The sequence below is a fragment of the Pinus tabuliformis genome, chromosome 9 (genome assembly GCF_031772625.1).
Source record: "Pinus tabuliformis cultivar Carrire ecotype Pingquan chromosome 9, CPIR1, whole genome shotgun sequence".
NCBI classification, from domain to species: domain Eukaryota; kingdom Viridiplantae; phylum Streptophyta; class Pinopsida; order Pinales; family Pinaceae; genus Pinus; species Pinus tabuliformis.
The window spans coordinates 1,401,558,414-1,401,630,502 of NC_142307.1; the positions used below are offsets into that span (position 1 = coordinate 1,401,558,414).

Below are 72,089 nucleotides of genomic sequence, written 5' to 3' on the forward strand. Positions count from 1 at the left end.
TTTTTCCCACCAAGAAAATTTTATGTGTATTTGCTACAAGTTAGGAAAAATTGTTCCACCAATTTTACCGAACGCTCATGCCTACCTCATCATGGGTCAATCACCCATTACATTTTCCTTTATAGTTGTGATTGCAAAGAAGGTGTTACATATTTCTCCAAAAGGGCTTTTCCTAATAATCGATGTAAACAAAGTGATGTTGATCATGAAGAGCAAGGTTGGATAATGTGCAAAATAAGATGAATCCTTATAATTTCAATAACCAAGTTAGTAAAAAAGTAACTGACCAACCATTCAACATCTAGGATTAATAACATCCACTAAACATTTTTGATAATTTGTATACATAAGAACAAGGATTTTGGTGGTTAAACTCTCATCCCTAATTCTAGGGTTTGATTTACAACTTGAGCTTCTTTCTAATAAGAATTTTCTCTTCTCTTTAAAAAAATTATCTCTAGTCTAAGTCATAATGCATTTCTCTATGTTTTATTATATGAGTGGGCATCAAAGTCTCCATACATGTGATTTATTTTCTATTTTCATTGAATCAAAGTCTCCATACATGAGATTTATTTTCTATTTTCATTCAATCAATTTTTCTTTCTTAATTAAGAACTTTGACACATTGTTTCTATGTGTAGTATGCATCTGAGGAGATATCTTCCATCATGGTTTGTGATCTTGATAGAGAATAATTAGCTTGCAATATCCCATCCTCCATTCAAAGCTGCATTTCATCCCTGGTTAGTTTATCTACCTCTTGTACATATTTCATTGAGGTTTTAATGAGCTCTTTCAAGTTACAATTGTACAATATTGACATACAAAATGTTGGTATTTAAAAATACGATTTATATTTCATTTTCAATTATTTTACATAACTTCTTTACATGTCAATGACTCCTTTACATGAAGTATTATGAGTTTGGAATGTTGAGTTTTGTTATCTTTGTATGGGGGTAGAAATCCATGTTTTAAATACTCTAATATATATTTTGATTGGATAATCTAGCCAATGTAGAAAAATATCAAATAAACTAAATAAAAACCCATGAATTGTACAATACTCCCAATATAGGAAAACCCACAGCTAAACACATTCAAAATTCAAGTATTGCATAATCTCTTTTTTAGTAAATGCATATAAAAAATTAAAGATAGATCTCAACTAACTCCATTGATCTAACTTCATTGAGCTATTTTTTATTAAGTTAAAATAGGGGTTGCATGATTATAGATTTTACAAAGATTATGCCAATATGTGTTAGAACATTTTTATAATCAATGCTTATAAATGCAATTTCAAGGACTGCCATAACTCCTTAGTAATTCTTTAAAGGGTGTTATACCTGCTTATACCTTAGGAGGTTGGTAGTCTATAACCTGTTATGAATTAATCAATGATATTGAAATTCAATTTTAATTAAATAATTTCTATATTCATTTTAATGGTGAGATTTTTCTCGATTCATTGTTTTATATTGTCTCTATAGAAACAATGTTTTTAATCTTAACTATTATCTTTGAGAAAGGATTAATACATCCTAAGGATTGGGTCCACGTTTCGAACCAACTAATGTGGTTCATCCTCATGACAAGGAAATAAAATCAATTGGTTAAAAATTCAGTGGTTATGTAATAAATAATTATTTATTATCGAAATAGTCTCAACTAATTAATTAAATAATAATATAATCTAATAGAATAATATTAAAGGCAAGGGTTGACCTAGTCAATGGGACTTAGAAAGAAAACTAGCAGTTGAATAGTAATATTATGTAGAAAACTAACAGTTATAGTAAATAATTAATTTATATAATAATACTATTAGGTAAAAACTAGCGTGATGAATTAGATGTTAAGTGATAAATATATTTAAGACAAATTTATAATATTAATAGTAAAAAACTACTGGTTATAATAAATTTAGTAGTCCTCATTCTTATAAATGATTGATTTGAAAAATATTTAGGAATCTAAGAATTTTTAGTTTAAATTGTTTTTGTAATTTGTTAATTTTTTTATAACTAGCACGATTACATTAATAAATGTTATTTAGTTTATTATTTGTATAATTTGTTATTTTTTTAACAACTAACACAACTATATTAATAAACTTAATTAATATATTTATTAAACCCAAACTTATTTGAATGTATTTAAATTCAAATTTTATTTAAACATGTATTTTTAAAAAATAGTAGCACAAAAATGCCCTACAATATGCTTAATATGTAAATTTTATTTAACCTAAATTTTTTTTAACCTAAAATAATAAATTATAATATTTGACCTCAAATATATTTAATATATAAATTTTATTTAACCTAAATATTTTATAAACCTAAAATAATAAAATATAATATTTGACATAAAATTTAAGAGCAATTATTAAATTAACTTTTACATCAAAATGAAATAGCATTTAAAAAAGAAACATCGAACCCTGATATCATTTGCCTATTAAGAAGTTTCTAGTATTTGAAGTAATAGCTAACCTGATGTACATTTTTCTGGTTAAGAATGCCAATTCTGCTTCGCCAAAATTTACCGCACAAACTTCGCCAACAAAATTGTCTCCTTTGGCTGCCAAGATATAAATCCCTAGACGCTTTTCATTTGACCTCCATGATATAAGGCCCTACGCCTGCAATTTATGTATAGACACGAAGTGTATTGGCTTGTATTCTTCATCCAGTCAAATTTAGGTAGAGCTTCAAAGGGTTAGAGATTTGCAGGCAAGGATTTCGGACTGAATTTGTAACTGGTAATGAATGCGGTATCGGTATGAAACTGGCATGAAATCAAGAATAAAATTCATTTTACCTGTTGGGCTTGATGATGCCACTGACAACATGAAGAATTGTCATGGTTGCCTTGTTGTTGTAGTACAAATGAAGTGACCCCAAAACTGCCTGGAAATCAAGAGAAAGTCTAGATGTTACAAAAATCTGTAAAACTCATAATAGTCTACATATTCTGCTTATTTTGTACGCAAACCATGCCTCAACCATGTTAGCAGTGTACTTGATAAGCGTGGGCAGCGCTCTGCTTCCTACGTAGGCATTTGCATCGATGTTCAGATGTTCGTAGCGAACTTCGATCTCGGGTAAGCAATGCCAACACGGCAGAATTCTGCCCAAAAAAATCCGCAAATGTTCAATGAAGTTAAGGCAACCTAAGTTTAATAATCCCATATCTGGGTTCTGTAAGAAAATAATATAATAAGTTTCTAAAACTCGTCCATCCTCTTTCGAAGTCTGTGAAGATAGCGTTCATTATTCTCGCCTTCGCCTTCGCCTTCCCCTTCCCGTACCTCCACTGGAATATCCACGATTTTTTTTTTTCCAGGAAAAAAAAAAGCTTCTGTATTAATACATGTATAAAACAGATAGTGCATTTATGATGCATCTTGGTTTTCAGTTTGCTTTTTAAGCATAAAACACATCCAAAAAAGTGAAACTTGTCTTATTTTCCAATAACCGTCTTCTAGTTCTAGATACTATCACTATCGGTCCTTCATAGACCATATACCACACAAAATTATAAATAGAAAACACGAAATGCATACATCTTTTTACAAAAAATTATGCCTCGTGTGTTTTAGTATTACCCAACACTATCCCCTAACTCTTGGAGAAGTTAATTCTTCCAGCGTTTGTCTTAATCCCTTGTTCAATGCCTCTTTTGGATAGTAAGTCAGTTGTCTAGTTCTGTTCCTGAACATGCATACCATTGTCTTGATGCAGTTCATCGAGATTCTCAAAATTGGAGGATTGAATTTATTATGTCCCTTAGTCGAGTCTATAATTCCTTTTTCATCCCCAAAGACCTGTAGGCTCGCCAATCCCATCCATTTCGCTGCGATCAACACTCCCCATAGTGCAACGATATTTTCCTTACTATTCGTGCCCTAGCCCCCTTCCCACCAAAAGTGATAGTAATTTCCCAATTCAGTGACAATGTATGCCCCGCATCCACATTTCCTCTTGCAGCACGCTCCATCAAAGAACTCCACAAAGAATTTATGCGATTTGTCTTTCCAAATGATACTTTTGTGCTTGTTTACAATTTTAGTTGGACCAAGCTCCCAAGAAGTATGCAATTGTTTTGATTACATCCTCCCTTACTATCGGATTCATGTTCTCAAAAATGAGTGCATTCCTGCTCCGCCATATGGTCCATATGAGATACAGTGATAGAAATCTAAATCTATCATGAGTTTTGAACCACTTCCATAAGTAGCTTCTTAATGATTAAAAATGCTTAATTGGCACGATACCAAAAGCATCCAATACCCCCTCCCAAACAACATGTGTGTATGGGCAATGCAGAAATAGATGAACATTATCCTCATAACTTCTCTTACAAAGGAGGCATATCCCTGACCCTATGTGACCTCTATTAAGTAAATTATTCCATGTCAATACTCTGTCCTTTATAGCCAACCAGTAAAAACACTTGATCTTGTTGGGGATATTCCCTTTCCATATTTTCTGAATCCAGGAATTACCTCTATTCCCCATCTCCTCCCTAGGGATTCCGTTGTATATTTCTTTTACCAAAGGGTGAACCTTTTTAATTCTTCCCCCTAAGACATATGATCCTGCTGACCATTAAGAGAGATTCCCGCGTTTCTCAGATTGATAACACACTCTTCCCATTCACAAATATCCCCCTAGAAAGTTGAATATCCCAGGAACCTTTCCAAAATTAGCGATCAATGCATAAATCATCATGCATGAAAATTTGATTTAGATAGATTATCTCTTTGTTATGCAAGAAATGAAGAATTCAAGATGATAATGTGTGATTTCTCCCCATACCTTTAATTTCATCCAGTCCAATCTTGATGATTGACCCAAACCCTACCTCCCACCGCATCGATCCCATCATCCACTGAATGTTTTCATCATATTCTTCCAAATATGTGATGAATTAGACTTCCTCTTGGCCCCTCCCCAAATCTAAGCAGTGAAAGTTTGTCCATACATGTACTTTTCAGTGATGATCTTTGGCCAAATACCTGAGCCCGAAAATTCCCTCCACATGTTCTTTATGATGAGAACACTATTGAAGGTTGATGGATATATAATACCCCATCCCCCTTCCTCAATGGGTCTAGCAATGAGAGACCATTTAACAAGATGATACTTCCCCCAAGATAATCTCCCATCCCAAATGAAATGACCCATAATAGATTGGATCTTTTTAATGATCTTCCTTGGCAATAGAAAAAGATGCATCTAGTATACCGCAAGGTTTTGAAGAACAACTTTTAACAATATCATCCTTCCTCCCATAGGAAACCATCTATTAGTCCATCCATCAAGCTTCTTTTGGAACCTTTCTACTAACCAGTCCCAATCCTTGTTGCAGTAATTGTTGGGCTTCACGTTGAATCCCAGATATGTACACCCATCATCCAAATGTCTCATCCTGACACCCAAGTGCAATCTGATGCCATCCATCACTAAATTTGCGTTCCCATTGTGGATGAGAAGTGATTTCGGGAAATTCATGCACAATCCTGAAGCCCTTCCAAATGAATAAATAATGCAATGGATAGCAATCCATTCATTCATGGTAGCTGGACCGCTAAATAGGATGTCGTCAACGAACATTGAGTAATGTCAATCATTTTTTAAACTCTAATACTTGAGATTGCCCCCATCACTTTTTCATCCCGCACTTTCCTGTTGAGACTCTCGATGACCATGAGGAACAGGATAGGCAAGAGGGCCCATCCCTGCCTCAAGCCCCTGTTTGCTGAGAAGAATTTGGATGGCATACCTTTTATCATAACTGCAAAATGCGTAGTCTTAATGCATGCCATTATCCACCCAATGATCGAATTGGATAGACCCACTTTTATCATAATCATTTTGAGGAATTCCCAGTCTACACAGTCATATGCCTTGGTCAAATCTACCTTAAGAATACAAGACTTTAGGTTCCTGGATTTGGTGGTATGCATAACCTCCTGAACAATACCAATAGTGTCATGGAAATGTCGTCCCTCGATGAACCCAAACTGGTCCTCTGTGATAAGTTTTGACAGAATCGGCTTCAATCTTCTAGCAATCACTTTAGATATCATTTTGTACACACTGTTGCATAGTGATATTGGTTGGGAATCTGCAAATGATTGGGGGATTTTCCCCTTGGGTATGAGAGTGATAAATGTGGAATTGATAGCCCCAAGAATGAAGCCATTTATCCTAGACTCCTCAATCGCTGCCAGTAGATCGGGAATCATGAAATCTGCAAAATGGATAAACACTTCCACCCCCCAACTATCTGTTCCAGGGCTTTTAGCCCTGACAGATTCTTTCATAGTCTCAACCAGTTCCTCCTTAGAGATCGGCCTGCACAATATATCATTATCCTCACCCGAGAACAACTCCGACATATGAGAGATATATTCTTTTTGCACCTGGAAGTCTAAATCCTGATCCTTATATTGATTCTGGAAATGGTGCATTGCCTCCAACTCCAATGAAGCTTGCGAGGAGATGATATTTCCTTCTTCATTTCAAATGCTTTTGATGAAAGTAATGCTCTTCCTATTGTTAAATTGTCTATGGAAAAATTTTGAGTTCTTATCTCCTACTTGAACCCAAATTGCGTTGCTCTTCATTCAAATGTCCTCCTCATGTTTCAGTAGCACCGAATGTTTAATACCCTCCATCTCAATAATCTTCTCCCTATATGATTCAAAGAAGTAAAGGGGGTCATTGGGATCATTGATCAACCATATGGATACATCAATGTCCCTAAGAGTCTTATCCTCATCATGTTTCTTCCCTGCAATCCACCCACGGGCTTCCTGTTTCAACCATGAGAGCTTGTTGGAAATTGCAGTCAAATAGTCCATGGGTCCCGAATTCAAAGGCCTATTCCACACCGAATAAACAAGATGTTCAAAGTCCTTCATCTGCAGCCACCTTGGATTAAATTTGAAATGGTAAGCTCTTTTATCAAAATCCCCTCTCCCGACCAACATAATTAGATTGTGATCCAATATTCTTGCTGAAAGATTCAAAGATTCCAGTTTAGATAGGTGGAGGAATAGTGAATAGCTAACTAAGAATCGGTCAATCCTTTTTGTAATTCCTTCTCCTCCAGTTCTCCCGTTCCTCCATGTACGACCAAATGGGTCCGGCACAACATCTACCAGAGCATGATCCCTCATCCAATCCTAAAAGAAAGGCAAAAATATGTCCTCTCTCACCCTGTTGCCCCAAATCTTCGTCGGCCCCAAGGAGAAGTTCAAATATCCAGCTATAATAATCAAGCTCAACCCAACAATGCTAGATTTTTTCACCTGGTCCCAATTTTGTTTACGGCCAGAATAAGGTGCATATGTATTTGTTATCCTTATTTGCATGTTCGTCCCTCTCTTATATCTAGACATAATGATACCTACACATGAATTGTATGCCACCAGATCAAATATGCTTGGATTCCACATTACCCCGATCCCCCCGAATGCCCATTGGCATCAGTTAGACATGCATACCAATGAGGACAGACAACAAGCATGGCTTTCACCATTTTAACTTGCTCAAACATGGTTTCTTGCAGGAGAATCAAGGATGGGTTGTGAGACCTAACCAAACCCCTAAGAGAGTAGATTTTATGGGGCGCTCCCACCCCCTAATATTAAAGGAAATAATGGTCATGGGGGAACCCCTATGGCAGGCGTTCCCTCTTTAAGGACCCGATAACCATGGGAATCAGAAATCATGATATGCCGAATAATATATCATGTATCTATGCCAAAAGGGACCCCTCCCGATTCGAGATCAGCAGAAGGGGATAGCTCAATGTGATTGCACTCAGTAATTTTCTTGAAACAGGGAGCCCGCCTTTTCTTGAGGGTTGTTGGGTATTTTTGATGGGAAAATACCAAAAATCAAACATTCAATCACACAGAGGTAATGCTCTGTTTTACCTCCACAGGATCCTCTTGTGCACAGAGAAGCTTAAAAAAATTTCACTGAGGAACAGAGTATTTTAACACCATAAAAGATTTCTATTCAATAAAGACAAAAAAAACATTTGCTCTGTATCCATATGAGAATTTACACTGCTGGAAAAATTCCCATTAACATTTACTGCTGTAAAACCTCCATTTACATTCACTGGTGTAAAACTCTTTTTACACGCTGCTGTAAATCAAAAACAAATTACATTTACATCCAAAACAAATGCGCTCATGGATATTACAACACCTTCAGCACACAAAACATTCTCATTTCACCACCGTTCCATTACAAAAGTCAAAACAGAACTTTACCAAGTATATCATGTGCACTGCTGTGCATACATTTCTGGTTCTCTTTCGCTGCTGCGAACACACACACTACATTTACCTCCCGTGTGCCATACACATAATAAAAAGTCAACACACAAACATGAACATATTACATACGATTTTTAAATTTTAATACATGCCGTATAAAAAATATATAAAAAACATATACTAAAACGTGCCCATACTCATATTAAAAAGGGCCACCTAAATCTACGTAGCAACATTAAATTCCATGACACTTTCACCTACGGCGGTCAACCAAAATTTAATCCACGCAAGCCTTTTAATGCACCTCGTATGCAGCTTTGGTGGATCAACGGTGGAGAGCGATGGAGTAAATCCGACGGTGGATAACGATATCGGAAGCCACTTTAATGCTGAGCTTTACCTCCCGATATGTCAGAGATGCTGATGTCAGGTGAGAGCCACGCGTCTTCACCAAATCGCATCGGAGCCAAAAATACGGAAACTGCTTTTCGCTGGATGGCGGTGCGATATCCCTCAAGCTGGTTTGTGGTTTCATGCTGGCGGTTTTGGGGAGCGCAGTACGGCTGCGTTGAAATTACATTTTCAACACTCCCCTTTAATTTCAACAGCTGGGCATTCGGTCATACCGAGACACTTCCTCAAAAATTCAAAGCTTTTCTGATCCAGTGGCTTTGTCAAGATGTCTGCAACCTGTTCTTGTGTCCTGCAATGTTCTAGGACAATTTCTCCATTGTTCACCAATTCTCTGATGTAGTGAAACCTTGTATCAATGTGTTTCGTTCTCTTATGAAACACTGAATTCTTTGACAATGCAATAGCTGAGCTATTGTCACAAAAAATCACTGTCGCCTTTGCCTGCTCTTGGCCTAAGCTCCTCAACATTCTTCTCATCCATACTGCTTGAGATGCTGCTGCTGTAGTTGCCACATATTCAGCCTCTGCTGTAGACAATGCTACAATGGACTGCTTCTTAGAAGCCCATGAAATGGCTCATGAACCCATATGAAACACATAACCGGAAGTGCTCTTCCGATCATCTACACTTCCAGCCCAATCATTGTCAGTGTATCCAACCAAATCTGAATGTTCTGAGGCATGATATAGAATTCCAAACATTTTGGTACCTTTGACATACCTCAAAATTCTCTTTGCTGCCTGCCAATGTGCCTCCTTCGGCCTCTCCATGAACCTGGAAATTAAACTAACAGCATACATTAAATCAGGCCTAGTTGCTGTTAAATACATAAGGCTGCCCACAATGCTTTTATACAAGCTAGGATCAAAATCCTTGCTGCTGTCCTCTCTGCTGAGCTTTAATCCCATCACTGTGGGAGTGATGGCTGCCTTGCACTCTTGCATGTTAAATCTGCCCAAAACTTGATTTACATATCTTGCTTGAGATATAAAAATTCCTTTTTCATTTTGATCTACTTCTATGCCTAAGAAGTATCTCAACAATCCCATGTCAGTCATTTCAAATTCATCCTTCATGACTGATTTAAAATTCTCAATAAGATAAATATCATTTCCAGTGAAAATAACATCATTTACATACAAGACAACAATTAAAATTTTACCATCCTTTTCCTTGATGTAGACTGTGGGTTCTCCTTCACATTTGTCAAATTCATTCTCTAATAGATATGAATCTATCCTGCTGTACCATGCTCTTGGCGCTTGCTTCAGCCCATAAAGAGCTTTCTTCAATTTGCACACTTTGTGCTCTTCACCTTTCTTCTCATATCCGAGAGGCTCTTCCACATAAACCTCTTCCATTAACACTCCATTTAGGAATGCTGATTTCACGTCCATTTGGTAGACTTTCCATTTGTTTTGTGCTGCTATGGACAACACTGCTCTCACGGTTTCCATTCTTGCAACCGGGGCGAAAGTCTCCTCATAATCTCTCCCATACTGCTGCTTGTAGCCTTTGACAACCAGCCTTGCTTTATGCCTTTCAATCTTTCCTTCAGCATTGCTCTTAGTCTTGTAGACCCATTTCACACCAATGACTTCTTTGCCTTTTGGTAGCTCAACCAAATCCCATGTTTTGTTTCTCTCTATGGCATTCATCTCCTCATCCATAGCTTCTATCCATTTCTTATCTTTGATTGCATCCTCGAAATGAATAGGATCATCAACATGACAAAACAAGGCAAATAAGGAATTCATTCCTTCTTCATAAATATCACTTAGATTTCTAAACTTCTTACCTCGTTCACTTGGTGTGCAAGTGCTTGAAGATGCACTTGAATTTCCTCCTTGTGGTGTGCTTGGAGAAGCACTCTCATTGATCCTCAATGGTGTCCCTTGCTGTCCTTGTGTTGGTGCTGCTGTTTGGGGATCCATTTCAGCCACCTCCTCTTCATCCTCATCATGAGATAAACAGTTTTTAACATTCACTGTTTTCTCTATGCTTCCATCCCAAGCTTCTTCCTCAATGAATTGAACATCCCTGCTTACAAAAAATTTCTTGGTAGATGGGATATACAGCCTGTAGGCTTTGGATTCATCATTGTATCCAACAAGGATACACTTCTCCCCTTTGTTGTCCAACTTCTTTCTTAGCTGATCTGGAATGTGTGCATAGGCCACACACCCAAAAACTCTCAAGTGGGTGACACCTTGCTTTCTCCCACTCCATGCCTCTTCTGGCACTTTGTTCAAGACTGCTTTTGTAGGACACCTGTTCAATATATAAACTGCACAATGTACAGCTTCAGCCCAATACTCATTTGGCAAATGCTTTGCCTTCAACATGCTCCTTGCCATCTCCATGATGGTTGTGTTTTTCCTTTCAGCAACTCCATTTTGCTGCGGAGTGTACCGAGTTGTTAACTGTTTATGTATTCCATTTTCTCTACAAAACTTTAAGAATTCATTGGAGATATACTCACCTCCTCTATCAGTTCTCAAAACTTTTATGTGCAGCCCGCTTTGGTTCTCCACAAGTGCTTTGAAATTTTGGAATTTCTCAAAGACTTCACTTTTGTTCTTGAGGAAATATATCCAAGTCTTTCTTGTAAAATCATCAATGAATGTCAAGAAATATAGGCTGCCAGCTAATGATGGAGTTTGCATTGGTCCACACAAATCTGAGTGGATAATCTCTAAGGGTGTCTTTGCCCTTATGCTCTTCCCTGATGGAAAACTTTCTCTGTGTTGTTTTCCCAAAATGCAGCCTTCACATAGGCTGTCCGGTTTCTCTATCAATGGTAATCCCTTTACCATTCCTTTTCTGCTCAATAAGTTGAGGCCTCCAAAATTTAGATGCCCGAATCTCAAGTGCCATAACCAGTTCTCATCCTTTAGCACGCTTTGGAAGGCCTCTTGGGTGACTGTTGCCATTTCCCTTTTGTTCTTAATGTCTGCCCTGATCCGGAGAGGGAACATCCTGTTCCTTGTCATCTTCACTTCAGCAATGCATCTTTTGCTGGGTGGTATATCCATGATGGTGCATACATCATTTTTAAAGAAAACATCGTACCCCTTATGGACAAGCTGTCCAATACTCAAGAGATTACATCTCATTCCGGGGACATAGTATACATCTGCTATGGTTTTCCTTTCTCCTTGCTTTGAAAATATTTTTACTTCTCCTTTTCCCATAACAGACACTTTACTATCAGTTCCTAGTGTGACTTCTGATTTCACATTCTGATCTAGAGCAGAAAAGAAGGCTATGTTTCCGGTCATATGGTTGCTGCAACCTGAGTCTAAAAACCATATGTCCACACTATGTGTTTCAGCCATGTTACAAGCTAACAGAACATTTTCTTGACTGTTGTTTTCTCTTGTAATATTGGCATTTTGTCTGTTGTTCATATCATGTTGTTTCTTTCTACAATCACTAGCATAATGTCCATACTTTTTGCAATAATAGCATTGAACATTAGATTTATCATACCTTTGTCCTTGAGCCTGATACTGATCTCTTTGTTGGCTGCTGCCTTGACCTTGGTTCTGATTTGGATTGCTGCCTCTTCCTTGTGCATTTGATGGGCTGTTTCTTCCACCTCTGTTCCGGCTTCTGCCTCTTCCTCTTCGGTTTCCTCTTCCTTGACCTCTTCCTCTTCCAAAGGACATCTGGGTCTTGAAGGCTTGCTCAAGAGATGAGTTTTCATTCCTACTCAACCTCTGCTCATGTGTTATCAGTGATGCATGTAGCTCATCAACTGAATAGTTTGAGAGATCCTTTGTCTCTTCAATGGTGGTGACTATGGCATCGAACCTTGAGGGTAAGACCCTCAATATTTTCTCCATAATCCTTCTATCTTCAATGGTTTCTCCATGAGTTCTCATTTGTGTGATTACACCAATCACATGAGTGAAGAATGAGTCAATGTTATCTGACTCCTTCATGTTCAAGTTCTCAAAATCCTTTCTCAGCAATTGTAGTTTTGATGTCTTCACTCTCTCCATGCCTTGATAGGCTGTCTTGAGGGTTTCCCATGCTTCATTGGATGTCTTAGCTGCTGCTAACCTTGGAAATATACTCTGGTCTACTGCTAGATACAACAACACACGGGCTTTTGAATCCTTCTTCCTATTACTCTTCAGCAGATCCTTCTCTCCCTGAGTTAATGCATTGAACTCAGTTTCATCTGCTGGTTCTTCAAAACCATCTTCAACTATTTCCCATAAGTCTTGGGAAGCAAGCAAGGCTTTCATAGTTATTGACCAGTAGTCATAGTTCTTCCCATTAAACTGTGGGAGCTGGGTATTAAACATACCCATACCAGTGCTTGTGCTAGCCATTCCTTGACTGTGTATTTTTAAAAACTGACTGTCTCTTTAGTAACAAACAAGATAGTTATGAAGAATACCTGAATCCTTCGTTGTCTGAGTCTTCTGTCTGCCTGAGAAGTTTTGCTGCAGCAACAACCTTCTCCCTTCAGCTTCTTTAACTTCTTTATAGAGCCTGAGCCTGCTCTGATACCACTGTTGGGTATTTTTGATGGGGAAAATACCAAAAACCAAACATTCAATCACACAGAGGTAATGCTCTGTTTTACCTCCACAGGATCCTCTTGTGCACAGAGAAGCTTAAAAAAATTTCACTGAGGAACAGAGTATTTCACCATAAAAGATTTCTATTCAATAAAGACAAAAAAAAACATTTGCTCTGTATCCATATGAGAATTTACACTGCTGGAAAAATTCTCATTAACATGTACTGTTGTAAAGCCTCCATTTACATTCACTGGTGTAAAACTCTTTTTACACGCTGCTGTAAATAAAAAACAAATTACATTTACATCCAAAAAAAATGCGCTCATGGATATTACAACACCTTCAGCACAAAAAACATTCTCATTTCACCACCGTTCCATTACAAAAGTCAAAACAGAACTTTACCAAGTATATCATGTGCACTGCTGTGCATACATTTCTGGTTCTCTTTCGCTGCTGCGAACACACACACTACTTTTACCTCCCGTGTGCCATACACATAATAAAAAGTCAACACACAAACATGAACATATTACATACAATTTTTAAATTTTAATACATGCCGTATAAAAAATATATAAAAAAAAACATATACTAAAACATGCCCATACTCATATTAAAAAGGGCCACCTAAATCTACGTAGCAACATTAAATTCCATGACACTTTCACCTACGGCGGTCAACCAAAATTTAATCCACGCAAGCCTTTTAATGCACCTCGTATGCAACTTTGGTGGATCAACGGTGGAGAGCGATGGAGTAAATCCGACGGTGGATAACGATATCGGAAGCCACTTTAATGCTGAGCTTTACCTCCCGATATGTCAGAGATGCTGATGTCAGGTGAGAGCCACGCGTCTTCACCAAATCGCATCGGAGCCAAAAATACGGAAACTACTTTTCGCTGGATGGCGGTGTGATATCCCTCAAGCTGGTTTGTGGTTTCATGCTGGCGGTTTTGGGGAGCGCAGTACGGCTGCGTTGAAATTACATTTTCAACAAGGGTAACATTTTGATGACTAGACCCTTCGTCAGCAGTCTCATGGTCTTGGAAAAAAGACCGCTTGATGGTCAGGGGAACCAGGGAATCATCATAAATTATGAGAGCTTCCATCTCTCGGTCAGGCGACAATGAATTTTTCATGGATTTCACATCGATTGGAGCCGATATGTGAGATTGACCACTGCCCCCACCCTGTGGAGAAATAATAGGCGCCGATATGTGAGATTGACCACCGCCCCCACCCTGTGGAGAAATAATAGGCCAGCTGGGAAAGGATGTGTTCTGAGTCATTGGTATTTCACCTAGGGCATCACCCATGTCGAGAAAGTCCGAGGCAATCCTCCATTCATCCCGAGTGTTATCCATCCCAGTCCCCTCTGAAGGGCTAGAGTCTACTTGATACACAGAAGTTTGGAATGCAACATGTGCAAAACCATCATACATTTTAATAACACAGTCATTTCAAAAGGCAAAATTACCTACACCAGCATCGTTATTGAAAGCCTGAGCTTCCTTCGACTCCTGGACGAACCTTGAATCTGGTCCGTGTGTAGCAAATGGCACATCCCTTCGACCCAACTGCTAGGATTGTGTCGACCCAGAACCCCTCATACATTCTCCCCTTCTTGTCAAACCCAGGCAAGCAGCGATGAGATGATTGTCTCATGATAGTGTAGACAACGGAAAGGTACGCCATAGTAATCGATGGCCAAGGAGAAGGAAAAGCCACTCCAACAGATCTCAAGCTCCGTAATCAACCCTTGACCCATATTCCCCCCAATAAGCACCCATGCCATCCTCTTATCTAGCTACCCGAATGAATCGTCGTCCCAGTGGTAATAACTACCAATCTTGTTTGCAATTTCCTTGATCACTTCCTCATTCCAAAGCTCCAAAGGAAGCCCTGGCAGCTTAGCCCAGATGAAATGCGAGTAAGGTGCTTCAGCAAATGGGTCAAAGGCCGCCTTTCATCTTTGCATTATCAGAAAACCCTGACCCTTCACCCATGGCTCCTTTAGTATGCGCTCAGCCTCCTCTAAATTCAGTAAGTGAAACGTGACCTAACCATTGAAAATAATGCTAATCTTCGGTCTATACTTTAAGATTAACACCCAATGTTCCTCCGCCCACTTTCTTTTTCATCTGATCCCCCATCATATGAAGGTGATTTCACCTCTCCACCAAAGCCTTATGACTCAACCGCTCAATACTATCCCAATATGCCCCTGCTCCCAAAATTAATGGTCGCTCCCCTCACTACCTGTAGAAGGTGTTTTTTCGGTTTCGAGCCTCATCTTGTTCCAAAAATTCTCTTTCCCTTTCCCTTTCTGAGCTCTCCATGCATATTCTCTATTCCCTCCTCAGATGAATTTTGGTATTGTAAAAGGCCGGACATGGCCGCCCTTTTAGCATTGATAGTGGCACTGGCACCTATCAACTCCTCGGGGGTGGAGACCCTTCGTCCTGCATGCCTACCATCCGGTGAGCGGACGACCTGCAATAGGACAATAGAAAGTGGTCCCACCATGCTCGGCTCATGGCATGAAAATGAGGCAGCCTCCCCACCCGTAAATAGATGCCTATAAATTGCCCCAGCTACTGAATAATTCTTCCACGTCGGATGCTAGAATAGGAGAGAGCTGACAATGATTCCCACTCACCTTCATTTAGTAGGAAGGAGAAATTGGAAAAGACAGGCACGATAAAGGCTACAGCCGCAGGTGGATTGCACGTACCGATTTGGCAGATTCCTAGTGAACTAATCTAATTATTTTTTATTGCTACGAATCTCTCCCTCAACATCCCTGAAAATTCAAACCATCCGTGATTGATCCTCCGGCACCCATTACAGACCCAGTCTCGCACGTTCCTACAAATCCAGAGCCATGATTGCTTTGTGAACTCTAAAATTGTTGCACCAGGCTCGTAGGATCCCAATACTAAAACCATAAAAGTGGCCTATGCTGATAACCCCCTCCTATAATCCCCCTCGTGGTCTTCCAATGGCACGACCAGTAACATCAACTCAAATCTTCGGAGAAACTACAGTCCATCACACATGCCCAGGTTTAGAACTTATTAACATCTAAGATCTAAAACTCCCATATCATTGGAAAGCCGTCTCAGCAAAGCTTCTTTCTCGTAATGGTAAACCTTAGCTTTACACTAGCACCCGAGACTAACTTCAATGCGGAAACATCCGTCTTCTTCGCTACCATTTACATAGTCCAATATTGAAACACCGTTTGTGTCTTTGGAATTCAAGATGCCACCTGTTGCACCCACACCACTGCCTCAAGCTTTGGCACTCAAAGCATCTCTTGTCACGTAGTTGAAATGAATCTATGCTTTGGACCTGCTAACCATGCCATTTGTTGTGGCTCCATTGCCCTTGCCGCTACGAGACGTCCGAGCCCCTTGTTAGATCACACCACTTGCAGAAATAATCCTGTAATTCAATGACCCATTTACGAACCCCTATTAAATCAAAGTTTTATTTCTTCATTACTAGTGATGGTAATATGTAAGTTGTAAACAAAACGAAAGGGATATATAAAAAGTAGAGTTTCTCGCTGGGCGAATGAATTAAAACAAATTTCTAAGCCCGAATTCATTGATCTGCATATTCCAGATCAGATCGACAATATATTTCGAAACATCCCACCCTGCAATGGTGTGCCATTTTCTCTTCTTCCTTCCACCTATGGGAATAACCACCTTCGTGCTTAAGCAGCGCGAGAACTCATTCTCGGACCTATCACGCAGATCTTAAAATAGACTTGGCAAGTATCATGAGCACTCTAGTTGAGTAGCAATCTCCTAGTGCCTGCACGGCCTGAACTTGCTTCTCAAGATCCGAGTTGTAGCCGCCAGCCTCCTTTAAGAAAACGGGGGTGTCCAGTCCACAGCTGACCGATACGATCAACCTCAGGGTTTGCATACTAGCAGCCACGGGGCTTCCTGATTCTTCCTTGCAATTATGCCCCGCCTGGGTGTCGTTCTCAGCAGCCCCTTGGTAAAGTTGTTCCGAATAGCGGTCATTTTGAACGTCCAGGTTTTGGCAAACGTTGATATCCTTAGTCCGCGGAGATTCCTTCTAGATTTAAGAACTCGTAGTTGGAATCACGATTTGTTCCATACGTCTCATGTCTTCTACATGGCAATTGCAGCATCTTCTTAACTGTTTAGTCCACACTGAGAGCAGAGGATGTGTTTTAGAGAGGACAAGCTTGATAAGGCGTTGGGTGGTTCATACAGCAGGAACCACCTGCCAAACCCTTGGATAATTTCATGTTTTGAATATCCACTGTTTTGCGAATAGATCGGAAATGAAACCGTGAAAGGGGCTTAAGGGGGATTACACATACAGATGGAGAGAGGAATGAAATGAATGGCTATGGCTATGGGAAATGATTTTGGATGGATGGATAGGGTGGAATGAAATGAATGGAGTAGATAGATGGATAAGGTGGAATGAAATGAATAAAACAGATTGTAAAGTGTTTTATAATAATTTGAATTATATTTTAGAATGGATGAAATAAATTATTTTTAAATTAAATTTGTTATTTTTTATTTGAAATTGAAATTATTTTAAATATTTTTTATATTATTTTTTTTGATAATGTATTAGAATAAAAATATTTTTTTGCAGTCAAATCTTGTTAATTTATTTATTTAAAATCAAAATTTCTCACGTCCAAACCATCTCTATAACTTAACTATCAATAACCACCCATAAATAAAAATTGTTTTATAATTATCAGCACAACAATAACAGACCAAAATATTAAAAGATGAACTATTAAATATCATCGATTACATACCTAAATATTAATATTTTATAATATCTCAAACACTAGTTTAAGTTGTCGTTAAAGTCCATTCCTTTTATATTAGTGCAATTCAGTGTAGTATTTTTAATTAATTCATATTTATTTCCATTTCTATACACAATAATCACTTAATGACTTGCAAATAGGTAATATTATTTTTATAGGTTAAATTTGAATATTTATATTTAAATAATATAATTTATTATATAAAAATATAATATATTTTAATATTATATTATAGCTTTGTATGAGGGGAACACTAAATTTATCTGTGGTTTTGTCATATTGACCTATGTTTTTTAAAATAAATTATGCTTTAAATAGAAACTAAGGTTGATTATAATAAATAAATAAAAATATGCTCTAAAATAATTAGAAGTAAAAAAGAAAAAACTGTGTAACATGTTTAAATTTCATATTTCAATATATTTAAATAAAATATTCGAAGATATATGTTAATGAATTTATGTCGATACCAACTTCATATATATCTGTACATAGAAAAGAATTGTTAAAATAAAGATATTCAATGAGGGTTATCAATAATATATTTTAATACTAATTAATATTGACATATACTTAAAAATATATTAATAATAAAAAACAATTTTAATTTGGGTAGATAAAATGTCTCGATGTACATGTCATGTAAAATATTTTAATTATACTTATGACGTAAGGCGTTTCCTCTAGGAAGAACTCCCATGCCATGCCACTTGTACCTTCGTATGCCATTGATTTGGGTGTTAGATGATAGAAATAATTTGGGTCGTTGGATTAATTCGACTAGTCAGTTATGAAATGGTTCTGTCGGTAAAAAAATGGTTCTGATGACAAGAGAAAGATCGAAACAACCTTGGAATGGATGGCACTGTTTTCTCCCCACATTCAGTTTTCCATTACCTAGTTCTGACGAAAAGAGAAAGATCGAAACAACCCTGGAATGGATGACACTGTTTTCTCCCCCGCATTCAGTTCTGCATTACCTGGTTCTGATGAAAAGAGAAGGATCGAAACAACCCTGGAATGGATGGCATTGTTTTCGCCCCCATATTCAGTTCTACATTATCGTTGCTTGCCTCCTTGTTGGTGGTTGATCACTATTGCTATCCAACTCGAGTGGTTAGAAGGAACTGAGAGAAAGCACTGATAAATGCCTGGGTGGAGAAAAGCAAGCAAAGACCGAGCAAATGGAGGTTAGAGTAGAGGTACTTTGTTACCCAAATACAGGGGCTATGCAGGGACACAAGCCCATCCAAAGGCATGCATAAGGGGAAAATCATCTGAAGTAGAAAGATCATCGTATGTTGTCGATGAATAAAACATCCTTGTGTCCTTTGGTGGAGTTCCAGTCGACCAGAAGGTCCAATGGGCCAACAATATCTTTTTATAATTCTGAATTCGTAACTCCATCTCTTCACTAACTTCTGTTCAATGTGGTCTTTGATTGTTGGTTTCATGTTTTCTGAAATGGTTGTTTTTGATATCAAGTTTACGGTGGACATGGGGGCTTCTACTGTAAGTGGAGAAGAATCATGAAGGCAGAAGATGTATGAGGTAGGGTTGGATTCAATGAAAAATAGGGAGTCCACCACTTTATATGTCGATTTCATTCATGTCATGCAGTTTGACGGTACATTGTAGTAGGCCATCTCAGACGAGTATTTAAGGTCTGTAAAAGAGGGAAAATGTTATTTTTCTCATTTTTCACTTATTTTAGCTTTTCTTTTACCATGGTTTTGGATTTGAATTTGGATTTTTGTTATTTTGTTGTGGTATACCTAGCTTATTTCATTTCATTATCGTGGATCTAGATCTTTTCGTCTTCGTTATGTTGGGTATTCTGGGCTTTTGTTCCCTTATCTTTATTGTTTTGGACATTTTGTTATTTAGAGCATTGTTACCATTACAGATCTGAGCACATCATTTAGGAATTTATTTATTTATTTTAATATTTCTCCTTTAAATTTCTATAATTTTATTTTATATAAATAATATTATGTACTTCTACTGTGTGAGAGTATCATGCTACTTCTTCTCAATTTGGTTGTTTTGTTTCCTTACACTATGGCAGCTGTTATATATATATATATATATATATATATATATATATATATATATATATATATATATATATATATATATATTCAATTATTCACATTTTTTTACCATTTTTTATATTTATATCTAAAATGTTTATTGGTTTTTTACTCATACAATGTGTTGCAAGTTTGAGCCATACCTAAAAAATGCATGCAAAAGATTCGTAATGAAACACATGCCTACATATATAGCAGATGATGATCCCAACAAGGATGTCAATATTTCATTCTACAATATTCATACTTTGAGGAGGTAGATAAAACTCACTGTCGTTTCCCCATTGTCAATGATATTATGTATTAGGTTCTTGTCAAAATAAAAAGTATCTCACCTTAAAAATAAGTCTATCAAGTCACATTTCCCCCAAATTTTATGTACTATGTTCTTGTTAAAATACAAAATATCTTGTCTTGAAAAGAAGTTTTCCTTAAAATTTACCCAAACTTGACCCTTATGTTACTAAAAAGGATGCAGTTGCCATCCCTTCATAGACTACATGCTAATATTGGTGCCATTTTCACATCAAAATAACATTCTCCCTACCTATCCATGCAAATAGAGCATAGTCATGGGATCTTGATTTTCGCAATCTCTTCTTAAAGAAAATAGATGAGCCAAAGATTGGATAGTTATACTTCCCAAATAAAGAATCAATTACCTTCAGTGGCCCTTTCTTTGCGTAGATATTCCAAAGTTCTAGCACATATTTGTGACCTTGGGAAGTGTAGAATGGCCATCGCAGTTACCCGTCAAACGCTCTAGACAGATTTGTGGCAACATCAAGTACCCCAATGATAGCTTACTAACTTACTGGTATATTTATGTTGTGATCATATTTGTAAAAAGATCTATCCAATACCATACCTCCTCAGTAAACAGGCAACTCTACTAGTGGCCAAAATCTTTTGGATTTTTCAATATCTACAATTTGTAGCAACATTATGATAATCCTTCTATTTAGAAAAGTTATCTTGTTATCTTGATGAAAAGGTTGGTTTAGACTTGAGACTACTAGCATTTCAGTGCTTTTAATGCTTTTGAATTCCATGGTCACTCCATTTGTGTGTGTAGAATAGATCTAAAGAAAAGGTGACATGCTTCTTTCATCATTTAGTGAAACACGAGATTGTTTGGATTCTTACAATGGAGGCTTTTCATGTTTACATGCTAAGATATTTAACCATTGCTGAAATTTGGAAACGAGTATCTATAAGTGGGGTTATGACTCGAACTAGTGAGGTTCATCCAGAGATTTTACAGCGAACTTTCAAGTGCTTGGATTGTGGAGGAGTGATAAAAAAATGTGGAGCAGCAATTTAAATACACATAGGTAGTGCAATTCATTGTCCTTTATCTTCGTTGCTATGAATTATTGTTATTTAAATCTAGTTGTCGAATAAGACAATGAGGACCATAAAAGGGAACTTCAAATGGTTTGGAGCCTGCTCCTGAGTCCCAATGTCTGGTTGATAACGTGATAATCGATGCTTATTTAATCCTGATATCTGGAACCTATTTATTTATTACAATAAATCTACTGGTAATGTGCATTTCCATATTAGTTGTTGAAATGTGTATTTGTTCATTATGTCACAATCCCTACATAGTTCATTGAAGATATTCAAAAAGCAAAGACTTTATGTGAAAAGAACTCACATTTCTTTGAATTTCTTATGGAACATTCTGAAATTTTTCCCAGATTTAAATTCTATAGATATTCTATCTGTCTACAATTTCTAACCATGATCTTGCTTTTCAACCCATTATTTGTATGAATGTTACTTGTTCAAATCAAGATATATGGGCTTTTCTTCATCAAGAGATCAATTTTGCAGATTGGAAAAGAGTTTGAATGCAAGAGACATCCAAAGAGATGCCTACTGGTTCTCTTTCACGGTCTTTAAATGTCATTCTCTAACCTAAGATTGTTGAGTAGGCAAGGGTTGGTGACAAGTAAGATTTCTCATCCCGTTAGCTTTTAGCATAAGGTTTTAAATGCTTCATTAACTTCAGTCATGGTTTCTAATTATATTTCCTTTCACCATATCCAAGTGTAAACTATAATCTATTTTATCTAGTGCTTTGGGAAAATTGGGTTCTACATTGTCCTTGGCAGGTGGCAACGGTCATTCAATGCCCTTGCATTTTTCATGATCGAATCTTTATCTTTTAAATCTACAACTAGCACAACCACATTTACTAATGTGGTCGATATATGCCAGTAGGTGTATATGAAGTATAGTTACACCTAATAATTATTAATGTGGTTGATATATGCCGATAAGCTTATATAAACCACATTAATAATTATTAGGTGTATAATGTAAAGATGGCTATTAAAAATTAAAAATTTGTAATTGTTAGTAATGATTTAAGAAATAATATGGTTATTACATTAATATTACACTATATATTAATATAATACTATGTTTTTATATAATATTATATTAATAGTTATATTTCAAACTATAACATAATTAACATATTATTCTAAACCAAGCGATTAATAAACCCAAGGAATTTTTTTTGAAACCCAAGAGATTTAAATTAGAGCCTAGAATTACTATTATAAATCTTGTGAATAATATAGTACGCTAGGAATATGAACCATTAGATTAATAAACCAAAGGGATTGATATCATAAATGCAAGGGACTAATAAACCAAGGGATTATAAACCCATGGGAATAATATGAAACACGAGCAATTAATATTATAAAGTGAAGGAATATAAATTTTAAAATAAATATTAAAGTCTAAGATTAATACTATAAACCTTATGATTAACATTATCAAAATATGCAATTAAGAAACCTAACGGATTTCCTTAGGATTAATATTAAATCATAGGAACATAAACCCTAAGTTTAATAAACCCAAAGGATTATAAACTTAAGGGATTAATATTATAAACCATAGGTTTATTATTAAACCCTAATAGTAATATTACAAACCCAAGGGATTAATAAACTGATGGGGCCAGCCCACGTGGTCCCGCCTCTGGTAGGCTGAGGTGTAAACAATCCGCGGTGAACGTAATAATGTGATGGGTCTGTTGGTTGATTGTGTGGTTTAATTCGGGATCGGTGCCGTATGGATTCATTTTAATGAGGGTAGTACCTTAACCCTCCGTCCGTTTAACAGCTGTCCGCCTCGGAATTCCGCAAGACTGTATGGGGTTTAGGGTTCTCGACCCTTCGCGCCCTCCTCACTTTTGCTGTTTCACTTAGTGTTTTTCTTTCTTCGCTCTGCGAGCTCTGTGACCTACGGTCGATGCTTCTGGGTGCGGTTTCCTGTCGTTTGGTTATTCAATCCACTGTTCCGACGCCCGGTTGCCCTCTCAACTCTAGTCGTTGCTATGTGCCCGACACAGCCCTGTTCTTCCGGCGTTTTATGCTTGTTCTGGTAAGGTTGGATGGCGTTGCTTCTCGGCTTGCATGTCAAATATTGTTATGGTTTGAGCTTTCGTCGTTTTAACTCCTTAGAGGGTTCCCGTCTCTGCATATATTATTGGTACTCTGTGTATGATTCGGTTTTTTTTTCCTCTGTTGACAATGGTTACTCCTGAAACTATCGTGTGCTTCCGGTACCGGTTCGGTTCCTCTTCACAGTCCTCGGTGGTTCGATGGCGGCGTCCTCAGTTGGAAACTCCGCACGCGAACATGGTAAGTTCCGAGTTCTATGCTGGATTCTTTTATAATCTTCTTTTCCTGTTACTAATGTTATGGCTCCTTCGTGAGCAGGAGTCCTCTTGGGTTGGCCGGAGGTTTTGGTTCCGTGAACAGGTAAGCTCTGTCTCTGTCTCGTCTGCTCTCCCTTTTGCTGAGGTTCTCTTGTCTTTCTTTTACCGAGTTGTAGTGCCGCCTTGACTAATCTTTCCTGCGCATGTTCTTGCAGGTGGGGCTGTTCATGGTTACCGTTGTCACGCTTCCGACAGTTCGCAAACACGGGTAGTTCTTTCCTTTTGGTGTTTGGTAACTGGTCTTAGGGTGTTTCGACTTCAAATGTTGGACTTGTTTGCTGGCTTTAGACTGTTCTTCACATATGTTGGCCCTTCGTTGTTTTCTGGTTGTGATTGTAATATTGAATCTCGGTGCGAGTCGGTTCTTGTTCACGGTAGGGTTAGTGACTTGTCTGTGGTCCTAAATTGACTCTCTAATGCAGACAGTATGTAAATAAAACTTGTATCGGGGGTCTATATATATATATGCTTGACCGACTGTGCGGCGTATTCATATGAATTGTTAATTTGGAAAACGACAAGGCCTGTGTTGTGTTTTCACATACCTGTGATTCTGGTTGTATGAATTCTGTTACAGTTTTTCCTCTAGTGCGTTATTCCTCTTCTGAGCACGACACCTGTAGCACACTTACTCAACAGTCTTGCATATTACTCTTATTTGCACGAATACACAGCTTTTGAACACAATATATATATATATATATATATATATATATATATATATATATATATATATATATAAATATATGCACAGAACGTTTGTTTTTTTATTATCTCTGCTCTGTTTGCTTACACGAAGTTGAACCCCGACAATGGTTCATTCCACCCTTTTTGTAATTCTGTCTACAAAACAATTTTCTTTTGGTAACTGTTATCAGTTATATCGTTAGTCTCAACAGTTGTTCCTTATGCGGTTTTGCTACAATTAATTGATACATTCTATTTTTCTTTGTATTTCTCAATTGCAATATGGTTGTTTGTAAAGCACAGAAATGCTACCTAATCACTATTGTTCCTAATTAAAATTAAAAACTATAACAGTATTGTTTTTCCTTGTTTTTGGCAATTTAAAGAGTACATTAAAATAGATGATAATAATAAATTAAAAAAAACAAAGATAGTTCTACTGTCCATCCAACGAACCGTGTCCTCTGTCCTTTTCGGAAACCACTGCCCCGTTAACCAGATGCTCCTGCATCAGGCTCCCGGGGTAAAAGAAATTCATGGCTCCGTTCCATGAGTTCCTCCACCGAATAGCCAGCCTTTTGTATCTGCGTCGCGTCGAGCCACGAGCTGTCCTCCATTGGACGGTCTCTCCACTTGACGAGGTAATGCAGATATTCCTTCCTGCGCGTCTTCTTGGCTACCTGGGTGCTGAGGATTCCTTCAATTTCATGGGTCCGGGCCGAAGGTAACTGTTTCTTCCAAGAACTGCTTTCTAACTGGGTGTCCCGTTCTGGCTGTACCGCACTATCATCTTCTGCCTGGGCGTGATATGGGAACAGGTCTGCCACGTTGAATATAGGTGATATGCCTATGTCAGGTGGCAGCTGAATCTCATAAGCGTTGGCTGAAAACTTCCGCAGGATCTTGCATGGACCAATTTTCTTGTATTTCAACTTGTTATATGTGCCCTTAGGAAACCGTTCCCGGCGCAGATGCGCAAGGACCTCGTCTCCAACATCAAAATGCACCTCTCGTCGCTTTGTGTCTACTTGCTGTTTGTATTTCTGTGTGCTGTCCTGCAATCTCAATTTGACTTTTTCATGAAGCTCGCTCATTGCTTCTGCAAAATCTTCCCCATCCGCGCTTCTCCGTTCTAGATTTCCCAAATCTCGCAGTTCATGTATTCCCCGAGGATGCATACCATACAAAATCTGAAATGGGCTAAATCCGGTGCTACGATTGGGCGAATCGTTATAAGCGAATTCTGCCTGGGCAAGAGCTCGATCCCATAATCGTGAATTTTCGCCAGTCAAACTTCGTAATAAATTTCCCAAGCTCCTGTTCACCACTTCCATTTGTCCATCAGTCTGCGGATGATACGCAGAGCTGAAATTCAATTGCGTGCCCAACGTTTTCCACAGGGTGCGCCAAAAATGTCCTGTGAACTTTACATCCCTGTCTGAAACAATAGTCCTGGGTAAGCCATGTAATCTAACAACTTCTGTGAAAAACAGGTGTGCCACGTACGTGGCGTCACTAGTTTTTCGGCAAGGAATGAAATGAGCCATCTTTGAAAATTTGTCTACCACCACCATCACTGAATCATATCCCCGCTGCGTTCTAGGCAGTCCTAGGACAAAGTCAATGCTGACTGAATCCCACGGCCTGCTTGGAACAGGTAGGGGTGTGTAAAGTCCAGTATTTTGACTGTGTCCTTTCGACAGTTGGCAGACTTTACACCTGGTTACATATCTCTGCACATCCCTGCTCATTTTAGGCCAATAATAAAAATGCCCGAGCTGCTCCAAAGTTTTGTTGATGCCAAAATGTCCCGCTAGTCCACCACTATGTTTTTCTCGTACTAGATTCTCCCTCATCGAACAGTCCGGAATACATAGCTGCCCACCTCGAAACAATAATCCTTCCTGTAAATTATAGTCTAGCCATGGGCTTGTGTTCCTCAATACGGGATTTTGGCAGGCTTCAAAAGCTTCCTTGAAATCCGTGTCCATCTGGTACAAATCCTTCAGATATTCGAATCCCATCACCTGTATGCTACTTTCCTGTAAGAGCAAGGCTCTTCGGCTTAAAGCATCCGCCACTTTGTTGGCTTGCCCACTTATGTGTTTTAGCACAAAAGTAAAACTCTGCAAGTATTCTACCCACTTGGCATGCTTATGGTTTAACTTGTGCTGCTGCATTACATATTGTAATGCCGAATTATCGGAAAACAAGACGAACTCATTGCCCAGTAGGTAGTGTCTCCAATGTTTTAAAGCTTGGACCACTGCATAAAATTCCTTGTCATATGAGGAATACTTCTGCCGACTCTCATTTAGTTTTTCACTAAAAAATGCCACTGGTCTGTCCTCTTGACTGAGCACAGCGCCAATAGCTGTTCCACTTGCATCACATCGAACCTGAAAAGGTTTATTAAAATCGGGCAGCCTCAAGATCGGCCTCTCCGTTATCTTCCGTTTCAAAAGTTGAAAACTGTTTTCTGCTGCCTTGGTCCAACAAAAAGGTTGGCTGGCCTTTTTGATGGTCTCTAACATTGGTGCGCAGATTTCACTGAAATTTTTAATAAATTTTCGATAAAAACTTGCTAGACCGTGAAAACTACGTACCTCAAATAAACTCTTTGGTGACGGCCAACTTATAATTGCTGCAATCTTTTCTGGGTCCATCTTCAATTCATTTTCTGCAACTACAAATCCCAGATAGACCAGCTCCTTCTGCAGGAAAGTGCATTTCTTCAAATTTATTAGCAGCTTGTTCTGCTGCAACTTCTCGAACACCTTTCGAACATGCTGAAGATGCTCTCTTTTCGTTCTGCTGAAAATTAAAATGTCGTCAAGATAAACTATCACGAACTTACCAATAAATTCTTTTAACATCTCATTCATCAGCCTCATAAAAGTACTAGGAGCATTACTCAATCCAAATGGCATGACCAGCCATTCATACAGCCCTTCATTGGTCTTGAAAGTTGTTTTCCATTCATCTCCTTCCCTAATTCTGATCTGATGATAACCACTCTTCAGATCGATCTTTGTAAAATAAGCTGCTCCACTAAGACAATCCATCATGTCGTCCATCCTGGGTAAGGGAAATCTGTATCGAATCATGATTTTGTTAATGGCCCGCGAATCTGTACACATTTGCCATTCTCCACCCTTCTTAGGTGCAAGTACTGTTGGTACTGCACAGGGGCTCAAGCTTTCTCTGATCAGTCCCTTATCTAGCAACTGCTGCACTTGTTTGCGAACTTCTTCGTTGTCCTTCGGACTCATCCTGTACACTGCCTTGTTTGGCAAGCTTGCTCCTGGTATGAAATCAATGTGATGGCTGATACTCCTTTTGGGAGGCAATTTATCAGGTAACTCATCAACCACAATATCTTGGAATTCTTCCAACAGCTCCTGAATTTCTTTAGGCAGTTCTGATTTTTCTGTGTTCAGCAACATCGGCTTCATCCTCCTCACAATTGCATAATTGACCTCATTTTCCTCAACCTGCTTCACAAACTATTTTCCTCCAATTAATAACACCTTTGTTCCGCTCGGTTCCACTGCATCCTCCTCTTTGATGGGTACAAGCATGTGTTTGATCCCATCCTTTGTAAATTTATAGTAATTTGTCTTCCCATCGTGTGTCACTTTCCGATCATATTGCCACGGTCTTCCCATCAGTATATGGCACACGTCCATTGGCATAATATCACAGACCACCGTGTCGTGGTATTTGCCAATGCGAAATTCAACTTCACACTATTCATCTACTAATAGCTGGTGGCCTTTCTGTAGCCACGACACCCTGTATGGTGTAGGGTGTTTGAGTCGCTTCAGTCCCAGCTTTTCCACCATTTCAGTGGCAACCAAATTGTCTATACTTCCGCTGTCTATTATCAATTTACAACACTTTCCATGTGATTTACAAACTGTCCGGAACAGTGCTTTTCGCTGGGTCTGTTCAGCCACCTCCTTGGCTGGTTTCAACAGTACTTTATTTAAAATCAAAGCTTCCCCTGTTTCTACCATGTTTTCTACTTCCCGGGGTTGTGCTTCAGCTTCCTCAGGCTGCACAACAAGTGTTCCCCTCTGGTCAGTCTGTTCCACCTCCGGGCATTCGAAGGATCTGTGCCCCCACTTATGGCACCTATAGCACTAGACATTAGTCCCTCTTCCATGGCCATTTCCTCATCCTCGCTGATATGACTGACCTCCTCTGGTGCCTTCTCCTTTCTCTACTGCCCCTGAAGCTCTGGAACTGCTACCTTCCTCACTGTTCGCGGCAGTTCTCCCTCTGCCATAGGACTGTCCTCGTCCTCTGCCATTTCCTCTTCCTCTCCTGTTGTTCTGTTTTCTGTTGATTTTCTCTTCAGCCTTTATAGCACTCTGAAAGGCTTCTTCAATATTCTGGGGAGAGAGAATACTGATTTCGTCCAATATTTCCATCCTCAAGCCATTCACATACCTCGTTGTTTTTTCTGGAGTGTCGTCCTTATAACCAACACGTAAATTTACTCGATAAAACTCTTCTGTGTACTCTTTGACAGTCATACCTTTCTGCCTTAAATTCTGTACTCGCCGATAAAGTTCAACCTGGTAGTCTTTCGGCAGGAATCTGCCCTTCAGTTTTGCCACCATCCTTGGCCATTTTCGTATCGGCAGTTTGTTCATTCGCTTTCTGTCCGCTTGGACGCTATCCCACCATAAGAGGGCGTGCCCTTTTAATTTAGTTGCAGCGAATCTAACTCTTTTATCCTCACTGACTTCCTCATTTTCAAAATACTTATCTAATTCGCTTATCCAGTCCAGCAGGACATCTGCGGACAGACTGCCATCATAGTTGGAAATCTTTGTTTTGGGTTTGCTGCTGGCTAATAAAACTGATCGCAGCAGCCTCAACTCCGGGGCTTCTTCGTCTGACCCGTCTGTAGCAGTTACTGCTTCCTCCTCACTGTCATCCCCAAGTTTCGGGTCTCTTCGCCTGCCCGCCTCCACTGCTTCCAAACGAGCTGTAAGAACTCTGATCTGTTCTCTCAATCCTTCATCTGCTCCTCTGCGTACACCTCTCCCACGTCCACATCTTGGCGCTTCCATCTTCCTCAAAACGCTGCTCTGATACCACTTGATGGGGCCAGCCCACGTGGTCCCGCCTCTGGTAAGCTGAGGTGTAAACAATCCACGGTGAACGTAATAATGTGATGGGTCTGTTGGTTGATTGTGTGGTTTAATTCGGGATCGGTGCCGTATGGATTCGTTTTAATGAGGGTAGTACCTTAACCCTCCGTCCGTTTAACAGCTGTCCGCCTCGGAAATCCGCAAGATTGTATGGGGTTTAGGGTTCTCGACCCTTCGCGCCCTCCTCACTTTTGCTGTTTCAGTTAGTGTTTTTCTTCCTTCGCTCTACGAGCTCTGTGACCTACGGTCGATGCTTCTGGGTGCGGTTTCCTGTCGTTTGGTTATTCAATCCACTGTTCCGACGCCTGGTTGCCCTCTCAACTCTAGTCGTTGCTATGTGCCCGACACAGCCTGTTCTTCCGACGTCTTATGCTTGTTCTGGTAAGGTTTGAACGCGTTGCTTCTCAGCTTGCATGTCAAATATTGTTATGGTTTGAGCTTTCGTCGTTTTAACTCCTTAGAGGGTTTCCATCTCTGCATATATTATTGGTATTCTGTGTATGATTCGGTTTTTTTTCCTCTGTTGACAATGGTTACTCCTGAAACTACCGTGTGCTTCCGGCACCGGTTCGGCTCCTCTTCACGGTCCTCAGTGGCTCGATGGCGGCGTCCTCAGTTGGAAACTCTGCACGCGAACATGGTAAGTTCCGAGTTCTATGCTGGATTCTTTTATAATCTTCTTTTCCTGTTACTAATGTTATGGCTCCTTCGTGAGCAGGAGTCCTCTTGGGTTGGCCGGAGGTTTTGGTTCCGTGAACAGGTAAGCTCTGTCTCTGTCTCGTCTGCTCTCCCTTTTGCAGAGGTTCTCTTTGTCTTTCTTTTACCGAGCTGTAGTGCCGCCTTGACTAATCTTTCCTGCGCATGTTCTTGCAGGTGGGGTTGTTCATGGTTACCGTTGTCACGCTTCCGACAGTTCGCAAACACGGGTAGTTCTTTCCTCTTGGTGTTTGGTAACTGGTCTTAGGGTGTTTCGACTTCAAATGTTGGACTTGTTTGCTGGCTTTAGACTGTTCTTCACATATGTTGGCCCTTCGTTGTTTTCTGGTTGTGATTGTAATACTGAATCTTGGTGCGAGTCGGTTCTTGTTCACGGTAGGGTTAGTGACTTGTCTGTGGTCCTAAATTGACTCTCTAATGCAGACAGTATGTAAATAAAACTTGTATCAGGGTTCTATATATATATATGCTTGACCGACTGTGCGGCGTATTCATATGAATTGTTAATTTGGAAAACGACAAGGCCTGTGTTGTGTTTTCACATACCTGTGATTCTGGTTGTATGAATTCTGTTACAGTTTTTCCTCTAGTTCGTTATTCCTCTTCTGAGCACGACACCTGTAGCACACTTACTCAACAGTCTTGCATATTACTCTTATTTGCACGAATACACAGCTTTTGAACACAATATATATATATATATATATATCTATATCTATATATATATATATATATATATATATATATATATATATATATATATATATATATATATATATATATATGCACAGAACGTTTGTTTTCTTATTATCTCTGCTCTGTTTGCTTACACGAAGTCGAACCCCGACAATGGTTCGTTTCACCCTTTTTGTAATTCTGTCTACAAAACAGTTTTCTTTTGGTAACTGTTGTCAGTTATATCGTTAGTCTCAACAGTTGTTCCTTATGCGGTTTTCTACAGTTAATTGATACATTCTGTTTTTCTTTGTATTTCTCAACCGCAATATGGTTGTTTGTAAAGCACAGAAATGCTACCTAATCACTACTGTTCCTAATTAAAATTAAAAACTATAACAGTATTGTTTTTCCTTGTTTTTGGCAATTTAAAGAGTACATTAAAATAGATAATAATAATAAATAAAAAAAAACAAAGACAGTTCTACTGTCCATCCGACGAACCGTGTCCTCTGTCCTTTTCGGAAACCACTGCCCTGTTAACCAGATGCTCCTGCATCATAAACTCATTGGATTAATATTAAAAATCTGAGGGATTATAAACCCAAGGCAATAACATTATACCCTAGGATTAATATAAAACCCTAGGAATATAAACCGTATGATTAATATATAAACCTTAGGATTAATGTTATAAACCAAAGGGAATAATATTAGACCATAGGATTAACATTAAACCCTAGGAATATAAACCATATGATTAATATTATAAACCATTTGATTAATATTATAAAACCAAGGGATTAATGCTAAAAACACAAGGGAATAATATTAAACCCAAGGGTTTAATATTATAAATGCAAGCGATATAGACCCTAAGATAAATATTATAAACCTTGAAATAGACATTAACCCTGAAGATTCATATTAATATTAAAAACCAAGGGATTAATATTAAAAACCAAGGGATTATAAACCCAAGGGAATAATGTTAAACCCTAGGATGAATATTAAAACATAGGAATATAAACCCTAAAATTTATAAACCCGAGGGATTAATATTGTAAACCCTAGGCTTAATATTATACCCTACGAATATAAACCGTATGATTAATATTACAAACCCAACGAATTTATATTATAAACCTAATGGATTATAAATCCAAGAGATTTATATTAAACCAAAGGATTAATATTATAAACCCTATATATAATATTATACCTTAGTAATATGAACCTTTATATTAATAAAATCAAGGGAATAACATTAAATCTTCGAATTAATATTAAATCATAAGAACATAAACCCAAAGGATTGATACTATAAACCCAAGGAATTATAAACTTAAGGGATTAATATTAAACCCTAAGATTAATATTATAAACAAGAGGTGTAATATTAAAACCTAGGAATATAAACCCTATGTTTAATATTAGAAACCATAGGATCAATATTATAATACCAAGGGATTAATAAACCCATTAGATTAATATTAAAAACCCAAGGGATTATAAACCAAAGGGAATAACATTAGACCCTAGGATTAATATTAAACCCTAATGATATAAACCCTGAGGTTAATATTATAAACCTTATGATTAATATTATAAACCCAAGAGATTAATACTATAAATCCAAGGAATTAATAAAACTAAGGGATTAATATTATAAACTCAATGGATTATAAACTAAGAGGGATAGTTTTAAATCCAAGGGATTAATATTATAAACCTAAGGGATTGATACACCCAGAGGATTAATATTGAAAACCCAATGGATTGATAAAACCAAGGGATTAGGAGTAAACCCAAAGATTAATATTATAAATCCTAATACTACAAATTATAAACCCAATATTAAACTTTAATATTAAAAGGCCTTAATATTATAAACCTTGTATTAAATCCAAGTTTTTTAATATAACAATGCACATTGAATAAGTTATAATGTAATATAACATTGTGACAATGATTGTTAGACTTAATATTATAAACCTAAGGGAATAACATTAGACTCTAAGATTAACATTAAACCGTAGGAATATAAACCATATGTTTAATATTATAAACCTTTACAAATCGTATGATTAATATTATAAAGCCAAGGGATTAATACTAAAAACCCAAGGGATATAGACTCTAAGATATATATAATAAAACTTAAAATTAACATTAAACCTGAAGATTCATATCATGAACCTTACGATTAATGTTATAAACTCAATGGATTAATAAACCTAAGGGATTAATATTAAAAACCAAGGGATTATAAACCCAAGGGAATAACATTAAACCCTAGGATGGATATTAAAACATAGGAATATAGACCCTAAAATTAATAAACCCAAGGGATTAATATTTTAAACCCTAGCATTAATATTATACCCTAAGAATATAAACCCTATGAAAAATATTATAAACCGAGGGAATTTATATTATAAACCCAATGGATTATAAGTCCAAGGGATTTATATTAAGTCATAGGATTAATATTATAAACAATATCAATAATAGTATACCCTAGGAATATGAACGCTTAGATTAATAAACCCAAGGGATTGATATTATAAACCCAAGGAACTAATGAAAACAAGGGATTAATACTAAAAACAAAAAACCCAAAGGATTAATATTGTAAACCTAAGGTATATAAACCCTAAGATAAATATTATAAACCCTAAAACAAACATGGTTGACCATAGTCAGTTTTCATATTGAGACCACATTTGTCACAATGCGACGTTGGACCATGGTTGACCATGATTGATTTTCATACTTAGATCATCTTTGTCACAATGTGACATTGGACCATGGTTGAGCATGGTTGAGCATGATTGACCTTGGTGGACGATGGCTGATTTTGATATTAACAATCTTTGTCACAATGCAACGTTCGATCGTGGTTTAGCATGGATGACCATGGTTGACCATGAATGAACGTGGTTGATCATGGATGACCATGGTTGCGAAAATGTGATGGTGGACCATGAGAAAATATTTATCATAACATGATCATGGCTATTGATTATTATCGACCATGATTGACCATTGTTGGCAATGGTTGATTTTCATATTGAGACAAAAATTGTCACAATGTGACGTTCGACCATTATTGACCATGATTGGTTTTCATTTTGAGATAATATTTGTCAAAATGCGACATTTGACCATGATTGAAGATGGTTGACCATGATTGATTTTCATATTGAGATAATCTTCATTACAATGTGATGTTGGACCATGGTTGACCCTAAATGACCATGGTTTACCATGGTTGACAATGGTTGAACATGGTTTATTTTCTTATTGTGACAATCTTTGTCACAATGTGAAATTGGACCCTGGTTGATCATGGTTGACCATGATTATATACCGAAGGGATTTATATTAAATCCTAGGATTAATATTATAAACCCTATGAATAATATTACACCCTAGGAATATGAACCCTTAGATTATAAGAATTATTAAATATTATAGACAGTATGATAAAAATAGACACTATGATAAATATTATAAACCCTAAAATAAACATTAAACCCGATGATTCATATCATGAACCTTATGATTAATATTATAAACCTAAGGGCTTGATATTAAAAACCCAAGCGATTATAAACCCAAGGGAATAAAATTAAATCCTAGGATGAATATTAGACCCTAAAATTAATAAACCCAAGGGATTAATATTATAAACTCTAGGATTAATATTAAACCCTAGGAATATAAACCCTATAATTAATATTATGAAACCAAGGAATTTATACTAAAAGCCCGATGGATTATAAACCCAAGGGATTTATATTAAACCCTAGGATTAATAAACTTAAGGGATTGATGTTATAAACCCAAGGCACTAATAAAAATAAGGGATTATTTCTAAAAACCCAAAAACCCAAAGGATTAATATTATAAAATCAAGGTGTATAAACCTTAAGATAAATATTATAAGCCATATAAAAAACACGGTTGGCCATGGTTGACCATGGTTGATTTTCATATTGAGACAATATTTGTCACAATGTGACATTGGACTATGGTTGGCCATGATTTATTTTCATATTGTTGGAATCTTTGTCATAATGTTACATTGGACCATGGTTGCTGATGGATGATTTTCACACTGACAATATTTGTCACAATGTGGCGTTGGACCATGGTCAACCATGGTTGTGAAAATGTGGTGTTGGACCATGAGACGATCTTTGCCACAATGTGGCCATGGCTATTGACTATCCTTGACCATCATTGACCATAGTTGACCATGGTTTATTTTCATATTGAGAAAATATTTGTCACAATGCGATGTTCGACCATGGTTGGTAATGGTTAGCCATGGTTGGGCATAGTTGATGATGGTTGACCATGGTTGATTTTCGTATTGATACAATATTTTTCACAATGTAATGTTGCACCATGGTTGACTATGATTTTCCGTGATCGATTTTCATATGTACCATGATTAACTGTGATTGATTTTCATTTTGAGACAATCTTTGTCACAATGCGACATTTGACTATGGTTGACCATGATTGAAGATTGTTGACCATAGTTGATTTTCATATTGAGACAATATTTGTTACAATGTGATGTTGGACCATGGTCGACCATGAATGACCATGGTTGACGATGGTTGAACATCATAGATTTTCATATTGAGACAAGCTTTGTCACAATGTGACATTGGACCCTTGTTGACCATGGTTGACCATGATTATAAGCTGAAGGGATTTAGATTAAACCACATGATTAATATTATAAACCTTATGAATAGTATTCTACCCTAGGAATATGAACTCTTAGATTAATAAACCCAAGGGATTGATATTATAAACCAAAGGGACTAATAAAAGCAAGGGATTAACACTAAAAACCCCTGGGATTATAAACCCAAGAGAATAATATTAAACCCAAGGATTTAATATTATAAAACCAATGTATATAAACCTTGTGATAAATATTACAACACCTAAAATAAACATGATTGGTCATCGTTGACCATGGCTGATTTTCATATTGACACAATATTATAAACCTAGTAGATTATAACCCAAGAGATTTAAATTGAACCCTAAGATTAATATTATAAATCTTGTGAATAATATTATATCCTAGGAACATGAAACCTTATATTAGTTAATGCAAGGGATTTATATCATAAATGCAAGGGACTGATAAACCCAACAGATTATAAACCCATAGGAATTAATATTATAAATTGAAGGGATATAAATGCTAAAATAAACATTGAACCCTAAGATTCATATTATAAACTTTAGGCTTAAAATTATAAATGTATGCAATTAATAAACCCAAGGGATTAATATTAAAAACCCAAGGGAATAACATTAAACCTTAGGATTAATATTAAATCCTAGGAACATAAACCCTAAGATTAATAAACCTAAAGGATTAATACTATAAACCCAAGGGATTATAAACTTAAGATATTAATATCTAATCGTAAGGTTATTAATATAAACCATAAGCTTAACATTAAGCCCATGAAATATAAACCCTATGATTAATATTAGAAACCTTAGGATCGATATTGTAAACCAAAGCGATTAATAAATCCATTGGAGTAATATTACCATGATTGATTTTCATATTGAGACGATCTTTGTTACAATGTGACACTGGACCATGGTTTACCATGAATGACCATGGTTGATGATGGTTGATGATGGTTGAACGTGGTTGATTTTCATATTGAGACAATTTTTGTCACAATGTGACATTGGAAACTCGTTTGACCATGATTGAGCATGATTGACCATGGTTGACCATGATTCACCATGATTGATTTCCATTTTGAGACAATATTTGTCACAATACGACATTTGTCCATGGTTGACTATGATTGAAGATGGTTGACCATGGTTGATTTTCATATTGAGACAATATTTGTTATAATGTGACATTGGATCATGGTTGACAATGAATGACCATGGTTGAAGATGGTTGATGATGGTTGAACATGCTTGATTTTCATGTCGAGACATGTGACGTTCGACAATGGTTGCCCATGGTTAACCATGATTATAAACCCAAAGGATTGATATTATAAACCCAAGGTATTAATACTAAAAACCCAAGGGATTATAAACGCAAGGGAATAATATTAAACCTAAGGGTTTAATATTATAAACCCAAGGTACATAAACCCTAAGATAAATATTATAAACCCTAAAATAAATATGGTTGACCATCATTGACCATGGTTGATTTTCATATTGACACAATCTTTGTCACTAATACGACGTTGGACCATGGTTGACCATGATTGATTTTCATATTGAGATAATCTTTGTCACAATGCAACATTAGACCATGGTTGACCATGGTTGATTTTCATATCAAGACAATCTTTGTCACAATGCAACATTGGACCATGGTTGACCATGGTTGCTTTTCATATTGAGACAATCTTCATCAAAATACGACGTTGGTTGACCATGGTTGACCATGGTTGATGATGGTTGATCATGGTCAATGATAGTTGACCATGGTTGAACATGGTCGACGATGGTTGAGCATGGTTGATTTTCATATTGAGACAATCTTTGTCACAATGTAACGTTGGACCATAGTTGACCATGATTGACTATGGTTGATTTTCATATTAACCATGATTTTCTATGGTTTATTTTTATATTGAGACAATCTTTATCACAATCTGACATTTATATAGATATTTTAAACCCTAAATTAAACATGGTTGACCATGATTGACCATTGTTGTGGGGAAAAATGCCTATGCAGGACGATCCTATCCACCTAAGGTGTGACAGTGCCTTAGCAACAAACAGAGACAGCTATTCTAGTATTCTTCCTTTATGAATTAAGAATGAAGAGAGATAGATGGACTAACCGGTGTCTTCCGTTTGTCCCTCGATCCGGTCTCTCTTCTCTTTGAGGGTTCCCAGCTACTTGCCTTCTCACTCGCCCAGCTTCAAGAGGTTTCTGCAAGATCACAAGAAGAGAACACTACACAAGACATGGATTCATATTCATAACTAGTTCAGGATTAGAAATAAACTAAACATACTAATGCAATCATACATCAAAGATACATCAGTATATAGGAGAAACCAAGATAGCTTTATTGATGAATAACAAGGTTCAGGAAGAGATACAACCCAGAGGGCTCCAATCCAGCATCTCCTTCCCAGCAAATGGAATTCCTATCTTCACCCCCTTCAAAGCATTAAGCACCCAATGATTCAAATCTCAAACCAACAGCAATTCTTTGCAATAACAAAATTCCAGCCTCTAGATCTCATGGAGGAGAGATCCATATATAGATGTTTGGAGAGAGGATGAGTCAGCTTGAAATCTGACTAGTGTCCTCTCCCTCTGTCAGTTCTTGATTCCACTTGGAGGTTCTTGCTTCCACTTGGAGATTAAGAGCCTCTTACTCATCACCAGTCGAATTCACTGAGGCAAGTGTCATTGAGGAAGATTCTGGAAGCTTCCTGGGTCTTGACACCTCTTGGAATGAACTTGCCATTTGGCAATTCTCACTCAACGCACCCTGGTAGTGGTTCTACCTGCGTTGCAGTGCAGGTAGCCAGTGTTGGCTTTGACATTCAGCGCAGACAGCTAGTGGAGCCACTGAATTGATCTTGAATTGACTTGTTTTTGAGCAGTTTCTGGTGGAGAACTTCTGTGAATTGCTGTGGTTTGTTAGCCTTGTTCCTCTAGGGGTAGGAACAACATGTTTAGGGACTTTGGATCCCTTAGATTATGGACATTTCATGCTCAATGCTGTAAGGCACAAAAATGTCTATAACAGTTGCCCCCTAAAGTATGAGGCCGTTTATCGGGTGAAATGCTTTATCAGGGGGATCCGAAGTTCATCCAATGCTGGGAGGAGACCTGTAATAAGATACAATACAATACATTATTTTTCATACTGCTTTCATGATCTAGCTGAGGCGGGCATTCCCATGCTCAGCTTTATAAATTCATTTTTCTGTACATATAACAGACAATCGTCTAGTGGTAGACTGATAATTTTGATGAAATTATCATCCTTTAGGTAGGATGATTATCTGCTGCAATGATGTACATGTCAATGTCTTTATTTTTCCTGAATATATATCGCAGCCCGGATGGATGAAACTAGATCCGGGGTCTTCAAACTCGTTCGATCTTCACTCTAAGTACAAGTTGATCCATGTGAGAAATGTTCTGAAGTCGAACATGGAAAGACATCGCTTGATTACCGGTCAATGAGGTAAACCGTTAACAAGAACGAGAGGAATCACCGATAATGATAATGACCCTCAAGGTACTGCAGTACAATTCACGTGGTGTGAATAAAGGACTTGGCGTCGAACACCACACAAAATCTTTAAGTCGAAGGTCATTGATGTATACCTGTCGCCGGAAGTGAGAAACTTGCCATTGAGGCATGCAAGCTTCAAAGTACTGAAGGGGTTGTTCCTAGATCAACTTCTTGGATAATGAGCTGATGTCGACAAGAAGCGATCCGTCAAAGGAGGGCCTTAATGAATCCCACATCAATGACGCGGAATGGAGCTAATGATTTTGATGGAGGTGAAAACGATCTGTGACATATGATTCAGGGTGGCAGTCATGAAAGGATGAAGGATAATGTACGACAGTGGATGGGACACGGTTGACTTTTCTGAACGACTTCTCTTGAACATATGGCGACACTGATGCGATGGATCGGTAGCATTACCCCAAATATGGATGGTATGGCGAGACCATGGATGTGACCGGTGAATGAAACAACCCAACCCGATTGTGGTATGGAGGAAAAGTGTCATGTTCAAGAGCGACTTGCTACCATCAAAGTTTTCTTGAGTTTCTCCCAATTTTTCCCCAGTCATTTCTGACCAGTACCTCTTTATTTTTGTCAAGCTTGAGGAGGATAACATATGCTTGTTCTATAACTTGCCCTTCGGGCAAGCCCATCGCTATGTTTTAACGAGCCTAGCGATAGTGAAACTCGTTCTTGTCTAAAGACAAGTTTGTCGCTATTTAATGCATTTAACGAGTCTAACGACAAGGATAACTCAGTCCTTTTCATTTTTAGAGAGTCTAAAAGGTACATAAAGTTAACTCCAAAAGTCCTTTTTCGTCATCTAATCCCTTAAGTCCGAAAAAGTATAAAACAATACAAAAGGGATGAGTTTTCGATAGTTTTAACGAGCCGAATAAAACAAGCGCTCGATCTTTTTGTGCAATAATCCCTCAGGTCCAAAAAGATTAAAATCTAGAGGAGGGATAGCTCTTCCTGTCCCCTTAACGAGCTGGAAGGCCAAGGACTCGGAAATCTTTTCATATTTTACGAGTCAGATGAAAAGAGCTTAAAGAAGACTCGTCTTTTGAGGAACGAGTGATAAAAAGGGTTAGCAACTGATTACAGGTACAGGCTTGGAATTTTCCAATCACAGCAGTGTCACAAGGATGGCTAGTGAAATCACTCTTTGCAGCTGTTCCTCAAAATGGGTAAACAAACATATGGAGGTGAATGATCGGCCAATGGAAAAGTGGAGGTGACGGTGCAAACATGACCAGGGCTTTAATGGCTGATGATATTACATTCACTGTGGTTATTTACTGGGATAGTTCATTTTTTAACGAGCATAAACGCGGGTGGAAACATTTGCTCGATCTTATGTTTATTTTTTAACAAGCATGAACTATGCGCTAAAACTGCTTGGATCTTGCGTTTGTTTTTTAACGAGCATGAACTGTGTGCTAAAACTGCTCGATTAACCCAGTCATATGATAAGAGTGTCTCATCAATATTCTATCTTTTATGGAGCTTCATCTCACTAAGCTTTGCTCCGGATCCTTTCTTTATGCAAGTTAGGAAACGGCTAACCCAACAAAAAGATAAATAACCGCTCTTTGCTTGCACTCAAAAAGGTTTGCATGCCCCCAGGTATAAAGTACGATTTCAAGGTTACCCCTACTTCATTTCCGTCAAAACATTCGTTTCACCGAGAGAGGCCTACCTCTTTCAGGTTACCCAAAGATTGTCTCGTTAATCTTTCAAACAAAACACTTCCTCGGCAATGTCTACCGAAATAGACAAAGGTGAGCGACGTAGCCCGCCAACTCACATAACTTTGACAAAAGAATCTTATTCTAGAATAACCCCTCTTCCTAGACGGACGGGGTACAGACTAGTCATATTCTCCCGTGGAAACCTACCCTATACCCAAAGTTTTCCTGCCGAAGCAGACCAGGACGCATGCCCCCTGGGTTCCAGTCATATCCTCCCGGATTACTCGCGCTCATTAGGAGGACGGATCATGGGTTGAGACACTTCTTGCGTGAATAGACCATTTAGGGATGGTACATGACTATTTGCGATGCGTGATCCGGGAAATGAAAGTTGGTCCACAAGCTTGACCACTCTTCCTTCATGCGGAAAACACATTACTCTAAAGAGTGAGGAGACGATGGCTCCCATGCAATATATATAGTCTCGTCCAAGGAGTAGGTTATAATCCAAGGGTCCTTGAACGACCATCACGTTCATTTGAACGGTCTTCCCTTTCAATGTAATGGGCACATTGGGGAGGATCCCTAAAGGTCGACTGGTTCCTTTATCAAAGCCTGATAGATTTCTCATTTCAGGCAAAAGCGCTGGCGAACCAAGCGCTTTCCAAGCAATAGAGGAAAGGATACTCACAGATGACCCTCATCAATGATAGTGCCAGCCATTACCATTCTGTATATTTGAACGATAATCCTGAATGGTATGCTTGCTGGCAAACGGGGTCTGCCTAGTTGGTTCTAGTCGAACGAGACAACTAGGTTGCTTGGTGGTGGGACCGAATAGACGGCCGGGTATGACTCTGACGAAGTTCCTTCCTGCGATAAAGGAATGGGCAAATTGCCCCCTTGTTCGTCGAAGTCTGTGTTAATGAAGAGAACTTGGACAGTGTCATCTTTATTCTCCTCTGTGATGGTATCATTCGAAGATAGAGCCTCTGAAGGCAAAACCGGGTCAACTGCCGTTTCAACCTTTTGACTTTTGTCAGGCATGGATTCAGACGGTTCATCTTCAATGATAGGTGCTTTGGTTGACCACCTGAGCGGGCCAGCCGGGTTCTCAACTGGTGAAGGACTTGGCAGGAGTTTTTGATATCCAGGAGGAAGTTGCGCTCGTAAAATCGGGCGATCTTCCAAAACTCTTTTAGCCTCATCTAAGAAGGGACAACGGTGGATGGCATGGTCGCCTTCACACAGTTTGCAGGGAAATTTGGTTTTCCCTCTTTGTCCTGTGACTTCACTTTCACTAGTTGACGGTGAGCTGTCAACATGGCTATCAGAGGTTGACGCTACTGAATTGTGCAAACGGGGAGACCAGTCCCTTAGTATCCGAGGGATGCAGGGACAATCTCTGTGGAAGTGGTCTCCCTTGCATATGACACATGGCGATTTAGGCCTCGTCAGTGCTGTGTGTGGATTTTTGTCAGACGCCACTTGTTTGCCCCCAGTCGCTTTTGGCTCCTTCTTCTTCTTCTCTTTCTTCTTCTTTTCCTTCTTCTCCTTAGGAACTTGGTTTTTTGTTTTACCAGTTCCGTCAAGCGAAGAGGAAGGAGGAGAGGAAGAATTAGATGAAGTAGAAGGCTGGTGGGAAACTCTGGTCGGGTCCAACTGTTGATTCGACTGTTCAGGAATAGTGGTGTTTTGAACAACATTAGTAGAGAAGAGCCAGACCGGCAAGCCAATTGTCAGTCCTGGAAGCGACAATGTGGCCATGTGGGGCACACCAACATCTCCCCAAGAGGAGAAGGGACTAGGATTTCCACCAAGGGGAATTCCTTGGTTGGTATGCTCCATTTTCTCAACTTAAAGATCAATGCAGGAAGAAGGGGTGATTGTTTCGTTTAAAATAAATTTTAACGACGCTTTAGACACAACTTGCTTTTTCAATTTTAAAGAGTCGAGAAAAAGCTAAAGATGACTCTAGTCTCCTTCGATGTTTTAACGAGCCCGAAGTGACAAATGATCGGATGGACTTTTTCCGTTATAGAGTCTGAAAAAGGCCAAAAGGAACTGCTCTGGAGTTCTAGGTAGAGGGTGTGCCAAACTTTTCGCAAAACCGTAGACTTTTTAGGGTACGAACGGTCGATCTTCCTAAATGCTGTGTTCAGTGCATTGCGATTAGTAGGGCGGCCGACACGGCTTCCTAAGGATAAAGGTTTTATGCCTATAGGGGTCTCCCAATATATACGCGACGATACGTGGGAGCACAATCCGTACTGGCGCTATCGTCCCTCAGGAGGAATCACCCACCATCAACGAGATCGACAGTCACCAGGCTTTACGACGCCGGAACACGTCTCTAGCGTAGACCTCTATGTTGTGTGTTATGTTGCAAAGCGTTGTTAAGTTCATTCAATTTATTTTAGGTTGATCTTTTTAGAAGTTTGCCTTTTGAGGTTCACCACGAGATGTATGATACAAATTCGTAAATGCAGTCTAAAGATGATAAGCAAGCTTTTATCTTTTCAACTTTGAAAATCCTAGCTACTAAGGGAAAAGAAAGACACCATCTTTTCTCAAAGAGCAATCAACACACTCTAATGCACTTTTCCTAAATCAAACATGCAAACTATCAAGATGCAAATGCACAATGCAGGTGTTTGTTTTCCGCTTTCTTAGTATTGATGCCTACAAAGAAAGCTTTTTGCACAACTTTGAATTTTCTTTTAAATGACAAATACAAACAAGTTTACTTTTTCGAAATCAGAAAGGGTAGAAGAGATTACAACACTTAACGATTTTCGAAATAAACTCTTGTTTCGACACTTTAAAAGAGACAAACTCAAACCAAAAGCAAGAATGAATGTATAACCAACTGTAAACAGCCAATGAACTCTCTCCTAAGATCACAATCAACAGATCTGAATCAAGGGCTACAGGATGATTATTTCACTCATGCAAAGGAAAACTGTAAATGACGCCACAAACACATAAAAACACTCACAGTCTTTTTGTACAAAAGGAGGCGGAATTTAAGCAGAGAAAAGGAGTTATCAGACTGGTACCTATGCTGGTTACAGGCTGCAAAAATCAAAGATCAAAACAGGGCAAAACAGAGCAGAGAACCCCAGCTGCACAAGGCCAAACTGGATCAGCGCAACCTCAACACAGGGGTTTTGACATTCAGCGTAGGTAGCCTTCATGGGACCTGCGTTGAAATGCAGAACCTCTTCACAGGGGTCGCGCTGAAGGAGAAACGAGAGTTTCTCACTGGGTTCTGGGTTACAGATTGCTGATTAATCTACTGTTTCAGGCCAAATAAAAGCAACAAGCAAGGTGCAATCAAAGGGATGCTTTGAGGGAGTACTAAGATCTATCACAAAGGATCATCAAATCATTTGTGAGTCCATTGTTCAGATCATAGACAAATCCAGTGTTTGGATCAAAGCAGCAGCTGTCTACTTTGCATCTGAGAATAGCAGATGCAGTTCGATTGTTGCTGTTGAGTCTATGAAACAAACAATGATGGAAACACAAATAAAATGACTAAACAGATCTCCCTAGCGGAGTCGCCAATTTGTTGTGGGGAAAAATGCCTATGCAGGACGATCCTATCCACCTAAGGTGTGACAGTGCCTTAGCAACAAACAGAGACAGCTATTCTAGTATTCTTCCTTTATGAATTAAGAATGAAGAGAGATAGATGGACTAACCGATGTCTTCCGTTTGTCCCTTGATCCGGTCTCTCTTCTCTTTGAGGGTTCCCAGCTACTTGCCTTCTCGCTCACCCAGCTTCAAGAGGTTTCTGCAAGATCACAAGAAGAGAACACTACACAAGACATGGATTCATATTCATAACTAGTTCAGGATTAGAAATAAACTAAACATACTAATGTAATCATACATCAAAGATACATCAGTATATAGGAGAAACCAAGATAGCTTTATTGATGAATAACAAGGTTCAGGAAGAGATACAACCTAGAGGGCTCCAATCCAGCATCTCCTTCCTAGCAAATGGAATTCCTATCTTCACCCCCTTCAAAGCATTAAGTACCCAATGATTCAAATCTCAAACCAACAACAATTCTTTGTAATAACAAAATTCCAGCCTCTAGATCTCATGGAGGAGAGATCCATATATAGATGTTTGGAGAGAGGATGAGTCAGCTTGAGATCTGACTAGTGTCCTCTCCCTCTGTCAGTTCTTGATTCCACTTGGAGGTTCTTGCTTCCACTTGGAGATTAAGAGCCTCTTACTCATCACCAGTCGAATTCACTGAGGCAAGTGTCATTGAGGAAGATTCTGGAAGCTTCCTGGGTCTTGACACCTCTTGGAATGAACTTGCCATTTGGCAATTCTCGCTCAATGCACCCTGGTAGTGCTTCTACCTGCGTTGCAGTGCAAGTAGCCAGTGTTGGCTTTGACATTCAGCGCAGACAGCTAGTGGAGCCACTGAATTGATCCTGAATTGACTTGGTTTTGAGCAGTTTCTGGTGGAGAACTTCTGTGAATTGCTGTGGTTTGTTAGCCTTGTTCCTCTAGGGGTAGGAACAACATGTTTAGGGACTTTGGATCCCTTAGATTATGGACATTTCATACTCAATGTTGTAAGGCACAAAAATGTCTATAACAACCATGATTGATTTTCATATTGCCACAATCTTTACCACAATGCGCTTGGGATTATAAACCCAAGGGAATAATATTAAACCCAAGGATTTAATATTATAAACCCAATATATATAAACCCTAAGCTAAATATTATAACACCTAAAATAAACATTGTTGATCATCGTTGACCATGGTTGATTTTCATATTGACATAATATTATAAACCCAATGGATTATAACCGAAGAGATTTGAATTGAACCTTAGGATTAATATTATAAATCTTGTGAATAATATTATATCCTAGGAATATGAAGCCTTATATTAATAAACCTAAGGGTTTGGGATCATAAATGCAAGGGACTGATAAACCCAACAGATTATAAACCCATGGGAATTAATATTATAAACTAAAGGGATATAAATGGTAAAATAAACATTAAACCCTAAGATTAATATTATAAACTTTAGGATTAAAATTATAAACATATACGGTTAATAAACCTAAGGGATTAATATTAAGAACCCAAGGGAATAACATTAAACCCTAAGATTAATATTAAATCCTATGAACATAACCCCTAAGATTAATAAACCCAAGGGATTATAAATTTAAGGGATTAATATTAAACCCTAAGATTAATATTATAAACCATAATCTTAACATCAAACCCTAGGAATATAAACCCTATGATTAATATTAGAAACACTAGGATCAATATTATAAACCCAAGGGATTAATAAACGCACTGGATAAATATTACCATGATTGATTTTCAAATTGAGACAATCTTTGGTACAATGTGACATTGGACCATGGTTGACGATGGCTGAATGTGATTGATTTTCATATTGAGACAATCTTTGTCACAATGTGACATTGGACGCTCGTTTGACCATGAATGACTGTGGTTGACCATGATTGACAATGCTTGATTTTAATTTTGAGACAATCTTTGTCACAATGAAACATTTGACTATGATTGAAGATGGTTGACCATGGTTGATTTTCATATTGAGATAATCTTTGTTATAATGTGACATTAGACAATGGTTGACTATGAATGACCATGGTTGATGATGGTTAATGATGGCTGAAAATGGTTGATTTCATATCGAGACATTTTTGTCACAATGTCACATTGGACCATGGTTGACCATGGTTAACCATGATTATAAACCCAATGGTTTCATATTATAAACCCAAGGGATTAATACTAAAATTCCAAGGGACTATAATCCCAAGGGAATAATATTGAACCTAAGGGTTTAATATTATAAACCCAATGTACATAAACCCTAAGATAAATATTATAAACCCTAAAATAGACATGGTTGGCCATCGTTGGCCATCGTTGATTTTCATATTGACACAATATTTGTCACTAATATGACGTTCGACCATGGTTGACCATGATTGATTTTCTTATTGAGACAATATTTGTCACAATGCAACATTGGACCATGGTTGACCATGGTTGATTTTCATATTGAGACAATCTTTGTCACAGTGCCACATTCGACCATGGTTGACCATGGTTGATTTTCATAGTGAGACAATCTTTGTCAGAATGCAATGTTGAACCATGGTTGACCATGATTGACCATGAATGACCATGGTTGACTATGGTTGATGATGGATGACCATGGTCAATGATAGTTGACCATGGTTTAACACGATCAACAATGGTTGAGCATGGTTGATTTTCATATTGAGACAATCTTTGTCACAAGGTAACGTTGGACCATAATTGACTATGATTAAACATGGTTGATTTTCATATCGATCATGATTAATCATGGTTTATTTTCGTATTTAGACAATCTTTGTCATAATGCGACATTTGAATATATATTATAAACCCTAAAATAAACAAGGTTGACCATGGTTGATTTTCATATTGGCACAATCTTTGCCACAATGCGACGTTCAACCATGGTTGACCATGATTATTTTTAATATTGAGACAATATTTATCATAATGCAACATTGGACCATGGTTGGTTTTCATATTAAGACCATCATTTTCACAGTTTGACATTGGACCATGGTTAACCATGGATTACCATGGTTGTCATAATGTGACATTGGACCGAGAGACAATCTTCATCACAATATGACCATGATTATTGATTATGATAATATTATTTTATGTTATTAATATTTGTGGAATTGAGGCTTCTGTGATCCATATGAAGTTTTGAGAAGATTTTAGTTATTAATATTAATAATTAATCATAAAATTAAAATTTATAAATATTAATAATATTAAAAGTAATATTAATATTTGTATTCGTATTAATTAATATTAATAATAATAACTAATATTCAAATTAAAATTAATATTAATATTAAAATTAATATTAAAACTTAACATTAAAATGTTATCAATATTTAATGTATAAATTTTTTATTAATATTAATATTAAAATTTAGTAATTGATATTAATAATATTAATATTAATAAATTAAAATAATAATAGTAAAGAATATTGTAAATTAAAATTTATTAATATTATTGTTAATATTATTGATCAATTTTAATTTTAATGTTAATATTATTTATAGTAATAATGTCAATGTCATTAATAATATTAATATTATTAATGAAATGTTATCAATATTAATAATTAATATTAAAATTAATAAGTATATTAATAATATTAAAAAAATATTCATATTTGTATTCATATTAATTAATATTAATATTAATAATGAATATTTAAATAAATTTTAATATAAACAATTTTTTTTGTAAGTTTGGTAGGACTACTTCTTCATCATTTGCAATATATCACCCCGATCGGGGCTGAGAAATGAACTAATTACTTCACATCAAGGAGTGCCTTAATAAAGCACCTGATCACTGTCTATCCAAGACCCTGTGGACGATATTAATATTAATATTAATAAATAATATTGAGACCATCTTTGTCACAGTGTGACGTTATACCATGGTTGACCATAGATTACCATGGTTGTCATAATGTGACATTGAACTGAGAGACAATCTTCGTCACAATGTGACCATGATTATTGATTATAATAATATTATTTACTATTATTAATATTAGTAATTAATCATAAAATTAATATTAATATTAATATTAATACTAATACTAATATTGCCCACCAGGATTTGGATTGATGGTGAATGGGTGCACTGTTAAGGCACTCCTTGCGATAGGTCACTGGTTCAAATCCCTTGTGGGTGCTTACCTACCAAAAATAATATATATATAAATAATAATAAAACTTAATATTAAAATGTTATTAATATTTAATGTTTAAATTTTATTATTAATATTATAATTTATTAATATTATTGTTAAACTAAATATTGTTAATATTATTGATCACTATTAATGTTAATATTATTTATAGTAATAATGTCAATATCCCTAGTAATATTAATATTATTAATTAAATGTTATCAATATTAATAATTAATATTAAAATTAATAAATATAATAATAATATTAAAAAAACATTAATATTTGTATTCATATTAATTAATATTAATATTAATGAAGAATATTTAAATAAATATTAATATAAACAATTTTTTTTGTAAGTTTGGTAAGATTATTTCATCATTTCCAATATATCACTCCGATCGAGGCCGAGAATTGAACCGATCACTTCACATCAAAGAGTGCCTTACCAAAACACTTGATGATTGTTTATCCAAAACCCCGTAAACAATATTAATATTAATATTAACAAAAATAAATAGTATTTAAACTTAAATATTTATTAATATTACTATACTCATACATATTCATTATTCACTATTAAATACAATATAAAATATTAATATATTAATACATATATAACTATTATATAACAAAGTATAATAATACTTAATATATTAATAATATTAGTATATTATTATGTAATAATATAGTAAGATTAATATTAATTAATATTAATAATAATATTTAATTAATATTTATAATTACATAAACTTTAATATTAATATTATTAATATTATTAATATTATTAATTTTAATAATTACTATGATATATTAATAATATTTTATTAGTATTAATATTAATAATATTTAATTAATATTAATAGTGATATTAATATTTATTAATAGTTGTTAATATTAACTTTAATATTAATATGAAATTTTATTATTAACTTCAGTAAATTTGTAATAATATTATTATTAATATTTTTGATAACTATTATTATTATATGACTATGAATAACAATTGTTTGACTGGCTATAGTTGATTATAGTTGTTTATGTTCACCATATTTTAAACACTGTTAACTATATTTTCATTATGGTTAGCAATTGTATGGTTATAGTTAGCAATTCTATGGTTATGGTTGACCATTGTTTAACTATAGTTAATCATAATTGACCATTATTAACTTAAATTTCTCATAATTGAACATGACTTATTATTAGCTTTAATAACTATTATAATATATTAATATTAATAGTCACATTAACATTAATAATAATTATTAATTATTATTAACTTTAATATTAACCTTAACAAAACTTTTTATTATTACTAATTAACATTAATATTAATTATTAAACTTTAATATTTAACTTAATATTAATGATAATATTAAATTTACATATATTGATTATCTCATAATAGTATTTTAACATTTGAGGGAACCAATTAGGTTAGTTTATGTTTTTGAAACTGAGATAACGAAACTTCCAAATAATTAAATGTATCCGATTTAATCTCAAGCTACTTTTATGATCCAACCAGCCCGTCAAGACTAAAGACACGTATCAAAGTAGGTATCACTCTAGGGTTTAATATTGTTTTTTTTAAATATTTAGTTTAATCGTAAGGTTTAGTAATCAAGTTTGGCCAAGTATATTAGCGTTTTATTAGCCATAATAATAACCATAAATGCATTGTTATCCTTCAGAATGTTCACCAACCAACAAATCTTGGTTCTACACAACCTAAATATAAATGTTTCCCAGATTTTTTGAATGATTTTTTTTTATTGAAACAGAAAAGTACGACATTTCATAACCCAACTGCCAGGTTGATTGGGTTTTTTAATTCCGGAGCATGCGATTTTTTGGAATTTTGTTTGAATGCTAACAACATGTATTCTAAAGGTGTAGGCGCCACGTTGCTAACAACTACGGATGGAGGACTTCTGCTAACTGTAGTACCATTTTATTTCTCATTGAATCTGATGATGGAGGACTTCTCGTCACTGTACCTCCACTTTGTTTTTCCTTACATGATACGTGGCAGGCCGTTTAGTAGATTTTAATTGTGATTTTATAAATCCGAAATTGTTTAGTTGATTTTATGGTTTGGTCCATCTCTCCGTATTTTTTGGTTAACGATTCGTTCATGATATAGTAAATTTTTAATCATATTTTGTAAAAAATAATTTAAGTATAGTTTAAATATGTGATTTAGATATAAAAAAAAGTTAGTAGTTTAAATTTTATTTATTGATGTAGTGGTTATGAAGAAAATATATTGGGATCTTTCAATTTACACTATCAGATTAAAAAGATTAGTTAGCAAAATAATTAAAATTTCCAATTCCAATAAAGAGACACCTATTGATATGACAAAAGTTCATCTGACACTTTTTGTTGTTATTGTCATTATATCTTTTCTTTCATTTTATTTTTGGGTGAGACAGGGGTGTCACACAATACCTTTTAACTTAATGCTATTGGGTAGTCCTTTTTTTCTGAAGCTATTGAATTAATGGTGTTTTCTACTTCAAGATGATATTCCGTTGTTGTCATACCAGAGATATCAGCCTTATCCTCACCTCGTGACAGAGAAAAATCTCGCACAGATGGTCCTCAAAACTAAAGTGCATCTAGTGGTTATGGAGTCTGTGGGATTAAATCTCTCGTTATACGATATCTCTCGTATCGTCTACCATTTGTTGCCAATTCAGTGCATGTATTATAGGGCGTGTTGCATTTTATTGTACTAGATCAATGATTATGCTTACAAATTGTAACTTGTTCTAGTGGTTTAATCAAGGAATTAAGTAGCCTTTTATCATCATGTGCAACTTCATGACAAGAAAAGAGTAAAGAAAGATAGTGAAGAATATGATACATCCCATTTTACGGTAATAATCTCTCAATTTTCTAATATGCTCTGTCAGAATGTGGTGGTAAACCTTCGGTGATTTAAAGCATCCAGTTGTATCCTTTTTTACCTGTCTTTTCTAAACCCGTCTTTAGCATGAAACATTTCTAATCCAATCCTCGGATCCTCGGGTCTTTATCAGCAACTTTGTTGTTTTCTCTGGATAGGAATTTTCAATAACACTGACAACTCAATATTCTAGCTGGCTGCAAATGTAGGGCCCGTGTCAATTTTAATTTTCCCATGTTTAGTTGAATCTCTAATGCTGCTCGTCATGATCGTTACTGTTACATGTATAGAACTTGATTCTCTTCTCAAAATGTGTGGAGCTCCTATGCTCATTATGGATATTTATTGGCTATTGCCTTCACAATTTCCATGAACTGCTTGTGTACAATTCATTTTAGTTTTAATTCATTTTAGTTTTAGCTTAATTTTCATAGTTCTCTATGGTTTGTTTTTGTATTTGTCTTTATTTGGTCAGAGTTGTAGTACCAATAGTAGGTTCATGCTTCGATATTACACTGGTTGCACTACAACATGCTCCTTATGATGTGTGGGCATACCTTATTCTCTGACTGGACTGAGACTATCATGTTCAACTTCCACTATGAATTCGAGTGACATTGCGTTGCTAATTTTTGAAGAAATAGAATGTGAAAATCCTAATGATTTCTGGGTATGCTTCGTCTACACATTGCATTCTTGTATGTTTTATGTGCGGTTTGCAATGTAAGTCTAGTTTCCTGAACAACGTGGAAATTCATCAATGAATTGTGGTTGTGCCCTGTGTTATTATGCTTGTTATAAACTACATATTGTTTATTGCTTTATTTTGTGGGCTCATTGAAAGATTTATAATAGTATTTATGGTCTTACCTGCTTCTCATTTCTGTGGCTTTTATATCCTGTTCCATGTATTCATACAATGGCTTCTGGACACATTCATGAGGATGTGTTTGGATGTGAAAGTAATTATCATGCCAGTGTTTTTAGAAGGGTCCATATATTTTTTCCTGTCCGTTATGGTTTTATAATATTTTCTTTTCTATAAATTTTCTATTTCCCTGAACATATTTTGAATATCAGCTAATTCAATATTGTAAGTCGAGGTTGAAGCTGTATATCGTGTTAAGGTAGGTAATGTTGTCTTTATGTGGGCAGATGGAAGAAATAGATGAAATCCAGAGAATGAGAGGCGCCATGGATTTCTTTAATAAATAGGTTGAAAGTATTGCACCAACTGTATTGGGTCATCAAGAGGTCAAGCAAGCAATGTTTCTTATGCTTCTGGGTGGAGTAAATAAATAGACTCATGAGGGAATCAATTTAAGAGGGGACATTAACATGTGCATCGCTAGAGATCCAAGTTGCGCCAAGTCACAATTCTTGAAGAGATATTCTTGTGTTTCTAAACTGCTCAGTGATTGACCAGGGAAATTTTCTTTTAGAATCTCGTAAATTTAAAAATTCACCATAAAAAAATACATTTCTATTAATGGTATCATGCATGTCCGGGTGCGTGTCACCATCCTTAGTTATTTAAAAAAACATAAGTTTAATCAACTCCACTTAAAGTATCTATTATGTTATGTTTTTAGCTATTGGGCATACATGTTACCATGTGAAGTTAACTTACAACCAGAAGATCTGTGTGTCCTCACATGCATCTATGTTATCCAAAGCACACCAGAATCCTTTTTCAAAATTACTAGTTTCTTTTGCGAGAGTTTAATGCACATATGCATGAAATGCTTTAAAACACTGTAACTAATAAGCATAATTCATAATATTAGTACAACACATCAGGTTTCTTAAAGAGGGATGTTCAATTGCAACTAAATATTCATCTAGGTTATTATGAGATATATATCCTTGACATGTATTTTTGCATCAAGCATTGTATCTAGGGTTGTATTTAGCATTGTATTCTTCTATTCCAGGCTTAGCGAAAACTGTGGTAAAGGAGCCAGATAGTGGAGAATTCTGCATTGAGGTAATAGAATTTATTTTATTCCATTAGTGTTTTAAGACTTTTTGTGAATAATTCGAGTCAATGCAAATGCTGCTATCTATTTACTTATGGTCACCCTGCAGGCATAACACGTATGTTTGTTAGTAAAATCTTTCTGTATTATCGGATATTTAATGAGCACATATATCTATGGTGTCCTAGTCAGTAAAATGGGGGCTTTCAAGTAGTAAAAATAGTAAGACTAAAATATCAAAGTTATAGCAGGTCAGTTTTCTTCTACTTGTACTAACTAAAAATTTTATGGTTAAAATGTTCATTTAATCTTATATATACTATATATAGCATTTAAAAATACAATTTAAATAATGAAAAATTACACATTATATTTTACTCTCTAAAAAAACTTAAACTTAAAAAAAAATGATCTTTTAATTTATATTAAATCTATACTTAATATAAACCTATACTAATAATAAAATATTTTTTCCCTCAATATTAAAAAAATAGCTTTCCTTTGTTTTCTTTTTTATTCTTTTTTAACATGACATGTTTACATTTGAGGAAGAACATAAATATTCGAAAAACCTAAATATATGAATAGTTAAATAGATTTTATTCATCTTTTTTTTTCAGAGGAAAAAACGAGATAGATTATATTAAGGAAATATAAGATTTTATTCATCCCTGTTTAGTAAGATTTTAAAGATCTATTTACCTTTTGATTTGTTATATGGTATTCTTGTACTTATCATGGATGACATTTCATTTTTAACCGTTAGCAAGCTTTGTGGGAGTAACGATTCTGGAAGTTTGTGAAATGACTAGGAATATTTTGTGTTTTAGGTGCGCCTTAAAAGTCAAACACACTCATACCTTTTGGTGGTGGGACTCATTTCTGCCCTGCCATTGATCTCGCAAACCTAGAAATTCTCATTCTCAACAATCACATGACAACATAGTGCAGGTACTGCACCCTCATTTCGTCCACTTATGTTTATTGTTTTTTGCGCGTAGTCTTATTTCTGATTATCGTAATACAGTGCCATATGGGCATACAATGACATAAATAGAATTACCCTCCGCTTTATGGATACCAAAGTTTTCAAGTACAATCTTTCTTTTACTGAGCTGTGTACAGGTAGGATTCTATGCGGACAGAGACTGAAATTCATTACGGCCCATTCCTACTCCAATGCAACAATTACACATCGATCACAATGAGTCATGATGCCTCTACGATGAACGTGTCACTGTATTCGGGGAACTAACATTCTGGTTTGGCCATGGTAAGGCCATTATAGTCCTCTCAAAAGTAAGATTATAGTAATGTGCAATTTAATTTCTCTATTTGTTATTAATTTTTCTCACAACTAATATATATTTATATTCAAAATTATTTGTTATTAATTTTTCTCACAACTAATATATATTTATATTCAAAATTATTTAGTCTAGATTATTTTACATGATTTGTTTTAAACATAAATGATAGATTTTTAGATATTGAAATATTTAAAAAAATAATAAAATCAAAATTGAAACTTGAAAGATTGTACTAAAGATCGTGTAACTAATTGAAGAGAGTGTAGATGATCAAGTTCATTAAATGTATGGTTTAAAACACAAATTATTTATTTTTCTATCCAATTTTATTGAATTTATATTAAATAAATCAGATTATTATTGTTTAAGTATTTTATATTCATATTCATAGAATTGCAATATAAATATAAAGAAATATAAATTAATTTTCATTATTATATTTTTAAATTATTGAAAATTAGATAATTTAAAGATAATTTTTTTTTTTTTAATTTTATTATATAAAATATATATATATATATATTTTTCTAAATTTTTAAAATTCTATTAATATGTTTTAACAATAATTATTTATTTTATTTTATATATATATATATATATATATATAATTTAAAATGTAAACATCTAGTTTTATTATAATATTATATAAGTATTATGAAATATACTTATGGTATGCTTATTTTCTAAAAATAAAAGAATAAGTTATATATATATATATATATATATATGCACAAAAAATAAATTCGCAACTCTTTATTAAAATTTAAAAATTTACATCAGTATATGCATGTAGCATATATTTTGTTAGTTTAAAAAAGAATTCAAAGAGACAAAACAACTATCAGATTAGCAAGAAACATAACTAACCAATCTTAGAAGCCTATCAAAAATTAACTTTAGTAGTATATAACACTTTATAAACACTACTTCTATGTGATTTATACAAAATACATATAGAAGATAATATTGCAATATAAAGGAAAGAAAACTCAGAAGTAGTATATGTCAACTAACCACTTAGAAAATAAACAAACATAATGGAGAAATCATAGCACTATGAATTGTTGGTGCTAATAAGACTAAACTGCCCCTTCTAAGTACTCACCGATTTTCCATACTCCCAAATCTGTCAAAATAGTGTCGAACCCATTCCTTACAATATATTTGTGTTTTCATTTAATCATAAAATATATATGGATATGAGAATTTGTGATGGTGCTCAGGGCTAGGGTTGTTGGAGAACCAGGGTTTCTAAGGAATGTATGTAGGCCTCGTGTGACATACGATGGGGGTAGCATTGGCATTCAAAGGTGCTAGAATGCTCACACGGAAATCTGTTGTTGCTCAGTGCTCCATGTTGCAAATAGATGCAACTATCGATAGACAGATCCAAATCTCAAAGGATGCAAAGCCCATAGAATCTATAAAATTATTAGAGTACAGATACAGATCTAGCTGGAGAATAATTGCACAAACTTGCAGGAAATTGAAAAATAAAACTGAAATCGAAAATGAATTTGATTACACAATGCTGGTTTGAGAATCAACACATAAAGCAACTAAGTTAAGCTTAGTTGTACATGTTATAACTCTGGATAATTAAAGCTAACTGAAGCTAAGTGTGCTTTAAGTTTTGTTAATGTGCACATGCAAGCACTAGAGTTAACTAACTAAAGCCAAGCACGGTCCAAATGTAAGCACTAGAGTTAACTAAATAAATCCAAGTGTACACCACATATAAGAACTCAAGTTAAATAACTAAAGTCAAGTGCACATCCCATGCAATAACTAATGTTTAACTGAAGCTAATTAAAGCTAACTAGGTGCATGTACACCAATACCCCCCCTTAAGCATAACTTAGGTGAGTGTGATAGAAAATGAATGAGTCCCGGAAACAAGGTCATTTTAGGTACCCATATACAATGCATGAAAAGAGGAAAGAGGGAAAACCTAGTGGAAAGAAAACCCCGCCTCAAAGTATGATGCAAAAAGTAGAGAAAAGATAACTACTAGGTAGTCGTGTCCTTCACCCTGAGACGATCTCACAAAAATCGAAACTTCTACTCAGTGAAAGTCTTGGTGAAGGTATCAATAGTCTACTCGAAACTAAGACAATATTGAAGATTGATGATCCCATCTTGAATTATTTCTCTAATGAGGTGCATGTGGATCTTGATATGTTCGATTTGCTTTCGCTACACTAGATCTTGGCAAAACTTTAATGTACATTAATTATCACACTAGATGGCAGTTGGACGATGGACACTGATACCAAGCTCAAATACGAAATTTTGTAGCCAAATGGCCTGAATAATGGCATTGACTGCTCCTCTATACTCAGCCTCTGCTAATGATAAAGTAATGGAAGCCTGCTTCTTGCTTGACCAACAAATTGGGTCGGTTCCCAAACTAAGTACATAACCGGAGATGGAATTCTGATCAATGTTGTCACTAGACCAATCTGAATTTGTGAACTCGATGAGATCCAAATAAAATTTTTCTACATAATGAATTACATAGGTGATTGTGCCCTGGACATATTGACGGATGCACTTTGCAGCTTTCCAATGTAACTCATGTGGCTCCTGCATGTATCTGGAAACTTCTCCTATGGTATATGACATATCAGGACGAGAGTGAGTGAGATAAAGAAGACTTCCTAAACTCTCATAATATAATGTGCAATCAACCAATGGTGTGTCTTTGACATTCTCAAGATTTATCCCTGATAAGAAAGGTGTGACTGCTAGCTTGCAGTCACTCATGTGAAATCGTGCCAAAATATCTCTAGCATACTTTGGTTGAGAAATGGTAATCCCATAACAACTCTGATTGATCTCTAGTCCAAGGAAGAAATTTAGCAAGCCCATGTTTGTCATAGAAAACCGCTTATGCAATGTAGTTTTAATCTCAGCAATGGCAGAAGCTAAGCTACATGTTATCAAAAGATCATTTATGTAGAGTACTATGATCAACAAGGAGTCAATTTTGTTGAAAAAATAAACATTGGAATTGGATTTGCAATGTACAAAATTTTGAGATAACAAATAGGAACCCATCTTTGCATACCACGCTCTAGGTGCCTACTTGAGGCCATAGAGAGACTTCTTTAGTATGCATGTAGACAAGAAAAGCATTCCTTTGAAGAAACCATATGATGTGAAGCTCCTGAATCAATGATCCATTCTTGTAGTGTAGAATGAAGGGAAAGCAAATCATGACCATTACCCCTTGCTCTTGATGGTTTTTCCTTTATCTTCTTCTTAGCACTTTTTAGAACGTGATGACCAAGATTATTTTGTTGAAGAGTCTTTGCCATCAGATCAATAGTATTCTGCATGTAAGAGGATTCATGATCATAACGTCTATTAAAATAAGGACACAGAGTTTCCTTTCTTTCCATTCTTATCGTTAGAACTGGGAGAATCATCTAGAGGTTTTATATTTCCTCCCTTTCTTGGATATGGATTTGTTGCCTTCACTTTGCTATTGGATTGCTGATTTGGTTTCGAGTTGGACTTTCCTTTCTCATGCATGACAAGTGCATGCGCATTTGGAGAATTTAATGAACCCATTTTGATGAGCTTATCCTTCTCATGAATGAGAGTCTCAGTAAATTCATCAAGTTTAGGCATTTTCCATTTATCTCTGTTTGCAAGTGTAATTGTATGAAATATAGAAATGAAAACAGCATATTCGGGGCCTAATTTAGAAAAAATAGGAAAGGATCAATTGACCTTACTATTTGGATTTCTCGATCCCGCAACCATGTAATTGTAGAAGCAATGATTTGAATTTCGTAAAAAGATATTGAATATTCTCAAAGTCATTTGGATCTAAGGAATTTAGCTCATTTTCGAGAATATGAGCCTGCATCTCATCCTGCTTTCCAAATAAGTTCTCCAAGATTGTCCAGACCTCATTTGGAGTGCTCCATGTGTCCACATGGAAACGTAATGCTAGAGATATGGACAAAAATAGAAGACCAAAATACTTATCTATCTTGTTGAAGTATTTGGATTTTTAAATGGCGGAATTTGGTTCAGCTTTTGTATTCATAACTATCTGATACAAGCCTTTGCCTCTGAGGTGAAGCAAAATCTAGCCTCCATTAGAAGTAGTTATACGGAGTAAGAATAGTTAGAGATGAGAACTCCATTATTTCACCTTGCAGTTGTAGCAACAATTGTGGAAGTTCTCCAATATTTTGATTTGCAAATCAAATATCCAAATAATTTCCAACTCTTTAATCTTCAAGCCTACAAAATATTTTTCATGCACCTTCTCCAAGCCCTTGTGCCTCTGATACCATGTAAAATTATTAGAGTATAAATACGGATCTAGCTGAAGAATAATTGCGCAAACTTGCAAGAAATTGAAAAGGAAAATTGGAATCGAGAATGAATTTGATTACAGAATATTGGTTTGAGAATCAATACATAAAGAAACTAAGTTAAGCTTAGTCGTACATGCAATAACTATGGATAATTAAAGATAACTAAAGCTAAGTGTGCTTTATGATTTGTTAATGTGCCCATGCATGACATGCAAGCACTAGAGTTAACTAACTAAATCCAAGTGCAAACAACGTGTAAGCACTTGAGTTAACTAACTAAAGCCAAGTGCACACCACGTGTATGCACTCGAGTTAACTAACTATATCCAATTACACATCACATTCAATTACTAGAGTTGAAATAAAGCTAATTAAGCTAAATAAGCGCATGCACAACAACGAAGTCTATGTGGGGGAAGAAAAAATCACCTAGAATGCCGAACTTCTGGAAAAAATTGGTGACGGGAAAGGACAGATCCTTGAATGGGAAGACAAAAAGTTTCTTTGAGTTAAAAATATTTGAAAAGTTAAAATAACACAACCACCTGTAGGACTCTTCATGAGATCACATTCGTCATTGCTGAGACAGGATTGCAGGCTCGTCTCCTTAACCCCGTCAAAATAGTGGAGGGTTCGTCGACCACTCTCTTGCACAACCTAGATCTGCAAGAAGAATCCCCTCATTTTCTCTTATTTGGGTGGGATAAAATACCAGAAGAGTGGGAATAGGAAAAATACCATATCTTCATCAATAAACTAAATGGGAAGCCTTCTCTGTTATGGGTCACCTATTTGGAATTTTTAATAAACCTCATCCATTTTGCATGGAAGGTGATGTCATTCTTCCCAAAACTTCATTCTAGTCCAATTTTTCTAGCTGACCCATGAAATTTGGATCCTTCTGTATTTGACGTTAGTTTTCATCATGGATGGCCTTAAGACATGGGAGTAACCATTCTTGAAAGTTCTGAAATGATTAGGAATATTGTATGTGTTTTAGGTATGTGTCAAAAAGCAAACACAATCAGCCCTTTTAGTGGTGGGGCTCATTCCTACTCTAGCAATGAAATCGCAAAGCTAGAAATTCTCATTCTCAACCATCACATAACCTCTCAAAGCTATAAATTCTCATTCTTAACCATCACAAGACCACAAAGTATAGGTAATTAACTTTCATTTCGTCTACTTATGTTTTAATGTTTTTTAACATAGTCCTATTATTAATTATCTCAATACAATACCATATGAGGATTAGGGTTCAAAAGTGAACCCATCATAGCCCATCAAGAGGCATCTACCATGTCTCAGAAGTGTCAAGTTAAATTTAACGTCGATAAAATGTAATTTTTTGTTTACAGCGCTTAAAAGAAAACATTAAAGAGTATAACAAAACATCATATGAAGGGTTGTTGGGTGTTCCTATAGGCCCAACTTGAACCATGGTTGGAAACTTGGTAGGTTTCCTTATTCTCGTTTATAAAATCTATGATGTATAGAGCATGCAACCATCATTTTGAATATGAAGATTGCTTGCGGGTTGCTTATGATTATGGCTCTTAGCACATACACAGGCCTTGTTATCTCTCAAAATACAATTGTACTACGTCTGGTATTATTATCTCGAATCAATCCAGAAAGGTTGTAGACTTTTAGTCCAACTGAATTAATAAAAACAGGCATTTCCTAGTAAGTCAAGGGTGATGCAGAAGGCTCATATAAAGGGAGATACGCCGAAGGAAAAAGGTTGAGCATAAATTATTTGTAACCAGTTGTATTAGTGGATAAACACAATGTTTAGAAGATTTTTAGATATAATAAGATGGAGCTTGCTCGGAAAATGTTGAGCTTCTATTTTAAATATGATATAGTTGTTACAACATCATGCATGTCCATCATCATGGTTGGGATTGTTTGGGCGATACTAGTATGGAGTCAAGGAGGGGAGTACAGAACAAGAAGATAGAGGGTAGTGCTTCCTCTTGGCATCTTGGGATGCCTTTTCTCAGGAGAAAAATCAGATTTCATTTTCATTGGGTATTCCTCACGCCCTGAGAATTTCAAGGAAAAGTGTCGACAACTAGATGTTAATCTCTAGTCCTCCTCATATATTATTCATGTAATGTATTTCATAAGATCATTCTATTCTAAGATGATGAAGTATTTGGTATTTGTGGATATAATAATCTTCTTGTAGGGTTCCTGCCACATATGCTTGGAATGCAATTTGACTAAGATATATGGTTTCCAAATTGATTAAGTTGACATATTCTATATGGTATCTATAAATAGTCATTATGGCTATCTCTATAAGTGAAATGAAAACCCGAACTAAAACTCTCATCCCATATGGTGTCTGAGAGATAATAGATAGATATACCTATGTGGAAAAGAAACTTTCCAGTCCATAGGTACTGAAATACTCATAGTTTGCAACTGAAAGTTGGTCCATGTGAACTTGAAATTTCAGAATGAATTTTTTCTAGAGATTTTTTCAGCAATAATGTTCTTTTCTAAAATGTAAACTTACATCATAAATTGGAAATATTATAATTTCCTGGAGAGGATAACACCATTCTTGGTTGAATGGATCAAACACCTTGGGATTTTTAGAGATAATTCTCTAATGAACAAATGTAAATCAAAATTATACTTGTCCAATAGGGTTAGTTACCCCATCATTAATGGTTACTATAAACAACCATTATGTTTGTTTCCCTAGCTTAATGACCCAAATTAAAGTTTCCAGATTATGTAATCCATCTCCTTTATAGAATCTCTCGAGATAGATATATAGAATAAGAATAATGAAATATACATGGTGTTGTGATGAAATTGATTAATTCACTTCTCGAATATCGCAATTACCCTTATTTAGACAACATTATTTTAGTGATAATTGTATTGTACTTGAACTTGTAAATAAATAGGAGAGTTCATATGTTTACAGAGTGGATAAGATGATTTTTCATCTTCCTATATCAAGCAAGATTATTTTATTCAAATCAATTATTTGTTATTAGGTTTTTGTTTTGTTAAGACTAGTTTAGATTAAATGAGAAATGCCTTATTTTGTCAAATTTTATGAACAAGAGGGAGGTTAGCAAATTGGCGTAGCTTTTATCCATTGGATTTTGAAATATTCCTTAAATATACAATCTAAAATTCAATTAATATCGAAGCTACAAGCGAGCTTTATGGTGAGTTCCACGAAACCCATCAAATACTTCTCTTTCTATCTTTTTGTTCTCATTTTACAAAATACTTGGATCTCAGGGTTGCACTCAAAAAAATGCAAACATTTTTGTGGTTATTTTGACTAAGAACTGTCACATCTTAGTTATATTCAATTCCCCATGAAGTTTCTCCCTAAATTTAGATTAATGAAGACCACCAGGAGATGTACTCACAATGTAAACAAACATCTTTATATGTTACACCACTTCACTTTCCCATAAGTTATTTTTGGGAGGCAAGACAAATAGATTTAGTTAAAGTTTTTTGCACATGCAACATTTTTTTAAGCAAGTGAGACGAATAGATTTGGTCAAATTTCTTTTCACCTAGATTTTCTTTCTCTCATTTTTGTTAGTGTATCAATGATTAGAAAGCCAAACTCAATTCCCTCCAGAATAGGTTAAAATCTCTCCTCGTGAAGGCTTGGAAATTTCAAATCAGATTATCTATCATTGTAATATCACCATTTAGTATCGTATGCCCATTGTTTAGGTGTACATTGTAATAAATACTTGGTTAAAATTTTCATTTCAAATATGAGTTTCAGTTCAAAATAAATTGAAATTTCAAAATGTGATCATTTCTCTAGAATTGTTAGACTAAATTTACCATTCAGCTAACTAGAAACAACCTTTCCTGCTACCTATCCCGTTGAACCTCTTAAATTCCTTTAGAAATTTTTGTTTAAGCAATGATCTTCTGCACAACCTACCCCTTCACTAAAATTTGTGTTCTTATGATAGATTTGTTTAAAATCAATGACCTTCTATATAACCTAACCCTTCACTAAATGTTTTATTCGAACATTAAATTCCTTCTAGTTTGTGATGATACAATATGAGGTTTATGTTTGCAATCCTTTAACAAGGTGACTTCTCCAGGATTTTCCTAACACATTTCTAACAGTGAATTTTGGGTTAAGTCAGGTTAGAAATTGGGCTAATTATAATTTCAAGTTGTTAAATCTATGCCCTAGGGTTCTTCAATAATCTAAATCTATTTTTAGATTCAAAAATATAATTTAAATAGAAAAACATTAACATCTCATCAAGAATATAATCATTTTAATTCCCCAAAAAACATAAAATCACCCAAACTTTATATTTATTTACACATTCAATGAAAATCTTAAAATAGAAAATCACCTAACCTTTATATTTTATTTACATATTAAATATACTTTATTTACATATTAAATGAAAATATTTATGCCTTCTTCTAGATTAAGATGATGCAATATCCATAAACCTTCTCCAACTAACCTCAAAGCTTTTCAGAACTTATTAGGAGGTAATCTCACGCGTCCCTTTGTTTTCTCACTTCATCTAAGTTATGCCTAACTTATTTTAATCATCTCGTGAAGTAAATCTTGATATCATTATTCTACTGATCTAATAGTGACACTGATTGAGATCTTGAATGTGGCCATACCTTAGTCATATGATAATAATTGAGATATTGAACATTTAACTAATAGTCCTCCCCGAAACAAGATTATAGTAGTATGTTTGTCTTTCTAACTTCTTCAACAGCAGGGTTATAGTAATCAGTTTATTAGTATATAGATACCTAAGCACACATTTCACCTACGTTTAATATGGGACAAAAGATTATCTATTTTTACAATTTTTTTATAGAATTAAAATTCATAAAAGATATTAAGGGAAAAATTAATTAGATTAAAATTCTTAAATTATTTAAGAGTATTTCATCCTCACTTGTTTCTTAGTATATAGATACCTAAGCACACATTTCACCTATGTTTAATATGGGACAAAAGATTATCTATTTTTACAATTTTTGTATAGAATTAAAATTCATAAAAGATATTAAGGGAAAAATTAATTAGATTAAAATTCTTAGATTATTTAAGAGTATTTCATCTTTACTTGTTTCTTATGATACTTCATTTTGATTTTTATAAATTGCTATTTAATTTATGTTAATGTATCGGTTATCAATGTTCGTCAAAGTTAATATAAATTTATATTCCAATTGGTTTAGCCGGAACTACATTTTATAGGACTTGTTTTCAACACAAATTATAAACTTTTAGATATAAAAAATGTAAATTAAAACATGAAAGATGGCAATGATAATAGGGTAGTTAATTTAAGAGATTTTATATGATCTTGTTAAATTTATGGTTTAGAAATAAATTATTATTTTTTATTTAAAATTTATTTAATTTATATTAAACAAATTAAATAATTTGTAGGAGTAATTTATTTTGCAATAAAAAGGAATGTTGTTGAGATCCTTTAGATTTAACAAACTTTGTGTTAGAGAAAAATAACTTATTTATACACCTAGAATTTATAGTAATAATGATTAGAATTAACCCATATAATATAGAATTGGAGTAGTTACCAATTTTTTTAATGACAAAAAAAAAATTATCAATTAAATCAAGTTAATATATATATATAATTGATTATATTTTTTAATTATTAGAGATTTAAACATTCAAAAATATGTTTTTTAATCATTTTACATTTTACTACATAAAAATAAGATTTTTTTTAATAAAAAATTTAAAATTAAATTAATATATTTTAACAATAAAGTTTGTTTTTTATTTTTATATATTGCATTGCAGATTTGGTTAATCTCACAGCTATATATATATATATATATATATATATATATATATATATATATATATATATCGCGTTGCAGATTTGGTTAATCTACCTGTTTTATTATAATATAAAATTATATAGGCTTTTAATTTGATTTTCCTATAATATTATATAGGCCTTTAGTTTGATTTTGATATAATATTATATACACTTTTAGTTTGATTTTCTATATAATAGTATATAGGAATTTAGTTTGATTTTAATGAATTGAAATGTAGTTAGTTTTTTACACATGTTTTATGCATGATATTTAATATTAAAAAAAATTATGATTTTTTTAAATGATGATGATGATGGTTAATGTCCGCTGGACCTAAAGAAACAAATTATTTATTTTGATTTAAGATTTTATTCCTATGCTCAAAAAGCTTGGAGAGAAGCCCCCCGAGCTCACTATAATTTTGGCATTGTAAAAGGCTAGGAAAGTTAGTATTGTAACAAAGATTGTGACACTGAGATCTAATGTGGCTGTACACCGGACACTCTAAGAGGAAGTGATTTTCATCCTCGATGTTCCCATTCTCACATAGATGACAGATTCTTTCCATTATTTTATTTTTTAAAATAATTAAAAAAAATATTGAAAAATTCAAATGATTATATAAACCATATAAATACATAACTTCCGCATGTAACGTCAATCCAAATATATTGATGGAGAGGAGTGACGGTTAAGCAACCAGTTCCACATGTAACATGAATCCAATTATATTGATGGAGGGGAGTGGTGGTTATATGTATCATGATTACCGTGTTTTTAAGTTCTAATTCAAACTACGAATTTTATTCTGAAGTAAGTTAACTATTTGATTTAATATTTAATTTATTTATATATAAAGATAAATTATTTTTTATAATATAAAAAATTGAAATAAAATATCTTTTAAAGAATTGAATGGCTTATAATTTTATGGTTCAAATGAATTTTTGATGGTTTATGTATTTTTTTAATAAAATATTTATTTTAGTTTTTCCATTATGATGCATGAGTAGATTTTTTTTAAAGCTTCTACTTTATCATATCTCAATTTTAGTTGTAAATAGAAAGTTAAGATGGATATCTTTCTCTCATATATATATATATAATTTATTTATAGTTATAAAGTTTATTAAAATGTAATTTTTTTTCCAAATTTTTATGGTTTATCAGCTACTATGGATATTCTTTTGGAATAGTTTCTCACAATAGATCTAGTAAACTATTAACATGATTATTGTGAATGTTAATACTTTTTAAATTTCATATTTTTTATTACTCAATTGAATGTATAGTTCTTAAAAAGAAATAAACACATAATCCACATTAGGCACAAAACTTCTATTATATGTAATATGGAAAATGTGCAAATACAAAAAAAAAATCACTCTCTATGTAGTTATTAAAGATAAACTTATGGTTGGTAAGGATACTACATAGTCTTAACCTCCTTAATTTCTCTCTCTAACTCCTCACTCCAAATTTCTCTATCCAACTATGAAACAACATGCAATAACATAAAATAGGACTCATACTCCTACAATCTCCCTACTGTTTAACATAAGTCCACATCCAATTAGGGGTAATGTTTAACTACCTCAACCATCAACTAGAGTTATAGGTTTGAACCTCTTAGAGTCTTCTTCAAAGTGGAAACATGAGTATCGCCTTCCTGAGTAACGGGGGATCCCATGCCATCCACTGATACCATGGTCGTTAACTCAATTTGCTAGAGGCATAACCTTTTCATATGAACTTTAAGAGGCATAAATTTTTATATGAACTTTGATTAACATGATTGTTGAATTGTTGCAAAGGAACTAAGTGTAAAAAAAAAAGAGGTTCTAGCAAAATTAATAGTACTATTTACCCCCAAAAAATGTTCTTCAATTCATTTAAATGACATTGAGAAGTTATAAAACTATAACATACCTCTATAACACACTAAAAAAAAGAATATATTCCATATTTAGAATTTTTTCTCTATCAAAATAGCACATATAACTACAATACTAACAAAATCGTTATCTAGGTTTCCCTTCGAAGGTAGAGTTTCAAGTTGAGTTCCTCACTCACGTCCAAAAACTACTTGTTCTATGATTGTCAATACTTCATAGAATAATTAACTCATGCTTATGCCATAAGCACGTATAATATTGAGTTTCTTAGTAGTCACCATATAATCCTTATTGCAATATCTAGATTTATGTACTTTTATTAAATGAGGGTCCTCTTAAATGCTTATGACCCTTTTGTTGCTATGATCTAAATCTATATACATAGATTTGTTTTTAATCCCTCACTAATATATGCAAGGGTTATTGTCCTATCTATATATACACTTATATAAGCTTAGGAGCTTTGTTATCTTTCCCCCTTACCAACCATGTAAATGTTTACCTCATGTATATATTCTTAATTTGTAAACCTTGGCACAAAACCTTTGTTTAGAAGTTCTAAAAAAAAAGAGGCTTGTGACTTGTCTGTCCCTACACCTAAAGTGGCACATGACTACATGGTAAGGTCAATTGTTTTACCATGAGGTTCAATTTGATTGAGAAATGAATGAGATCCACACCTACCATCAAATGACTAAAAAAGGAAATGTGTACCCAACAATCAATGACATGCATTTGTTTTAGTAAATAAAGGGAGGTGATTCAAGTGCTTTCCATTAGGTTAAAAGAAAACCTATCCATAAACTCATTTGGTCATTTTTCAACTAGATTATGACTAAAGTGTCTTTTGGCTCGGCTCTATCATAGGGTTTGTTTTTTCCACCTTTCTACTCATCATAATAATTGTAATTTATACTCCTCCCAGATTATCGACTTGTCAAAAATTGATGGAGACATATTTTGACTCCATGGAAACATTTGATAAGAGTAAATGTTATATCTACACTTGCTACCATTTGCATTTCAAGGTTCTTTGGTTCCTAAGGTTCAATGTTAAGCTAATATGTGTGTCTTCTTGTGGTGTAGGAAGCTAAGAAGAAATTCAAATGGAAATGTTGAGAACTCCTTCCAACCTCATGACACTCCACATTTCTCATCACTTGGCCCTCTTAAGGTAATATTTCCTTACCTTTGGTGTTCAATAAATTCTACAAGGGTTTTACTTTTTTGTAGGGTTTTAATTTAACCCATTCCTTTTTTACTATGTTGACATCCTACACGAGGAAACTTCAGCCTCTTGTTCCTTTGACATAAATAGGGTAAACTCATCCCATTCCCAAATTCTTCACACATTTTTCCATTTATATCTCATGGTTTGGTCATCACTTCACCTACGATTTTAAGATTATAGCCTATGTATAACAATATTATACTCTTGCATAAGAATTGACCATGGAAGTGTTTTATTATGACTTGAATGATTTTTCTTAATATAGTTCTATTCAATCTTTTAGGTTTTTGTTTATTTTGTAAATTAATATTCTTGGCACTCTATGAAATTTACTAATAGTGAAATCATATGAAATCTTGCAGAGAGCTCGTGTAAGTGTGGGGTTAATTCCTTTCTCAACTATATTTTCTTTTCTCCATTCATTATTTTAGTATAGTTATAATTTTAATTCATTACCTGTGACTTTTCTTTCTGAAAGGATTTGTTTTGAACTTGTCACATATATACCAAGGTAATGGGTCTTCATATCCATTACCTTTCCATCCTCAGTATTTCCTTCATTATATGAGGCTAAAATCAACATTCCTTTCCACAAATTGGCCACACTTCGTTTATGGCTATTTGTCAAGAATCTACATGTAATTTTTGTTCCTTGGCTCCTCAGAAGAGGACATAGCACTAATGTTTTCAAGACTAAACATTAAGAGCATTTCTTTGTTTCTCCCCTAGGAGGATTTTTAAGTTTTCAAATGCAATATGTTGCTTAGCTATTTTAGATACTATTCAAGGCTGAGAGAATGTGTTCATATCTATTTTCCTAAATGAATGGGTCCATATTGACTTCTTTTGTATTGAAATTATTGGAACTTTTATATGAAGGCCAACTATTTTGTTGGGTTGTAGTTACATAATGTCTATGCTCATTCTCTTTCAGCTCTACATGGGATATATAGTGCAATGTGTTTTTCTTATAGTTGATTACTATAACTTGAAATGTTAACTCCTTCATAATTTAATTCAAAATTTAATATTTTATTTTACCCATATATCCATTTTTTCCTTTGTTTAATTAATGGGTATTGGGTTATTGCCCTACTTGTTGAGACATTATTTTATCAAATTGTCGTTATATTTGCTAGTACCTATTTTTGAATCAGTTTATGGACATAGGTCATCCATGTAGGCTATTACTCTTGTAATAATACCCTTTATTATAATCCAAGTGACCAAAGATTAGAATGAACTAACTCTGTTCCCACAATCAATAATATTAATATATAAAAAAATTAGATAGGTTATATCCTTAAGGGATAATATATGTGTGTGTGTGTGTGTGTGCACGCTTGTGTGTGTGTTTGTCCTTCTTCTTTTGACTATAAATTCCCCATATGCATTATATCCTTAGCATATTATTTCATTATAACTTATGCCACTTTACCTTCAGTTGAAGTTTCTTCTTTGTATCGAATTTTTATGGCATTTATTTCAGATTGTGCATGTATCCTTCCTATATAACTAGTTATATAAAGTATCACTCAATTATAGTAGATAAATAATAGTTTATAGTGGGTCTTATCAAGGCTAACAAACATAATTTAAGTATTTAAATAACTTCCATAAATAGTTATATATTCCATGTTTCCTTACCTATATAGAATTCTTGTCCATTTTTTATTCTAGAATTATTATTGTGGCTTATATTATAATCTTCTTTACTTGAATTGCTACAATTTATCTCATCCTTCTTGCATGTGATTTATATTTGATCTTGAACACCCTCATTTCTTGTTCCTAAGGATGGAATTCTACACTTTAGTTTATCTAGATTCATTATTAAATAGAACAAACCACTACAATTTTGGCCTTCAGAACTTAACTCACATGCAAGATAACATATACATCTTTATGCTACTCCAATGAAATGCATGAGTATGAATTAAACATTCCACTTCACTACATATATATATATATCTATATATATATATATATATATATATATATATATATATATATCTATATATATATATATATATATATATATATATATATATATATATATATATAATATTATTGCACATGGACAAATATACTCATACCAATCATCATATTTACCATCCATGCATAAGTCAATACATTTAAACAGAGTTCAAAATATAGAAATAGATAATATCAATAAATGTAACTCAAAAAACATAGTAAAATCACAATCATCTAACCATAACCAATAAGTTGGGAAAACTTAGTGAGAGAGCACATTCCTCTCAACCAATGAGATGCCACCTTCAACTCCCTCGAGCTCAAAATTGTTGCCTCCATGAATAAAAAACTCTTCTATATTCCTTAGTTGTATATTTTTATTTCTTCCGAGAAAATTTTTCCTGCTTTTAAGGTTTGGACCCTTTTAATTACCTAGTTTTTTTCCTTTTAATTAGGAAAAAGTCTTTTCCTTTTCCTTTATAACACACCTTTCTCTCATGTTGTGCTTTCTTGTTCTTTTCACCCAACTTGACATTTCTCTCTAGCTACATTCTTAGCAGAATACTTGTCTCCCATTGTGTTATTCTTGAACTGTTATATTTCTCTTGGTATTTTTAGGAGAATATTTGGGAAGGTCCATTGTGTCGACTTAAACATTTTACAATTTTTATAGAATAACAAGAAATCTCTATTATTCATCTGCTCTTTCCTTTTTATTCCCAAAAAAGAAAGCATTTAGTCATCATGTAAACTATAATTACATAATCAATTAATTCTAATCCTAGCCTCCACATTCATTAAGTTCAACAATAATCACAATGTTCTAAAAATATTCATGTCTTCTTAAAATAGAAACTAAGGGGTATCGCATCTTCATCCTCTCAAAATAAACAACATTGTCACTGTTTTTTCTAGTTCCACTTACTTCAATAACAAAGAAAAAAATGTTTCACCCATTTTATCCTCCATCTCGCATTTAGTCTCATCTGGGATGATGTGCTACCATTACACTTTAACAAAGGTGATGACTCAATTCTAGATCCTAGTTCCCCTCTAATATAATATTTGCAGAGGTTCAACCTAGTATTTTCCTTCTAGTTGAACCTACACCACATTCCAATCGATCACTTGAGTAGTGTCATGAACATAATTTTTCAACAAAGAAAAATGAAAGACATTATGCACTTTTATATGACCCAACACTGCTAGCTAGTAGGCCACCAATGCTATGTTAGCTAGCCTCTCTAGAAATCCACAGAACTTGGGTACTAACTAACCATAATTTCCCAATCTCAAAGTACTTTTCTTTAAATTAACGTTGGCGTAAACATATTCTCCCACATTGTACTCCTTGTGCAATGTTTTCAAGTCTCGATAACTCTTCTTTTTATCTTGGATACTTTTCAAATTTTGCATTATCCTCTTTACCAACTATTTTGTCTTTTGCAAAAGTAAGGTCCTAGAATCAACCTCTCTTCTAAATGACTCCAACATAAAGGAGTGTGAAAATTCTACCCATACAAAGCTTCAAGTGGAATCATATTTAATGGATGTTTGATAGTTGTTATTGTAAGAAATTTC

At 35.1% G+C, this 72,089-nt stretch overlaps 1 pseudogene; it reads left to right on the plus strand.

The window, feature by feature from the left end:
• Window positions 1-19,652: 19,652 nt before the first annotated feature.
• LOC149153784 (DNA replication licensing factor MCM6-like) lies at window positions 19,653-51,728 on the plus strand (annotated as a pseudogene).
• The last annotated feature ends 20,361 nt before the right edge of the window (window positions 51,729-72,089 follow it).